The following is a 72,089-nucleotide window of genomic DNA, read 5'->3' on the forward strand; positions in this document are numbered from 1 at the left end:
AGTTATCGATTCCGATGCTTCACTTTAGGATTACTGTATCCCTCTGACATTCTTATTGACGATGAAACACAGAAATTGCTCCGGAATTAAATAGAAAAGGCACAATGCCGCCTTAAGTACAAGAAGACTGACTCTTCTGACTGTCTATGTTTTGAACCATCCCTGTGACACTAGTTATAGATTCCGATGCTTAACTCCAGGTTTACTGTATCCCTTTGTCCTTCTTATTGACGATGAAACACAGAAATTGCATCAGAATTAATTACAAAAGGCACAATGCCGACTTAAGGACATGAAGACTGACTTTTCTTACTGACTATGTTTTGAACCATTCCTGTGACACTAGCTATAGATTCCGATGCTTCACTCCACGTTTACTGTATCCCTTGGTCCTTCTTATTGACGATGAAACACAGAAATTGCATCGGAATTAAATAGAAAAGGCACAATGTCGACGTAAGTACAAGAAGACTGACTCTTCTTACTGTCTATGCTTTGAACCATTCCTGTGACACTAGTTATAGATTTCGAAGCTTCACTCCAGGTTTACTGTATCCCTTGGACCTTCTTATTGACGATGAAACACAGAAAATGCATCGGAATTAAATAGAAAATGCACAATGCTGACTTAAGTACAAGAAGACTGACTCTTTTTACTGACTATGTTTTGAACCATCCCTGTGACACTAGTTATAGATTCCGATGCTTCACTAAAGGTTTACTGTATCCCTTGGTCCTTCTTATTGACGATGAAACACAGAAATTGCATCGGAATTAAATACAAAAGCACAATGCCGACTTACGTACAAGAAGACTGACACTCCTTACTGACTATGCTTTGAACCATTCCTGTGACACTAGTTATAAACTCCGATGCTTTACTTCAGGTTTACTGTATCGCTTGGACCTTCTTATTGACGTTGAAACACAGAAATTGCATCGGAATTAAATACAAAATGCACAAAGCAAAATTAAGTACAAGAAGACTGACTCTTCTTGCTGTCTATGTTTTGAACCATTACTGTGACACTATTTACAGATTCCGATGCATCACTCCAGGTTTACTGTATCCCTTGGACGTTCTTAGTGACGATGAAACACAGAAAATGCATCGGAATTAAATACAAATGGCACAACGCCGACTGAAGTACAAGAAGACTAACTCTTCATACTGACTATGTTTTGAACCATTCCTGTGACACTAGTTATGAATTCCGATGCTTCACTTCAGGTTTACTGTATCCCTTGGACCTTCAAATTGACGATGAAACACAAATATTGCATCGGAATTAAATACAAAAGGCAAAATGCCGACTGAAGTACACGAAGACCGACTCTTCTTACTGTGTATGATTTGAACCATTCCTGTGACACTAGTTACAGATTCCGATGCTTCACTCCAGGTTTACTGTATCAATTGGACCTTCTTATTGACGATGAAACACAGAAATTGCATCGGAATTAAATACAAAAGGCACAACGCCGACTTAAGTACAAGAAGACTAACTCTTCCTACTGACTATGTTTTGAACCATTCCTGTGACACTAGTTATGGATTCCGATGCTTCACTTCAGGTTTACTGTATCCCTCTGACCTTCTTATTGATGATGAAACACAGAAATTGCATCGGAATTAAATACAAAAGGCACAATGCCGACTTAAGGACAAGAAGACTGACTTTTCTTACTGACTATGCTTTGAACCATTCCTGTGACACTAGTTATAAACTCCGATGCTTTACTTCAGGTTTACTGTATCGCTTGGACCTTCTTATTGACGTTGAAACACAGAAATTGCATCGGAATTAAATAAAAAATGCACAAAGCAGAATTAAGTACAAGAAGACCGACTCTTCTTACTGTCTATGATTTGAAACATTCCTGTGACACTAGTTATAGATTCCGATGCTTCACTCCAGTTTTACTGTATCCCTTGGACCTTCTTAGTGACGATGAAACACAGAAATTGCATCGGAATTAAATACAAAAGGCACAACGCCGACTTAAGTACAAGAAGACTAACTCTTCCTACCGACTATGTTTTGAACCATTCCTGTGACACTAGTTATGGATTCCGATGCTTCACTTCAGGTTTACTGTATCCCTCTGACCTTCTTATTGATGATGAAACACAGAAATTGCATCGGAATTAAATACAAAAGGCACAATGCCGACTTAAGGACAAGAAGACTGACTTTTCTTACTGACTATGCTTTGAACCATTCCTGTGACACTAGTTATAAACTCCGATGCTTTACTTCAGGTTTACTGTATCGCTTGGACCTTCTTATTGACGTTGAAACACAGAAATTGCATCGGAATTAAGTAAAAAATGCACAAAGCAGAATTAAGTACAAGAAGACTGACTCTTCTTACTGTCTATGATTTGAAACATTCCTGTGACACTAGTTATAGATTCCGATGCTTCACTCCAGTTTTACTGTATCCCTTGGACCTTCTTATTGACGATGAAACACAGAAATTGCATCGGAATTAAATACAAAAGGCACAATGCCGACTTAAGGACAAGAAGACTGACTCTTGTTACTGACTTTGTTTTGAACCATTTCTGTGACACTAGTTATAGATTCCGATGCTTCGCTTCAGGTTTATTGTATCCCTCTGACATTCTTATTGACGATGAAACACAGAAATTGCATCGGAATTGAATAGAAAAGGCACAATGCCGACTTAAGTACAACAAGACTGAGTCTTCTTACTGACTATGTTTTGAACCATTCCTGTGACACTAGTTATCGATTCCGATGCTTCACTTTAGGATTACTGTATCCCTCTGACATTCTTATTGACGATGAAACACAGAAATTGCTCCGGAATTAAATAGAAAAGGCACAATGCCGCCTTAAGTACAAGAAGACTGACTCTTCTGACTGTCTATGTTTTGAACCATCCCTGTGACACTAGTTATAGATTCCGATGCTTAACTCCAGGTTTACTGTATCCCTTTGTCCTTCTTATTGACGATGAAACACAGAAATTGCATCAGAATTAATTACAAAAGGCACAATGCCGACTTAAGGACATGAAGACTGACTTTTCTTACTGACTATGTTTTGAACCATTCCTGTGACACTAGCTATAGATTCCGATGCTTCACTCCACGTTTACTGTATCCCTTGGTCCTTCTTATTGACGATGAAACACAGAAATTGCATCGGAATTAAATAGAAAAGGCACAATGTCGACGTAAGTACAAGAAGACTGACTCTTCTTACTGTCTATGCTTTGAACCATTCCTGTGACACTAGTTATAGATTTCGAAGCTTCACTCCAGGTTTACTGTATCCCTTGGACCTTCTTATTGACGATGAAACACAGAAAATGCATCGGAATTAAATAGAAAATGCACAATGCCGACTTAAGTACAAGAAGAGTGACTCTTTTTACTGACTATGTTTTGAACCATCCCTGTGACACTAGTTATAGATTCCGATGCTTCACTAAAGGTTTACTGTATCCCTTGGTCCTTCTTATTGACGACGAAACACAGAAATTGCATCGGAATTAAATACAAAAGGCACAATGCCGACTTAAGTACAAGAAGACTGACACTCCTTACTGACTATGCTTTGAACCGTTCCTGTGACACTAGTTATACACTCCAATGCTTTACTTCAGGTTTACTGTATCGCTTGGACCTTCTTATTGACGTTATAACACAGAAATTGCATCGGAATTAAATACAAAATGCACAAAGCAGAATTAAGTACAAGAAGACTGACTCTTCTTACTGTCTATGATTTGAAACATACCTGTGACACTAGTTATAGATTCCGATGCTTCACTCCAGGCTTACTGTATCCCTTGGACCTTCTTATTGACGATGAAACACAGAAATTGCATCGGAATTAAATACAAAAGGCACAATGCCGACTTAAGGACAAGAAGACTGACTCTTGTTACTGACTTTGTTTTGAACCATTTCTGTGACACTAGTTATAGATTCCGATGCTTCGCTTCAGGTTTATTGTAACTCTCTGACATTCTTATTGACGATGAAACACAGAAATTGCATCGGAATTAAATAGAAAAGGCACAATGCCGACTTAAGTACAACAAGACTGATTCTTCTTACTGACTATGTTTTGAACCATTCCTGTGACACTAGTTATCGATTCCGATGCTTCACTTCAGGATTACTGTATCCCTCTGACATTCTCATTGACGATGAAACACAGAAATTGCTCCGGAATTAAATAGAAAAGGCACAATGCCGCCTTAAGTACAAGAAGACTGACTCTTCTGACTGTCTATGTTTTGAACCATCCCTGTGACACTAGTTATAGATTCCGATGCTTCACTCCAGGTATACTGTATCCCTTGGTCCTTCTTATTGACGATGAAACACAGAAATCGCATCGGAATTAAATACAAAAGGCACAATGCCGACTTAAGTACAAGAAGACTGACTCGCCTTACTGACTATGTTTTGAAGCATTCCTGTGACACTAGTTATAAATTCCGATGCTTCACTTCAGGTTTACTGTATCCCTTGGACCTTCTTATTGACGATGAAACACAGAAAATGCATCGGAATTAAATACAAAAGGCACAACGCCGACTTAAGTACAAGAAGACCGACTCTTCCCACTGACTATGTTTTGAACCATTCCTGTGACACCCGTAATAGATTCCGACGCTTCACTTGATGTTTACTGTATCCCTTGGAACTTCTTATTGACGATGAAACACAGAAATTGAATCGGAATTAAATACTAAAGGCACAATGCCGAATTAAGTACATGAAGACTGACTCTTCTTACTGTCTATGTTTTGAACCATTACTGTGACACTAGTTACAGATTCTGATGCTTCACTCCAGGTTTACTGTATCCCTTGGACCTTCTTATTGACGATGAAACACAGAAATTGCATCGGAATTATATACAAAAGGCACAATGCCGACTTAAGGACAAGAAGACTGACTCTTCTTACTGACTATGTTTGAACCATTCCTGTGACACTAGCTATAGATTCTGATGCTTCACTTCGGGTTTACTCTATCCCTCTGACCTTCTTATTGACGATGAAACACAGAAATTGCATCGGAATTAAATACAAAAGGCACAATGCCGACTTAAGTACAAGAAGACTGACTCTTCTTACTGTCTATGTTTTGAACCATACCATTGACACTATTTATAGATTCCGATGTTTCACTCCAGGTTTACTGTATCCCTTGGACCTTTATATTGACGATGAAACACAGAAATTGCATCGGAATTAAATAGAAAAGGCAAAATGCCGACTGAAGTACACGACGACCAACTCTTCTTACTGTCTATGATTTGAACCATTCCTGTGACACTAGTTACAGATTCCGATGCTGCACTCCATGTTTACTGTATCCCTTGGACCTTCTTATTGACGATGAAACACAGAAATTGCATCGGAATTAAATACAAAAGGCACAACGCCGACTTAAGTACAAGAAGACTAACTCTTCTTACTTACTATGATTTGAACCATTCCTGTGACACTAGTTATGGATTCCGATGCTTCACTTCAGGTTTGCTGTATCCCTCTGACCTTCTTATTGATGATGAAACACAGAAATTGCATCGGAATTAAATATAAAAGGCACAAATCCGAATTAAGTTCAAGAAGACTGACTCTTCTTACTGTCTATTTTTGAACCAGTCCTGTGACACTAGTGATAGACTCCGATGCTTCACTCCAGGTTTACTGTATCCCTTGGACCTTCTTATTGACGTTATAACACAGAAATTGCATCGGAATTAAATACAAAATGCACAAAGCAGAATTAAGTACAAGAAGACTGACTCTTCTTACTGTCTATGATTTGAAACATACCTGTGACACTAGTTATAGATTCCGATGCTTCACTCCAGGCTTACTGTATCCCTTGGACCTTCTTATTGACGATGAAACACAGAAATTGCATCGGAATTAAATACAAAAGGCACAATGCCGACTTAAGGACAAGAAGACTGACTCTTGTTACTGACTTTGTTTTGAACCATTTCTGTGACACTAGTTATAGATTCCGATGCTTCGCTTCAGGTTTATTGTATCTCTCTGACATTCTTATTGACGATAAAACACAGAAATTGCATCGGAATTAAATAGAAAAGGCACAATGCCGACTTAAGTACAACAAGACTGATTCTTCTTACTGACTATGTTTTGAACCATTCCTGTGACACTAGTTATCGATTCCGATGCTTCACTTCAGGATTACTGTATCCCTCTGACATTCTCATTGACGATGAAACACAGAAAATGCTCCGGAATTAAATAGAAAAGGCACAATGCCGCCTTAAGTACAAGAAGACTGACTCTTCTGACTGTCTATGTTTTGAACCATCCCTGTGACACTAGTTATAGATTCCGATGCTTCACCCCAGGTATACTGTATCCCTTGGTCCTTCTTATTGACGATGAAACACAGAAATCGCATCGGAATTAAATACAAAAGGCACAATGCCGACTTAAGTACAAGAAGACTGACTCGCCTTACTGACTATGTTTTGAACCATTCCTGTGACACTAGTTATAAATTCCGATGCTTCACTTCAGGTTTACTGTATCCCTTGGACCTTCTTATTGACGATGAAACACAGAAAATGCATCGGAATTAAATACAAAAGGCACAACGCCGACTTAAGTACAAGAAGACCGACTCTTCCCACTGACTATGTTTTGAACCATTCCTGTGACACCCGTAATAGATTCCGACGCTTCACTTGATGTTTACTGTATCCCTTGGAACTTCTTATTGACGATGAAACACAGAAATTGAATCGGAATTAAATACTAAAGGCACAATGCCGAATTAAGTACATGAAGACTGACTCTTCTTACTGTCTGTGCTTTGAACCATTACTGTGACACTAGTTACAGATTCTGATGCTTCACTCCAGGTTTACTGTATCCCTTGGACCTTCTTATTGACGATGAAACACAGAAATTGCATCGGAATTATATACAAAAGGCACAATGCCGACTTAAGGACAAGAAGACTGACTCTTCTTACTGACTATGTTTGAACCATTCCTGTGACACTAGCTATAGATTCTGATGCTTCACTTCGGGTTTACTCTATCCCTCTGACCTTCTTATTGACGATGAAACACAGAAATTGCATCGGAATTAAATACAAAAGGCACAATGCCGACTTAAGTACAAGAAGACTGACTCTTCTTACTGTCTATGTTTTGAACCATACCATTGACACTATTTATAGATTCCGATGTTTCACTCCAGGTTTACTGTATCCCTTGGACCTTTATATTGACGATGAAACACAGAAATTGCATCGGAATTAAATAGAAAAGGCAAAATGCCGACTGAAGTACACGACGACCAACTCTTCTTATTGTCTATGATTTGAACCATTCCTGTGACACTAGTTACAGATTCCGATGCTGCACTCCATGTTTACTGTATCCCTTGGACCTTCTTATTGACGATGAAACACAGAAATTGCATCGGAATTAAATACAAAAGGCACAACGCCGACTTAAGTACAAGAAGACTAACTCTTCTTACTTACTATGATTTGAACCATTCCTGTGACACTAGTTATGGATTCCGATGCTTCACTTCAGGTTTGCTGTATCCCTCTGACCTTCTTATTGATGATGAAACACAGAAATTGCATCGGAATTAAATATAAAAGGCACAAAGCCGAATTAAGTTCAAGAAGACTGACTCTTCTTACTGTCTATTTTTGAACCAGTCCTGTGACACTAGTGATAGACTCCGATGCTTCACTCCAGGTTTACTGTATCCCTTGGACCTTCTTATTGACGATGAAACACAGAAGTAACATCGGAATTAAATACAAAAGGCACAATGTCGACTTAAGTGAAAGAAGTCTGACTCTTCTTACTGTCTATGATTTGAACCATTCCTGTGACAATAGTAATAGATTCCGATGCTTCACTCCAGGTTTACTGTATCCCTTGTACCTTCTTATTGACGATGCAACACAGAAATTGCATCGGAATTAATTACAAAAGGCACAATGCCGACTTAAGGACAAGAAGACTGAATCTTCTTACTGACTATGTTTTGAACCATTCCTGTGACACTAGCTGTAGATTCCGATGCTTCACTACAGGTGTATTGTATCCCTCTGACCTTCTTATTGACGATGAAACGCAGAAATTACATCGGAATTAAGTAGAAAAGGCACAATGTCGACGTAAGTACAAGAAGACTGACTCTTCTTACTGTCTACGTTTTGAACCATTCCTGTGACACTAGTTATAGATTCCGATGCTTCACTCCAGGTTTACTATATCCCTTGGACATTCTTATTGACGATGAAACACAGAAATTGCATCGGAATTAAATAAAAAAGGCACAATGCCGTCTTAAGGCAAGAGGACTGACTCTTCTTACTGACTTAGTTTTGAACCATTCCTGTGACACTAGTTATAGATTCCGATGCGTCACTCCAGTTTTACTGTATCCCTTGGACCTTCTTATTAAACGATGAAACACAGAAATTGCATCGGAATTAATTACAAAAGGCACAATGCCGACTTAAGTACAAGAAGACTGACTCTCCTTACTGACTATATTTTGAACCATACCAGTGACACTAGTTATAAATTCCGATGCTTCACTTCAGGTTTACTGTATCGCTTGGACCTTCTTATTGACGTTGAAACACAGAAATTGCATCGGAATTAAATACAAAATGCACAAAGCAGAATTAAGTACAAGAAGACTGACTCTTCTTACTGTCTATGAATTGAAACATTCCTGTGACACTAGTTATAGATTCCGATGCTTCACTCCAGGTTTACTGTATCCCTTGGACCTTCTTATTGACGATGAAACACAGAAATTGCATCGGAATTAAATACAAAAATCACAATGCCGACTTAAGGACAAGAAGACTAACTCTTGTTACTGACTTTGTTTTGAACCGTTTCTGTGACACTAGTGATAGATTCCGATGCTTCGCTTCAGGTTTATTGTATTCCTCTGACATTCTTATTGACGATGAAACACAGAAATTGCATCGGGATTAAATAGAAAAGGCACAATGCCGACTTAAGTACAACAAGACTGACTCTTCTTACTGACTATGTTTGAACCATTCCTGTGACACTAGCTATGGATTCCGATGCTTCACTTCAGGTTTACTATATCCCTCTGACCTTCTTATTGATGATGAAACACAGAAATTGCATCGGAATTAAATACAAAAGGCACAATGGAGAAATAAGTTCAAGAAGACTGACTCTTCCTACTGTCTATTTTTGAACCAGTCCTGTGACACTATTGATAGACTCCGATGCTTCACTCCAGGTTTACTGTATCCCTTGGACCTTCTTATTGACAATGAAACACAGAAATTGCATCGGAATTAAATACAAAAGGCACAATGCCGACTTAAGTAAAAGAAGTCTGACTCTTCTTACAGTCTATGATTTGAACCATTCCTGTGACACTAGTTATAGATTCCGATGCTTCACTCCAGGTTTACTGTATCGGTTGGACCTTCATATTGACGATGAATCACTGAAATTGCATCAGAATTAGATAGAAAATGCACAATGATGACTTAAGTACAATAAGACTGACTATTCTTACTGACTATGTTTTGAACCATTCCTGTGACACTAGTTGTAGATTCCAAAGCTTCACTCAAGGTTTACTGTATCCCTTGGACCTTCGTATTGACGATGAAACACAGAAATTGCATCGGAATTAATTACAAAATGCACAACGCCGACTTAAGGACAAGAAGACTGACTCTTCTTACTGGCTATGATTTGAACCATTCCTGTGACACTAGCTATAGATTCCGATACTACACTTCAGGTTTATTGTATCCCTCTGACCTTCTTATTGTCCATGAAACACAGAAATTGCATCGGAATTAAATAGAAAAGGCACAATGTCGACGTAAGTACAAGAAGACTGACTCTTCTTACTGTCTATGTTTTGAACCATTCCTGTGACACTAGTTATAGATTCCGATGCTTCACTCCAGGTTTACTATATCCCTTAGACATTCTTATTGACGATGAAACACAGAAATTGCATCGGAATTAAATAAAAAGGCACAATGCCGAGTTAAGGACAAGAAGACTGACTCTTCTTACTGACTTTGTTTTGAACCATTCCTGTGACACTAGTTATAGATTCCGTTGCGTCACTCCAGGTTTACTGTATCCCTTGGACCTTCTCATTAAACGATGAAACACAGAAATTGCATCGGAATTAATTACAAAAGGCACAATGCCGACTTAAGTACAAGAAGACTGACTCTTCTAACTGACTATGTTTCGAACCATTCCTGTGACACTAGCTATAGATTCCGAAGCTTCACTTCAGGTTTACTGTATCCCTTGGACCTTCGTATTGACGATGAAACACAGAAATTGCATCGGAATTAAATACAAAAGGCACAATGCCGAATTAAGTACAACAAGAATGACTCTTCTTACTGACTATGTTTTGAACCATTCCTGTGACACTAGTTATCGATTCCAATGCTTCACTTCAGGATTACTGTATCCCTCTGACACTCTTATTGACGATGAAACACAGAAATTGCACCGGAATTAAATAGAAAAGGCACAATGCCGACTTAAGTACAAGAAGACAGACTCTTCTGACTGTCTATGTTTTGAACCATCCGTGTGACACTAGTTATAGATTCCTATGCTTCACTCCAGGTTTACTGTATCCCTTGGTCCTTCTTATTGACGATGAAACACAGAAATTGCATCGGAATTAAATACAAAAGCCACAATGCCGACTTAAGAACAAGAAGACTGACTCTCCTTACTGACTATGTTTTGAACCATTCCAGTGACACTAGTTATAAATTCCGATGCTTCACTTCAGGTTTACTGTATCCCTTGGACCGTCTTATTGACGATGAAACACAGAAAATGCATCGGAATGAAATACGAAAGGCACAATGCCGACTTAAGTACAAGAAGACCGACTCTTCCTACTGACTATGTTTTGAACCATTCCTGTGACACCCGTAATAGATTCCGACGCTTCACTTGATGTTTACTGTATCCCTTGGAACTTGTTATTGACGATGAAACACAGAAATTGCATCGGAATTAATTACAAAAGGCACAACGCCGACTTAAGGACAAGAAGACTGACTTTTCTAACTGGCTATGATTTGAACCATTCCTGTGACACTAGCTATAGATTCCGATGCTTCACTTCAGGTTTATTGTATCCCTCTGACCTTCTTATTGACCATGAAACACAGAAATTGCATCGGAATTAAATAGAAAAGGCACAATGTCGACGTAAGTACAAGAAGACTGACTCTTCTTACTGTCTATGTTTTGAACCATTCCTGTGACACTAGTTATAGATTCCGATGCTTCACTCCAGGTTTACTATATCCCTTGGACATTCTTACTGACGATGAAACACAGAAATTGCATCGGAATTAAATAAAAAGGCACAATGCCGACTTAAGGACAAGAAGACTGACTCTTCTTACTGACTTTGTTTTGAACCATTCCTGTGACACTAGGTATAGATTCCGTTGCGTCACTCCAGGTTTACTGTATCCCTTGGACCTTCTTATTTAACGATGAAACACAGAAATTGCATCGGAATTAATTACAAAAGGCACAATGCCGACTTAAGTACAAGAAGACTGACTCTTCTAACTGACTATGTTTCGAACCATTCCTGTGACACTAGCTATAGATTCCGAAGCTTCACTTCAGGTTTACTGTATCCCTTGGACCTTCTTATTGACGATGAAACACAGAAATGGCATCGGAATTAAATACAAAAGGCACAATGCCGAATTAAGTACAACAAGAATGACTCTTCTTACTGACTATGTTTTGAACCATTCCTGTGACACTAGTTATCGATTCCAATGCTTCACTTCAGGATTACTGTATCCCTCTGACACTCTTATTGACGATGAAACACAGAAATTGCACCGGAATTAAATAGAAAAGGCACAATGCCGACTTGAGTACAAGAAGACAGACTCTTATGACTGACTTTGTTTTGAACCAATCCTGTGACACTAGTTATAGATTCCGATGCTTCACTCCAGGTTTACTGAATCCCTTGGTCCTTCTTATTGACGATGAAACACAGAAATTGCATCGGAATTAAATACAAAAGGCACAATGCCGACTTAAGTACAAGAAGACTGACTCTCCTTACTGACTATATTTTGAACCATACCAGTGACACTAGTTATAAATTCCGATGCTTCACTTCAGGTTTACTGTATCCCTTGGACCTTCTTATTGACGATGAAACACAGAAAATGCATCGGAATGAAATACGAAAGGCACAATGCCGACTTAAGTACAAGAAGACCGACTCTTCCTACTGACTATGTTTTGAACCATTCCTGTGACACCCGTTATAGATTCCGACGCTTTACTTGATGTTTACTGTATCCCTTGGAACTTGTTATTGACGTTGAAACACAGAAATTGCATCGGAATTAAATACTAAAGGCACAATGCCGCATTAAGTACAAGAAGACTGACTCTTCTTACTGTCTATGTTTTGAACCATTACTGTGACACTAGTTACAGATTCCGATGCTTCACTCCAGGTTTACTGTATCCCTTGGACCTTCTTATTGACGATGAAACACAGAAATTGCATCGGAATTATATACAAAAGGCGCAATGCCGACTTAAGGTCAAGATGACTGACTCTTCTTACTGTCTATTTTTGAACCAGTCCTGTGACACTAGTTATGGATTCCGATGCTTCACTCCAGGTTTACTCTATCCCTTGGACCTTCTTATTAATCGATGAAACACAGAAATTGCATCGGAATTAATTACAAAAGGCACAATGTCGACTTAAGTACAAAAAGACTGACTCTTCTAACTGACTATGCTTTGAACCATTCCTGTGACACTAGCTATAGATTCCGAAGCTTCACTTCAGGTTTACTGTATCCCTTGGACCTTCTTATTGACGATGAAACACAGAAATTGCATCGGAATTAAATACAAAAGGCACAATGCCGACTTAAGGACTAGAAGACAGACTCTTCTTACTGACTTTGTTTTGAACCATTCCTGTGACACGAGTTATAGATTCCGATGCTTCACTTCAGGTTTATTGTATCACTCTGACCTTCCTATTGACGATGAAACACAGAATTTGCATCGGAATTAAATAGAAAAGGCACAATGTCGACGTAAGTACACGAAGACTGACTCTTCTTACTGTCTATGTTTTGAACCATTCCTGTGAAACTAGTTATAGATTCCGATGCTTCACTCCAGGTTTTCTATATCCCTTGGACCTTCTTATTGACGATGAAACACAGAAATTGCATCGGAATTAAATAATAAAGGTACAATGCAGACGTACGTACAAAAAGACTGACTCTTCTTACTGACTATGTTTTGAAAAATTCCATTGACACTAGTTATAGATTCCGATGCTTTACTCAAGGTTTACTGTATCCCTTGGACCTTCTTATTGACGATGAAACACAGATATTGCATCGGAATTAAATACAAAAGGCACAATGCCGACTTAAGTACAAGAAGACTGATTCTTCTTACTGTCTATGTTTTGAACCATCCCTGTGACACTAGTTACAGATTCCGATGCTTCACTCCAGGTTTACTGTATCCCTTGGTCCTTCTTATTGACGATGAAACACAGAAATTGCATCGGAATTAAAAACAAAAGGCACAATGCCGACTTAAGAACAAGAAGACTGACACTCCATACTGACTATGTTTTGAACCATTCCTGTGACACTAGTTATAAACTCCGATGCTTCACTTCAGGTTTACTGTATCGCTTGGACCTTCTTATTGACGATGAAACACAGAAATTGCATCGGAATTAAATAAAAAGGCACAATGCCGACTTAAGGACAAGAAGACTGACTCTTCTTACTGACTTTGTTTTGAACCATTCCTGTGACACTAGTTATAGATTCCGTTGCGTCACTCCAGGTTTACTGTATCCCTTGGACCTTCTTATTAAACGATGAAACACAGAAATTGCATCGGAATTAATTACAAAAGGCACAATGCCGACTTAAGTACAAGAAGACTGACTCTTCTAACTGACTATGTTTCGAACCATTCCTAAGACACTAGCTATAGATTCCGAAGCTTCACTTCAGGTTTACTGTATCCCTTGGACCTTCGTATTGACGATGAAACACAGAAATTGCATCGGAATTAAATACAAAAGGCACAATGCCGAATTAAGTACAACAAGAATGACTCATCTTACTGACTATGTTTTGAACCATTCCTGTGACACTAGTTATCGATTCCAATGCTTCACTTCAGGATTACTGTATCCCTCTGACACTCTTATTGACGATGAAACACAGAAATTGCACCGGAATTAAATAGAAAAGGCACAATGCCGACTTAAGTACAAGAAGACAGACTCTTCTGACTGACTATGTTTTGAACCATTCCAGTGACACTAGTTATAAATTCCGATGCTTCACATCAGGTTTACTGTATCCCTTGGACCTTCTTATTGACGATGAAACACAGAAATTGCATCGGAATTAAATACAAAAGGCACAATGCCGACTTAAGTACAAGAAGACCGACTCTTCCTATTGACTATGTTTTGAACCATTCCTGTGACACCCGTTATAGATTCTGACGCTTCACTTGATGTTTACTGTATCCCTTGGAACTTGTTATTGACGACGAAACACAGAAATTGCATCGGAATTAATTACAAAAGGCACAACGCCGACTTAAGGACAAGAAGACTGACTTTTCTAACTGGCTATGATTTGACCCATTCCTGTGACACTAGCTATAGATTCCGATGCTTCACTTCAGGTTTATTGTATCCCTCTGACCTTCTTATTGACCATGAAACACAGAAATTGCATCGGAATTAAATAGAAAAGGCACAATGTCGACGTAAGTTCAAGAAGACTGACTCCTCTTACTGTCTATGTTTTGAACCATTCCTGTGACACTAGTTATAGATTCCGATGCTTAACTCCGGGTTTACTATATCCCTTGGACATTCTTATTGACGATGAAACACAGAAACTGCATCGGAATTAAATAAAAAGGCACAATGCCGACTTAAGGACAAGAAGACTGACTCTTCTTACTGACTTTGTTTTGAACCATTCCTGTGACACCCGTTATAGATTCCGACGCTTTACTTGATGTTTACTGTATCCCTTGGAACTTGTTATTGACGTTGAAACACAGAAATTGCATCGGAATTAAATACTAAAGGCACAATGCCGAATTAAGTACAAGAAGACTGACTCTTCTTACTGTCTATGTTTTGAACCATTACTGTGACACTAGTTACAGATTCCGATGCTTCACTCCAGGTTTACTGTATCCCTTGGACCTTCTTATTGACGATGAAACACAGAAATTGCATCGGAATTATATACAAAAGGCGCAATGCCGACTTAAGGACAAGAAGACTGACTCTTCTTACTGACTATGTTTTGAACCATTTCTGTGACACTAGCTATAGATTCCGATGCTTCACTTCAGGTTTACTGTATCCCTCTGATCTTCTTATTGACGATGAAACACAGAAATTGCATCGGAATTAAATACAAAAGGCACAATGCCGACTTAAGTACAAGAAGACTGACTCTTCTTACTGTCTTTGTTTTGAACCATTCCATTGACATTATTTATAGATTCCGATGCTTCACTACAGGTTTACTGTATCCCTTGGACCTTCTTATTGACGATGAAACACAGAAATTACATCGCAATGAAATAGAAAAGGTACAGTGCCGACTTAAGTACAAGAAGACTGACTCTTCTTACTGACCATGTTTTGAACGATTTCTGTGACACTAGTTATAAATCCCGATGCTTCACTTCAGGTTTACTGTATCCCTTGGACCTTCTCATTGACGATGAAACACAAAAATTGCATCGGAATTAAATACAAAAGGCAAAATGCCGTCTGAAGTACACGAAGAACGACTCTTCTTACTGTCTATGATTTGAACCGTTCCTGTGACACTAGTTACAGATTCCGATGCTTCACTCCAGGTTTACTGTATCCCTTTGACCTTCTTATTCATGATGAAACACAGAAATTGCATCGGAATTAAATACAAAAGGCACAATGCCGAATTAAGTTCAAGAAGACTGACTCTTCTTACTGTCTATTTTTGAACCAGTCCTGTGACACTAGTTATGGATTCCGATGCTTCACTCCAGGTTTACTCTATCCCTTGGACCTTCTTATTAAACGATGAAACACAGAAATTGCATCGGAATTAATTACAAAAGGCACAATGCCGACTTAAGTACAAGAAGACTGACTCTTCTAACTGACTATGCTTTGAACCATTCCTGTGACACTAGCTATAGATTCCGAAGCTTCACTTCAGGTTTACTGTATCCCTTGGACCTTCTTATTGACGATGAAACACAGAAATTGCATCGGAATTAAATACAAAAGGCACAATGCCGACTTAAGGACTAGAAGACTGACTCTTCTTACTGACTTTGTTTTGAACCATTCCTGTGACACGAGTTATAGATTCCGATGCTTCACTTCAGGTTTATTGTATCACTCTGACCTTCCTATTGACGATGAAACACAGAATTTGCATCGGAATTAAATAGAAAAGGCACAATGTCGACGTAAGTACAAGAAGACTGACTCTTCTTACTGTCTATGTTTTGAACCATTCCTGTGAAACTAGTTATAGATTCCGATGCTTCACTCCAGGTTTTCTATATCCCTTGGACCTTCTTATTGACGATGAAACACAGAAATTGCATCGGAATTAAATAAAAAGGCACAATGCCGACTTAAGGACAAGAAGACTGACTCTTCTTACTGACTTTGTTTTGAACCATTCCTGTGACACTAGTTATAGATTCCGTTGCGTCACTCCAGGTTTACTGTATCCCTTGGACCTTCTTATTAAACGATGAAACACAGAAATTGCATCGGAATTAATTACAAAAGGCACAATGCCGACTTAAGTACAAGAAGACTGACTCTTCTAACTGACTATGTTTCGAACCATTCCTGTGTCACTAGCTGTAGATTCCGAAGCTTCACTTCAGGTTTACTGTATCCCTTGGACCTTCTTATTGACGATGAAACACAGAGATTGCATCGGAATTAAATACAAAAGGCACAATGCCGAATTAAGTACAACAAGAATGACTCTTCTTACTGACTATGTTTTGAACCATTCCTGTGACACTAGTTATCGATTCCAGTGCTTCACTTCAGGATTACTGTATCCCTCTGACACTCTTATTGACGATGAAACACAGAAATTGCACCGGAATTAAATAGAAAAGGCACAATGCCGACTTAAGTACAAGAAGACAGACTCTTCTGACTGTCTATGTTTTGAACCATCCCTGTGACACTAGTTATAGATTCCGATGCTTCACTCCAGGTTTACTGTATCCCTTGGTCCTTCTTATTGACGATGAAACACAGAAATTGCATCGGAATTAAATACAAAAGGCACAATGCCGACTTAAGTACAAGAAGACTGACTCTCCTTACTGACTATGTTTTGAACCATTCCAGTGACACTAGTTATAAATTCCGATGCTTCACTTCAGGTTTACTGTATCCCTTGGACCTTCTTATTGACGATGAAACACAGAAAATGCATCGGAATGAAATACGAAAGGCACAATGCCCACTTAAGTACAAGAAGACCGACTCTTCCTACTGACTATGTTTTGAACCATTCCTGTGACACCCGTTATAGATTCCGACGCTTTACTTGATGTTTACTGTATCCCTTGGAACATGTTATTGACGATGAAACACAGAAATTGCATCGCAATTAAATACTAATGGCACAATGCCGAATTAAGTACAAGAAGACTGACTCTTCTTACTGTCTATGTTTTGAACCATTACTGTGACACTAGTTACAGATTCCGATGCTTCACTCCAGGTTTACTGTATCCCTTGGACCTTCTTATTGACGATGAAACACAGAAATTGCATCGGAATTATATGCAAAAGGCGCAATGCCGACTTAAGGACAAGAAGCCTGACACTTCTTACTGACTATGTTTTGAACCATTCCTGTGACACTAGCTATAGATTCCGATGCTTCACTTCGGGTTTACTGTATCCCTCTGATCTTCTTCTTGACGATGAAACACAGAAATTGCATCGGAATTAAATACAAAAGGCAAAACGCCGTCTAAAGTACACGAAGAACGACTCTTCTTACTGTCTATGATTTGAACCGTTCCTGTGACACTAGTTACAGATTCCGATGCTTCACTCCAGGTTTACTGTATCCCTCTGACCTTCTTATTCATGATGAAACACAGAAATTGCATCGGAATTAAATACAAAAGGCACAATGCCGAATTAAGTTCAAGAAGACCGACTCTTCTTACTGTCTATTTTTGAACCAGTCCTGTGACACTAGTTATGGATTCCGATGCTTCACTCCAGGTTTACTGTATCCCTTGGACCTTCTTATTGACGATGAAACACAGAAATTGCATCGGAATTAAATACAAAAGGAACAATGCCGACTTAAGTAAAAGAAGTCTGACTCTTCTTACTGTCTATGATTTGAACGATTCCTGTGACACTAGTTATAGATTCCGATGCTTCACTCCAGGTTTACTGTATCGGTTGGACCTTCATATTAACGATGAAACACAGAAATTGCATCAGAATTAGATAGAAAATGCTCAATGATGGCTTAAGTACAATAAGACTGACTATTCTTACTGACTATGATTTGAACCATTCCTGTGACCCTAGTTATAGAATCCGATGCTTCACTCCAGGTTTACTGTATCCCTTGGACCTTCTTATTATACGATGAAACACAGAAATTGCATCGGAATTAATTACAAAAGGCACAATGCCGACTTAAGTACAAGAAGACTGACTCTTCTAACTGACTATGCTTTGAACCATTCCTGTGACACTAGCTATAGATTCCGAAGCTTCACTTCAGGTTTACTGTATCCCTTGGACCTTCTTATTGACGATGAAACACAGAAATTGCATCGGAATTAAATACAAAAGGCACAATGCCGACTTAAGGACAAGAAGACTGACTCTTCTTACTGACTTTGTTTTGAACCATTCCTGTGACACTAGTTATAGATTCCGATGCTTCCCTTCAGGTTTATTGTATCACTCTGACCTTCCTATTGACGATGAAACACAGAATTTGCATCGGAATTTAATAGAAAAGGCACAATGTCGACGTAAGTACAAGAGGACTGACTCTTCTTACTGTCTATGTTTTGAACCATTCCTGTGAAACTAGTTATGGATTCCGATGCTTCACTCCAGGTTTTCTATATCCCTTGGACCTTCTTATTGACGATGAAACACAGAATTTGCATCGGAATTAAATATTAAAGGCACAATGCCGACTTACGTACAAAAAGACTGACTCTTCTTACTGACTATGTTTTGAACCATTCCATTGACACTAGTTATAGATTCCGATGCTTTACTCAAGGTTTACTGTATCCCTTGGACCTTCTTATTGACGATGAAACACAGAAATTGCATCGGAATTAAATACAAAAGGCACAATGCCGACTTAAGTACAAGAAGACTGACTCTTCTTACTGTCTATGTTTTGAACCATCCCTGTGACACTAGTTACAGATTCCGATGCTTCACTCCAGGTTTACTGTATCCCTTGGTCATTCTTATTGACGATGAAACACAGAAATTGCATCGGAATTAAAAACAAAAGGCACAATGCCGACTTAAGAATAAGAAGACTGACACTCCTTACTGACTATGTTTTGAACCATTCCTGTGACACTAGTTATAAACTCCGATGCTTCACTTCAGGTTTACTGTATCGCTTGGACCTTCTTATTGACGATGAAACACAGAAATTGCATCGGAATTAAACACAAAATGCACAAAGCAGAATTAAGTACAAGAAGACTCACTCTTCTTACTGTCTATGTTCTGAACCTTTCCTGTGACACTAGTTATAGATTCCGATGCTTCACTCCAGGTTTACTGTATCCCTCTGACCTTCTTACTGACGATGAAACACAGAAATTGCATCGGAATTAAATAGAAAAGGCACAATGCCGGCTTAAGTACAAGAAGACTGACTCATCTTACTGTCTATGTTTTGAACCATCCCTGTGACACTAGTTAATGATTCCGATGCTTTACTTCAGGATTACTGTATCCCTCTGACCTTCTTATTGACGATGAAACACAGAAATTGCATCGGAATTAAATAGAAAAGGCACAATGCCGACTTAAGTACAAGAAGACTGACTCTTCTTACAGTCTAGTTTTGAACCATTCCATTGACACTAGTTATAGATTCCGATGCTTCACTCCAGGTTTACTGTATCCCTTGGACCTTCTTATTGATGATGAAACATAGAAATTGTACCGGAATTAAATACAAAAGGCATAATGGCCACTTAAGGACAAGAAGACTGACTCTTCTTACTGACTTTGTTTTGAACCATTCCTGTGACACTAGTTATAGATTCCGATGCTTCACTTCAGGATTACTGTATCCCTCTGACCTTCTTATTGACGATGAAACACAGAAATTGCATCGGAATTAAATAGAAAAGGCACAATGCCGACTTAAGTACAAGAAGACTGACTCTTCTTACAGTCTAGTTTTGAACCATTCCATTGACACTAGTTATAGATTCCGATGCTTCACTCCAGGTTTACTGTATCCCTTGGACCTTCTTATTGATGATGAAACACAGAAATTGCACCGAAATTAAATACAAAAGGCACAATGGCCACTTAAGGACAAGAAGACTGACTCTTCTTACTGACTTTGTTTTGAACCATTCCTGTGACACTAGTTATAGATTCCGATGCTTCACTTCAGGTTTATTGTATCCCTCTGACCTTCTTATTGACGATGAAACACAGAAATTGCATCGGAATTCAATAGAAAAGGCACAATGCCGACTTAAGTACAAGAAGACAGACTCTTCTTACTGACTATGTTTTGAACCATTCCTGTGACACTAGTTATAGATTCCGATGCTTCACTCCAGGTTTACTGTATCCCTTGGTCCTTCTTATTGACGATGAAACACAGAAATTGCATCGGAATTAAATACAAAAGGCACAATGCCGACTTAAGAACAAGATGACTGACACTCCTTACTGACTATGTTTTGAACCATTCCTGTGACACTAGTTATAAACTCCGATGCTTCACTACAGGTTTACTGTATCGCTTGGACCTTCTTATTGACGATGAAACACAGAAATTGCATCGGAATTAAATACAAAATGCACAAAGCAGAATTAAGTACAAGAAGACTGACTCTTCTTACTGTCTATGTTCTGAACCATTTCTGTGACACTGGTTATAGATTCCGATGCTTCACTCCAGGTTTAATGTATCCCTTGGACCTTCTTATTGATGATGAAATACAGATATTGCACCGGAATTAAATACAAAGGGCACAATAGCCACTTAAGGACAAGAAGACAGACTCTTCTTACTGATTTTGTTTTGAACCACTCCTGTGACACTAGTTATAGATTCCGATGCTTCACTTCAGGTTTATTGTATCCCTCTGACCTTCGTATTGACGATGAAACACAGAAATTGCATCGGAATTAAATAGAAAAGGCACAATGCCGACTTAAGTACAAGAAGACTGACTGTTCTTTCTGACTATGTTTTGAACCATTCCTGTGACACTAGTTATAGATTCCGAAGCTTCACTTCAGGATTACTGTATCCCTCTGACCTTCTTATTGACGATGAAATACAGATATTGCATCGGAATTAAATAGAAATGGCACAATGCCGATTTAAGTACAAGAAGACTGACTCTTCTTACAGTCTATGTTTTGAACCATCCCAGTGACACTAGTTATAGATTCCGATGCTTCACTCCAGGTTTACTGTATCTCTTGGTCCTTCTTATTGACGACGAAACACAGAAATTGCATCGGGATTAAATACAAAAGGCACAATGCCGTCTTAAGTACAAGAAGACCGACTCTCCTTACTGACTATGTTTTGAACCATTCCTGTGACACTAGTCATAAATTCCGATGCTTCACTTCAGGTTTACTGTATCCCTTAGACCTTCTTATTGACGATGAAACACAGAAAATGCATCAGAATTAAATACAAAAGGCACAATGCCGACTTAAGTACATGAAGACAGACTCTTCCTACTGACTATGATTTGAACCATTCCTGTGACACCCGTTATACATTCCGATGCTTCACTTGAGGTTTACTGTCTTCCTTGGACCTTCTTATTGACGATGCAACACATAAATTGCATCGGAATTAAATACAAAAGGCACAATGCCGAATTAAGTACAAGAAGACTGACCCTTCTTACTGTCTATGTTCTGAACCATTCCTGTGACACTAGTAATAGATTACGATGCTGCTCTCCAGGTTTACTCTATCGGTTGGACCTTCATATTGACGATGAAACACAGAAATTTCATCAGAATTAAATAGAAAATGCACAATGATGACTTAAGTACAGTAAGCCTGACTATTCTTACTGACTATGTTTTGAACTAGTGCTGTGACACTAGTTATAGATTCCGATGCTTCACTCCAGGTTTACCGTATCCCTTGGACCTTCTTATTGACGATGAAACGCAGAAATTGCATCGGAATTAATTACAAAAGGCACAATGCCGACTTAAGGACAAGAAGACTGACTCTTCTTACTGACTATGTTTGAACCATTCCTGTGACACTAGTTATAGATTCCGATGCTTCACTTCAGGTTTATTGTATCCCTTGGACCTTCATATTGACGATGAAACACAGAAATTGCATCGGAATTAAATAGATAAGGCACAATGTCGACGTAAGTACAAGAAGACTGACTCTTCTTACTGTCTATGTATTGAACCATTCCTGTGACACTAGTTATAGATTCCGATGCTTCACTCCAAGTTTACTATATCCCTTGGACCTTCTTATTGACGATGAAACACAGAAATTGCATCAGAATTAAATAGAAAAGGCACAATGCCGACTTAAGTACAAGAAGACTGACTCTTCTTACTGTCTATGTTTAGAACCATCCCCGTGACACTAGTTATAGATTCCGATGCTTCACTCCAGGTTTACTGTATCCCTTGGTCCATCTTATTGACGATGAAACACAGAAATTGCATCGGAATTAAATACAAAAGGCATAATGCCGACATAAGTACAAGAAGACTAACTCTCCTTACTGACTATGCTTCGAACCATTCCTGTGACACTAGGTATAAACTCCGATGCTTCGCTTCAGGTTTACTGTATCGCTTGGACCTTCTTTTTGACGATGAAACACAGAAATTGCATCGGAATTAAATACAAAATGCACAAAGCAGAATTAAGTGCAAGAAGACTCACTATTCTTACTGTCTATGTTTTGAACCATTCCTGTGACACTAGTTGTAGATTCCGATGCTTCACTCCAGGTTTACTGTATCCCTTGGACCTACTTATTGACGATGAAACACAGAAATTGCATCGGAATTAAATACAAAAGGCACAATGCCGACTTAAGGACAAGAAGACTGACTCTTCTTACTGACTTTGTTTTTAACTATTCCTGTGACACTAGTTATAGATTCCGATGCTTCACTTCAGGTTTATTGTATCCCTCTGACCTTCTTATTGACGATGAAACACAGAAATTGCATCGGAATTAAATAGAAATGACACAATGCCGACTTAAGTGCAAGAAGACTGACTCTTCTTATTGACTATGTTTTGAACCACTCCTGTGACACTAGTTATAGATTCCGATGCTTCACTTGAGGTTTACTGTATCCCTTGGACCTTCTTATTGACGATGAAACGCAGAAATTGCATCGGAATTAAATACAAAAGGCACAATGCGGAATTAAGTACAAGAGGACTGACTCTTCTTACTGTCTATGTTTTGAGCCATTCCTATGACACTAGTTATAGATTCCGATGCTTCACTCCAGGTTTACTGTATCCCTTGGACCTTCTTATTGACGATGAAACACAGAAATTGCATCGGAATTAAATAGAAAAGGCACAATGCCGACTTAAGGACAAGAAGACTGACTCTTCTTACTGACTATGTTTTGAACCATTCCTGTGACACTAGCTATAGATTCCGATGCTTCACTTCACGTTCTCTGTATCCCTCTGACCTTCTTATTGACGATGAAACAAAGAAATTGCACCGGAATTAAATACAAAAGGCAAAATGCCGACTGAAGTACACGAAGATTGACTCTTCCTACTATCTATGATTTGAACCATTCCTGTGACACTAGTTACAGATTCCGATGCTTCACTCCACGTTTACTGTATCCCTCGGACCTTCTTATTGACGATGAGACACAGAAATTGCATCGTAATTAAATACAAAAGGCACAACGCCGACTGAAGTACAAGAAGACTAACTCTTCTTACTGACTATGTTTTGAACCATTCCTGTGACACTAGTTATGGATTCCGATGCTTCACTTCAGGTTTACTGTATCCCTCTGACCTTCTTATTGACGATGAAACACAGAAATTGAATCGGAATTAAATACAAAAGGCACAATGCCGAATTAAGTTCAAGAAGACTGACTCTTCTTACTGTCTATTTTTTTACCAGTCCTGTGACACTAGTTATAGACTCCGATGCTTCACTCCAGGTTTACTGTATCCCTTGGACCTTCTTATTGACGAAGATACACAGAAATTGCATCGGAATTAAATACAAAAGGCACAATGCCGACCTAAGTAAAAGAAGTCTGACTCTTCTTACTGTCTATGATTTGAACCATTCCTGTGACACTAGTTATAGATTCCGATGCTTCACTCCAGGTTTACTGTATCGGTTGGACCTTCATATTGACGATGAAACAGAGAAATTGCATCAGAAATAAATAGAAAATGCACAATGCCGACTTACGGACAAGAAGACTGGATCTTCTTACTGACTTTGCTTTTGAACCATTCCTGTGACACTAGTTATAGATTCCGATGCTTCTCTTCAGGTTTATTGTATCCCTCTGACCTTCTTATTGACGATGAAACACAGAAATTGCATCGGAATTAAATAGAAAAGGCACAATGTCGACGTAAGTACAAGAAGACTGACTCTTCTTACTGTCTATGATTTGAACCATTCCTGTGACACTAGTTATAGATTCCGATGCTTCACTCAAGGTTTACTGTATCCCTTGGACCTTCTTATTGACGATGAAACACAGAAATTGCAGCGGAATTAATTACAAAAGGCACAATGCCGACTTAAGGACAAGAAGACTGACTCTTCTTACTGACTATATTTTGAACCATTCCTGTGACACTAGTTTTGGATTCCGATGCTTCACTTCAGGTTTACTGTATCCCTCTGACCATCGTATTGACGATGAAACACAGAAATTGCATCGGAATTAAATAAAAAGCCACAATGTCGACGTAAGTACAAGAAGACTGACTCTTCTTACTGTCTATGTTTTGAACCATTCCTGTGACACTAGTTATAGATTCCGATGCTTCACTCCAGGTTTACTATATCCCTTGGACCTTCTTATTGACGATGAAACACAGAAATTGCATCGGAATTAAAAAGAAAAGGCACAATGCCGACTTAAGTACAAGAAGACTGACTCTTCTTACTGTCTATGTTTTGAACCATTCCTGTGACACTAGTTATAAATTCCGATCCTTCACTTCAGGTTTACTGTATCCCTTGGACCTTCTTATTGACGATGAAACACAGATATTGCATCGGAATTAAATACAAAAGGCACAAAGAATTACGTACAAGAAGACTGACTCTTCTTACTGTCTATGATTTGAACCATTCCTGTGACACTAGTTATAGAATCCGATGCTTCACTCCATGTTTACTATATCCCTTGGACCTTCTTATTGACGATGAAACACAGAAATTGCATCGGAATTAAATAGAAAAGGCACAATGCCGACTTACGGACAAGAAGACTGGATCTTCTTACTGACTTTGTTTTGAACCATTCCTGTGACACTAGTTATAGATTCCGATGCTTCTCTTCAGGTTTATTGTATCCCTCTGACATTCTTAATGACGATGAAACACAGAAATTGTATCGGAATTGAATAGAAAAGGCACAATGTCGACGTAAGTACAAGAAGACTGACTCTTCTTACTGTCTATGATTTGAACCATTCCTGTGACACTAGTTATAGATTCCGATGCTTCACTCAAGGTTTATTGTATCCCTTGGACCTTCTTATTGACGATGAAACACAGAGATTGCAGCGGAATTAATTACCAAAGGCACAATGCCGACTTAAGGACAAGAAGACTGACTCTTCTTACTGACTATATTTTGAACCATTCCTGTGACACTAGTTTTGGATTCCGATGCTTCACTTCAGGTTTATTGTATCTCTCTGACCTTCGTATTGACGATGAAACACAGAAATTGCATCGGAATTAAATAGAAAAGCCACAATGTCGACGTAAGTAAAAGAAGACTGACTCTTCTTACAGTCTATGTTTTGAACCATTCCTGTGACACTAGTTATAGATTCCGAAGCTTCACTCCAGGTTTACTATATCCCTTGGACCTTCTTATTGACGATGAAACACAGAAATTGCATCGGAATTAAAGAGAAAAGGCGCAATGCCGACTTAAGTACAAGAAGACTGACTCTTCTTAGTGACTACGTTTTGAACCATTCCTGTGACACTAGTTATGGATTCCGATGCTTCACTTCAGGTTTACTGTATCCCTCTGACCTTCTTATTGACGATGAAACACAGAAATTGCATCGGAATTAAATACAAAAGGCACAATGCCGAATTAAGTACAAGAGGACTGACTCTTCTTACTGTCTATGTTTTGAGCCATTCCTATGACACTAGTTATAGATTCCGATGCTTCACTCCAGGTTTACTGTATCCCTTGGACCTTCTTATTGACGATGAAACACAGAAATTGCATCGGAATTAAATAGAAAAGGCACAATGCCGACTTAAGGACAAGAAGACTGACTCTTCTTACTGACTATGTTTTGAACCATTCCTGTGACACTAGCTATAGATTCCGATGCTTCACTTCAGGTTCACTGTATCCCTCTGACCTTCTTATTGACGATGAAACAAAGAAATTGCACCGGAATTAAATACAAAAGGCAAAATGCCGACTGAAGTACACGAAGACTGACTCTTCCTACTGTCTATGATTTGAACCATTCCTGTGACACTAGTTACAGATTCCGATGCTTCACTCCACGTTTACTGTATCCCTCGGACCTTCTTATTGACGATGAGACACAGAAATTGCATCGTAATTAAATACAAAAGGCACAACGCCGACTTAAGTACAAGAAGACTGACTCTCCTTACTGACTATGTTTTGAACCATTCCAGTGACACTAGTTATAAATTCCGATGCTTCACTTCAGGTTTACTGTATCCCTTGGACCTTCTTATTGACGATGAAACACAGAAAATGCATCGGAATGAAATACGAAAGGCACAATGCCCACTTAAGTACAAGAAGACCGACTCTTCCTACTGACTATGTTTTGAACCATTCCTGTGACACCCGTTATAGATTCCGACGCTTTACTTGATGTTTACTGTATCCCTTGGAACTTGTTATTGACGATGAAACACAGAAATTGCATCGCAATTAAATACTAATGGCACAATGCCGAATTAAGTACAAGAAGACTGACTCTTCTTACTGTCTATGTTTTGAACCATTACTGTGACACTAGTTACAGATTCCGATGCTTCACTCCAGGTTTACTGTATCCCTTGGACCTTCTTATTGACGATGAAACACAGAAATTGCATCGGAATTATATGCAAAAGGCGCAATGCCGACTTAAGGACAAGAAGCCTGACACTTCTTACTGACTATGTTTTGAACCATTCCTGTGACACTAGCTATAGATTCCGATGCTTCACTTCAGGTTTACTGTATCCCTCTGATCTTCTTATTGACGATGAAACACAGAAATTGCATCGGAATTAAATACAAAAGGCAAAACGCCGTCTAAAGTACACGAAGAACGACTCTTCTTACTGTCTATGATTTGAACCGTTCCTGTGACACTAGTTACAGATTCCGATGCTTCACTCCAGGTTTACTGTATCCCTCTGACCTTCTTATTCATGATGAAACACAGAAATTGCATCGGAATTAAATACAAAAGGCACAATGCCGAATTAAGTTCAAGAAGACCGACTCTTCTTACTGTCTATTTTTGAACCAGTCCTGTGACACTAGTTATGGATTCCGATGCTTCACTCCAGGTTTACTGTATCCCTTGGACCTTCTTATTGACGATGAAACACAGAAATTGCATCGGAATTAAATACAAAAGGAACAATGCCGACTTAAGTAAAAGAAGTCTGACTCTTCTTACTGTCTATGATTTGAACGATTCCTGTGACACTAGTTATAGATTCCGATGCTTCACTCCAGGTTTACTGTATCGGTTGGACCTTCATATTAACGATGAAACACAGAAATTGCATCAGAATTAGATAGAAAATGCTCAATGATGGCTTAAGTACAATAAGACTGACTATTCTTACTGACTATGATTTGAACCATTCCTGTGACCCTAGTTATAGAATCCGATGCTTCACTCCAGGTTTACTGTATCCCTTGGACCTTCTTATTATACGATGAAACACAGAAATTGCATCGGAATTAATTACAAAAGGCACAATGCCGACTTAAGTACAAGAAGACTGACTCTTCTAACTGACTATGCTTTGAACCATTCCTGTGACACTAGCTATAGATTCCGAAGCTTCACTTCAGGTTTACTGTATCCCTTGGACCTTCTTATTGACGATGAAACACAGAAATTGCATCGGAATTAAATACAAAAGGCACAATGCCGACTTAAGGACAAGAAGACTGACTCTTCTTACTGACTTTGTTTTGAACCATTCCTGTGACACTAGTTATAGATTCCGATGCTTCCCTTCAGGTTTATTGTATCACTCTGACCTTCCTATTGACGATGAAACACAGAATTTGCATCGGAATTTAATAGAAAAGGCACAATGTCGACGTAAGTACAAGAGGACTGACTCTTCTTACTGTCTATGTTTTGAACCATTCCTGTGAAACTAGTTATGGATTCCGATGCTTCACTCCAGGTTTTCTATATCCCTTGGACCTTCTTATTGACGATGAAACACAGAATTTGCATCGGAATTAAATAATAAAGGCACAATGCCGACTTACGTACAAAAAGACTGACTCTTCTTACTGACTATGTTTTGAACCATTCCATTGACACTAGTTATAGATTCCGATGCTTTACTCAAGGTTTACTGTATCCCTTGGACCTTCTTATTGACGATGAAACACAGAAATTGCATCGGAATTAAATACAAAAGGCACAATGCCGACTTAAGTACAAGAAGACTGACTCTTCTTACTGTCTATGTTTTGAACCATCCCTGTGACACTAGTTACAGATTCCGATGCTTCACTCCAGGTTTACTGTATCCCTTGGTCATTCTTATTGACGATGAAACACAGAAATTGCATCGGAATTAAAAACAAAAGGCACAATGCCGACTTAAGAATAAGAAGACTGACACTCCTTACTGACTATGTTTTGAACCATTCCTGTGACACTAGTTATAAACTCCGATGCTTCACTTCAGGTTTACTGTATCGCTTGGACCTTCTTATTGACGATGAAACACAGAAATTGCATCGGAATTAAACACAAAATGCACAAAGCAGAATTAAGTACAAGAAGACTCACTCTTCTTACTGTCTATGTTCTGAACCTTTCCTGTGACACTAGTTATAGATTCCGATGCTTCACTCCAGGTTTACTGTATCCCTCTGACCTTCTTACTGACGATGAAACACAGAAATTGCATCGGAATTAAATAGAAAAGGCACAATGCCGGCTTAAGTACAAGAAGACTGACTCTTCTTACTGTCTATGTTTTGAACCATCCCTGTGACACTAGTTAATGATTCCGATGCTTCACTTCAGGATTACTGTATCCCTCTGACCTTCTTATTGACGATGAAACACAGAAATTGCATCGGAATTAAATAGAAAAGGCACAATGCCGACTTAAGTACAAGAAGACTGACTCTTCTTACAGTCTAGTTTTGAACCATTCCATTGACACTAGTTATAGATTCCGATGCTTCACTCCAGGTTTACTGTATCCCTTGGACCTTCTTATTGATGATGAAACATAGAAATTGTACCGGAATTAAATACAAAAGGCATAATGGCCACTTAAGGACAAGAAGACTGACTCTTCTTACTGACTTTGTTTTGAACCATTCCTGTGACACTAGTTATAGATTCCGATGCTTCACTTCAGGATTACTGTATCCCTCTGACCTTCTTATTGACGATGAAACACAGAAATTGCATCGGAATTAAATAGAAAAGGCACAATGCCGACTTAAGTACAAGAATACTGACTCTTCTTACAGTCTAGTTTTGAACCATTCCATTGACACTAGTTATAGATTCCGATGCTTCACTCCAGGTTTACTGTATCCCTTGGACCTTCTTATTGATGATGAAACACAGAAATTGCACCGAAATTAAATACAAAAGGCACAATGGCCACTTAAGGACAAGAAGACTGACTCTTCTTACTGACTTTGTTTTGAACCATTCCTGTGACACTAGTTATAGATTCCGATGCTTCACTTCAGGTTTATTGTATCCCTCTGACCTTCTTATTGACGATGAAACACAGAAATTGCATCGGAATTCAATAGAAAAGGCACAATGCCGACTTAAGTACAAGAAGACAGACTCTTCTTACTGACTATGTTTTGAACCATTCCTGTGACACTAGTTATAGATTCCGATGCTTCACTCCAGGTTTACTGTATCCCTTGGTCCTTCTTATTGACGATGAAACACAGAAATTGCATCGGAATTAAATACAAAAGGCACAATGCCGACTTAAGAACAAGATGACTGACACTCCTTACTGACTATGTTTTGAACCATTCCTGTGACACTAGTTATAAACTCCGATGCTTCACTACAGGTTTACTGTATCGCTTGGACCTTCTTATTGACGATGAAACACAGAAATTGCATCGGAATTAAATACAAAATGCACAAAGCAGAATTAAGTACAAGAAGACTGACTCTTCTTACTGTCTATGTTCTGAACCATTCCTGTGACACTCGTTATAGATTCCGATGCTTCACTCCAGGTTTACTGTGTCCCTCTGACCTTCTTACTGACGATGATACACAGAAATTGCATCGGAATTAAATGAAAAGGCACAATGCCGACTTAAGTACAAGAAGACTGACTCTTCTTACTGACTATGTTTTGAACCATTCCTGTGACACTAGTTATAAATTCCGATGCTTCACTTCAGGTTTACAGTAGCCCTTGGACCATCTTATTGACGATGAAACACAGAAAATGCATCTGAATTGAATACAAAAGGCACAATGCCGACTTAAGTACATGAAGACCGACTCTTCCTACTGACTATGCTTTGAACCATTCCTGTGACATCCGTTATAGATTCCGAAGCTTCACTTGAGGTTTACTGTTTCCCTTGGACCTTCTTATTGACGATGAAACACAGAAATTGCATCGGAAATAAATACAAAATACACAATGCTGACTTAAGTACAAGAAGACTGACACTCCTTACTGACTATGTTTTGAACCATTCCTGTGACACTAGTTATAAACTACGATGCTTCACTTCAGGTTTACTGTATCGCTTGGACCTTCTTATTGACGATGAAACAAAGAAATTGCTTCGGAATTAATTACAAAAGGCACAGTGCAGAATTAAGTACAAGGAGACTGACTCTTCTTACTGTCTATGATTTGAACCATTCCTGTGACACTAGTTATAGATTCCGATGCTTCACTCCAGGTGTACTGTATCCCTTGGTCCTTCTTATTGACGATGAAACACAGAAATTGCATCGGAATTAAATACAAAACGCACAATGCCGACTTAAGAACAAGAAGATTGACACTCCTTACTGACTATGTTTTGAACCATTCCTGTGACACTAGTTATAAACTCCGATGCTTCACTACAGGTTTACTGTATCGCTTGGACCTTCTTATTGACGATGAAACACAGAAATTGCATCGGAATTAAATACAAAATGCACAAAGCAGAGTTAAGTACAAGAAGACTGACTCTTCTTACTGTCTATGTTCTGAACCATTTCTGTGACACTGGTTATAGATTCCGATGCTTCACTCCAGGTTTAATGTATCCCTTGGACCTTCTTATTGATGATGAAATACAGATATTGCACCGGAATTAAATACAAAGGGCACAATAGCCACTTAAGGACAAGAAGACAGACTCTTCTTACTGACTTTGTTTTGAACCACTCCTGTGACACTAGTTATAGATTCCGATGCTTCACTTCAGGTTTATTGTATCCCTCTGACCTTCGTATTGACGATGAAACACAGAAATTGCATCGGAATTAAATAGAAAAGGCACAATGCCGACTTAAGTACAAGAAGACTGACTGTTCTTACTGACTATGTTTTGAACCATTCCTGTGACACTAGTTATAGATTCCGAAGCTTCACTTCAGGTTTACTGTATCCCTCTGACCTTCTTATTGACGATGAAATACAGATATTGCATCGGAATTAAATAGAAATGGCACAATGCCGATTTAAGTACAAGAAGACTGACTCTTCTTACAGTCTATGTTTTGAACCATCCCAGTGACACTAGTTATAGATTCCGATGCTTCACTCCAGGTTTACTGTATCTCTTGGTCCTTCTTATTGACGACGAAACACAGAAATTGCATCGGGATTAAATACAAAAGGCACAATGCCGTCTTAAGTACAAGAAGACCGACTCTCCTTACTGACTATGTTTTGAACCATTCCTGTGACACTAGTCATAAATTCCGATGCTTCACTTCAGGTTTACTGTATCCCTTAGACCTTCTTATTGACGATGAAACACAGAAAATGCATCAGAATTAAATACAAAAGGCACAATGCCGACTTAAGTACATGAAGACAGACTCTTCCTACTGACTATGATTTGAACCATTCCTTTGACACCCGTTATACATTCCGATGCTTCACTTGAGGTTTACTGTCTTCCTTGGACCTTCTTATTGACGATGCAACACATAAATTGCATCGGAATTAAATACAAAAGGCACAATGCCGAATTAAGTACAAGAAGACTGACCCTTCTTACTGTCTATGTTCTGAACCATTCCTGTGACACTAGTAATAGATTACGATGCTGCTCTCCAGGTTTACTCTATCGGTTGGACCTTCATATTGACGATGAAACACAGAAATTTCATCAGAATTAAATAGAAAATGCACAATGATGACTTAAGTACAATAAGCCTGACTATTCTTACTGACTATGTTTTGAACTAGTGCTGTGACACTAGTTATAGATTCCGATGCTTCACTCCGGGTTTACCGTATCCCTTGGACCTTCTTATTGACGATGAAACGCAGAAATTGCATCGGAATTAATTACAAAAGGCACAATGCCGACTTAAGGACAAGAAGACTGACTCTTCTTACTGACTATGTTTGAACCATTCCTGTGACACTAGTTATAGATTCCGATGCTTCACTTCAGGTTTATTGTATCCCTTGGACCTTCATATTGACGATGAAACACAGAAATTGCATCGGAATTAAATAGATAAGGCACAATGTCGACGTAAGTACAAGAAGACTGACTCTTCTTACTGTCTATGTATTGAACCATTCCTGTGACACTAGTTATAGATTCCGATGCTTCACTCCAAGTTTACTATATCCCTTGGACCTTCTTATTGACGATGAAACACAGAAATTGCATCAGAATTAAATAGAAAAGGCACAATGCCGACTTCAGTACAAGAAGACTGACTCTTCTTACGGTCTATGTTTAGAACCATCCCCGTGACACTAGTTATAGATTCCGATGCTTCACTCCAGGTTTACTGTATCCCTTGGTCCATCTTATTGACGATGAAACACAGAAATTGCATCGGAATTAAATACAAAAGGCATAATGCCGACATAAGTACAAGAAGACTAACTCCCCTTACTGACTATGCTTCGAACCATTCCTGTGACACTAGGTATAAACTCCGATGCTTCGCTTCAGGTTTACTGTATCGCTTGGACCTTCTTTTTGACGATGAAACACAGAAATTGCATCGGAATTAAATACAAAATGCACAAAGCAGAATTAAGTGCAAGAAGACTCACTATTCTTACTGTCTATGTTTTGAACCATTCCTGTGACACTAGTTGTAGATTCCGATGCTTCACTCCAGGTTTACTGTATCCCTTGGACCTACTTATTGACGATGAAACACAGAAATTGCATCGGAATTAAATACAAAAGGCACAATGCCGACTTAAGGACAAGAAGACTGACTCTTCTTACTGACTTTGTTTTTAACTATTCCTGTGACACTAGTTATAGATTCCGTTGCTTCACTTCAGGTTTATTGTATCCCTCTGACCTTCTTATTGACGATGAAACACAGAAATTGCATCGGAATTAAATAGAAATGACACAATGCCGACTTAAGTGCAAGAAGACTGACTCTTCTTATTGACTATGTTTTGAACCACTCCTGTGACACTAGTTATAGATTCCGATGCTTCACTTCAGGATTACTGTATCCCTCTGACCTTCTTATTGACGATGAAACACAGAAATTGCATCGGAATTAAATAGAAAAGGCACAATGCCGACTTAAGTACAAGAAGACTGACTCTTCTTACTGTCTATGTTTTGAACCTCCCTGTGACACTAGTTATAGATTCCGATGCTTCACTCCAGGTTTACTGTATCCCTTGGTCCTTCTTATTGACGATGAAACACAGAAATTGCATCGGAATTAAATACAAAAGGCACAATGCTTACTTAAGTACAAGAAGACTGACTCTCCTTACTGACTATGTTTTGAACCATTCCTGTGACACTAGTTATAAATTCCGATGCTTCACTTCAGGTTTACTGTATCCCTTGGACCTTCTTATTGACGATGAAACACAAAATGCATCGGAATTAAATACAAAAGGCACAAAGCCGACTTAAGTACATGAAGACCGACTCTTCCTACTGACTATGTTTTGAACCATTCCTGTGACACCCGTTATAGATTCCGATGCTTCACTTGAGGTTTACTGTATCCCTTGGACCTTCTTATTGACGATGAAACGCAGAAATTGCATCGGAATTAAATACAAAAGGCACAATGCGGAATTAAGTACAAGAGGACTGACTCTTCTTACTGTCTATGTTTTGAGCCATTCCTATGACACTAGTTATAGATTCCGATGCTTCACTCCAGGTTTACTGTATCCCTTGGACCTTCTTATTGACGATGAAACACAGAAAATGCATCGGAATTAAATAGAAAAGGCACAATGCCGACTTAAGGTCAAGAAGACTGACTCTTCTTACTGACTATGTTTTGAACCATTCCTGTGACACTAGCTATAGATTCCGATGCTTCACTTCAGGTTCTCTGTATCCCTCTGACCTTCTTATTGACGATGAAACAAAGAAATTGCACCGGAATTAAATACAAAAGGCAAAATGCCGACTGAAGTACACGAAGATTGACTCTTCCTACTGTCTATGATTTGAACCATTCCTGTGACACTAGTTACAGATTCCGATGCTTCACTCCACGTTTACTGTATCCCTCGGACCTTCTTATTGACGATGAGACACAGAAATTGCATCGTAATTAAATACAAAAGGCACAACGCCGACTTAAGTACAAGAAGACTAACTCTTCTTACTGACTATGTTTTGAACCATTCCTGTGACACTAGTTATGGATTCCGATGCTTCACTTCAGGTTTACTGTATCCCTCTGACCTTCTTATTGACGATGAAACACAGAAATTGAATCGGAATTAAATACAAAAGGCACAATGCCGAATTAAGTTCAAGAAGACTGACTCTTCTTACTGTCTATTTTTTTACCAGTCCTGTGACACTAGTTATAGACTCCGATGCTTCACTCCAGGTTTACTGTATCCCTTGGACCTTCTTATTGACGAAGATACACAGAAATTGCATCGGAATTAAATACAAAAGGCACAATGCCGACCTAAGTAAAAGAAGTCTGACTCTTCTTACTGTCTATGATTTGAACCATTCCTGTGACACTAGTTATAGATTCCGATGCTCACTCCAGGTTTACTGTATCGGTTGGACCTTCATATTGACGATGAAACAGAGAAATTGCATCAGAAATAAATAGAAAATGCACAATGCCGACTTACGGACAAGAAGACTGGATCTTCTTACTGACTTTGCTTGTGAACCATTCCTGTGACACTAGTTATAGATTCCGATGCTTCTCTTCAGGTTTATTGTATCCCTCTGACCTTCTTATTGACGATGAAACACAGAAATTGCATCGGAATTAAATAGAAAAGGCACAATGTCGACGTAAGTACAAGAAGACTGACTCTTCTTACTGTCTATGATTTGAACCATTCCTGTGACACTAGTTATAGATTCCGATGCTTCACTCAAGGTTTACTGTATCCCTTGGACCTTCTTATTGACGATGAAACACAGAAATTGCAGCGGAATTAATTACAAAAGGCACAATGCCGACTTAAGGACAAGAAGACTGACTCTTCTTACTGACTATATTTTGAACCATTCCTGTCACACTAGTTTTGGATTCCGATGCTTCACTTCAGGTTTACTGTATCCCTCTGACCATCGTATTGACGATGAAACACAGAAATTGCATCGGAATTAAATAAAAAGCCACAATGTCGACGTAAGTACAAGAAGACTGACTCTTCTTACTGTCTATGTTTTGAACCATTCCTGTGACACTAGTTATAGATTCCGATGCTTCACTCCAGGTTTACTATATCCCTTGGACCTTCTTATTGACGATGAAACACAGAAATTGCATCGGAATTAAAAAGAAAAGGCACAATGCTGACTTAAGTACAAGAAGACTGACTCTTCTTACTGTCTATGTTTTGAACCATTCCTGTGACACTAGTTATAAATTCCGATCCTTCACTTCAGGTTTACTGTATCCCTTGGACCTTCTTATTGACGATGAAACACAGATATTGCATCGGAATTAAATACAAAAGGCACAAAGAATTACGTACAAGAAGACTGACTCTTCTTACTGTCTATGTTTTGAGCCATTCCTATGACACTAGTTATAGATTCCGATGCTTCACTCAAGGTTTACTGTATCCCTTGGACCTTCTTATTGACGATGAAACACAGAGATTGCAGCGGAATTAATTACCAAAGGCACAATGCCGACTTAAGGACAAGAAGACTGACTCTTCTTACTGACTATATTTTGAACCATTCCTGTGACACTAGTTTTGGATTCCGATGCTTCACTTCAGGTTTTATGTATCCCTCTGACCTTCGTATTGACGATGAAACACAGAAATTGCATCGGAATTAAATAGAAAAGCCACAATGTCGACGTAAGTAAAAGAAGACTGACTCTTCTTACAGTCTATGTTTTGAACCATTCCTGTGACACTAGTTATAGATTCCGAAGCTTCACTCCAGGTTTACTATATCCCTTGGACCTTCTTATTGACGATGAAACACAGAAATTGCATCGGAATTAAAAAGAAAAAGCGCAATGCCGACTTAAGTACAAGAAGACTGACTCTTCTTAGTGACTACGTTTTGAACCATTCCTGTGACACTAGTTATGGATTCCGATGCTTCACTTCAGGTTTACTGTATCCCTCTGACCTTCTTATTGACGATGAAACACAGAAATTGCATCGGAATTAAATACAAAAGGCACAATGCCGAATTAAGTACAAGAGGACTGACTCTTCTTACTGTCTATGTTTTGAGCCATTCCTATGACACTAGTTATAGATTCCGATGCTTCACTCCAGGTTTACTGTATCCCTTGGACCTTCTTATTGACGATGAAACACAGAAATTGCATCGGAATTAAATAGAAAAGGCACAATGCCGACTTAAGGACAAGAAGACTGACTCTTCTTACTGACTATGTTTTGAACCATTCCTGTGACACTAGCTATAGATTCCGATGCTTCACTTCAGGTTCACTGTATCCCTCTGACCTTCTTATTACCGATGAAACAAAGAAATTGCACCGGAATTAAATACAAAAGGCAAAATGCCGACTGAAGTACACGAAGACTGACTCTTTCTACTGTCTATGATTTGAACCATTCCTGTGACACTAGTTACAGATTCCGATGCTTCACTCCACGTTTACTGTATCCCTCGGACCTTCTTATTGACGATGAGACACAGAAATTGCATCGTAATTAAATACAAAAGGCACAACGCCGACTTAAGTACAAGAAGACTAACTCTTCTTACTGACTATGTTTTGAACCATTCCTGTGCAATAGTTATGGATTCCGATGCTTCACTTCAGGTTTACTGTATCCCTCTGACCTTCTTATTGACGATGAAACACAGAAATTGAATCGGAATTAAATACAAAAGGCACAATGCCGAATTAAGTTCAAGAAGACTGACTCTTCTTACTGTCTATTTTTTTACCAGTCCTGTGACACTAGTTATAGACTCCGATGCTTCACTCCAGGTTTACTGTATCCCTTGGACCTTCTTATTGACGAAGATACACAGAAATTGCATCGGAATTAAATACAAAAGGCACATTGCCGACCTAAGTAAAAGAAGTCTGACTCATCTTACTGTCTATGATTTGAACCATTCCTGTGACACTAGTTATAGATTCCGATGCTTCACTCCAGGTTTACTGTATCGGTTGGACCTTCATATTGACGATGAAACAGAGAAATTGCATCAGAAATAAATAGAAAATGCACAATGCCGACTTACGGACAAGAAGACTGGATCTTCTTACTGACTTTGCTTTTGAACCATTCCTGTGACACTAGTTATAGATTCCGATGCTTCTCTTCAGGTTTATTGTATCCCTCTGACCTTCTTATTGACGATGAAACACAGAAATTGCATCGGAATTAAATAGAAAAGGCACAATGTCGACGTAAGTACAAGAAGACTGACTCTTCTTACTGTCTATGATTTGAACCATTCCTGTGACACTAGTTATAGATTCCGATGCTTCACTCAAGGTTTACTGTATCCCTTGGACCTTCTTATTGACGATGAAACACAGAAATTGCAGCGGAATTAATTACAAAAGGCACAATGCCGACTTAAGGACAAGAAGACTGACTCTTCTTACTGACTATATTTTGAACCATTCCTGTGACACTAGTTTTGGATTCCGATGCTTCACTTCAGGTTTACTGTATCCCTCTGACCATCGTATTGACGATGAAACCCAGAAATTGCATCGGAATTAAATAGAAAAGCCACAATGTCGACGTAAGTACAAGAAGACTGACTCTTCTTACTGTCTATGTTTTGAACCATTCCTGTGACACTAGTTATGGATTCCGATGCTTCACTCCAAGTTTACTATATCCCTTGGACCTACTTATTGACGATGAAACACAGAAATTGCATCGGAATTAAAAAGAAAAGGCGCAATGCCGACTTAAGTACAAGAAGACAGACTCTTCTTAGTGACTATGTTTTGAACCATTCCTGTGACACTAGTTATAGATTCCGATGCTTTACTTCAGGATTACTGTATCCCACTGACCTTCTTATTGACGATGAAACCTAGAAATTGCATCGGAGTTAAATACAAAAGGCACAATGCCGACTTAAGTACAAGAAGACTAACTCTTCTTACTGTCTATGTTTTGAACCATTCCTGTGACACTAGTTATAAATTCCGATCCTTCACTTCAGGTTTACTGTATCCCTTGGACCTTCTTATTGACGATGAAACACAGAAATTGCATTGGAATTAAATACAAAAGGCACAAAGAATTACGTACAAGAAGACTGACTCTTCTTACTGTCTATGCTTTGAACCATTCCTGTGACACTAGTTATAGAATCCGATGCTTCACTCCATGTTTACCATATCCCTTGGACCTTCTTATTGACGATGAAACACAGAAATTGCATCGGAATTAAATAGAAAAGGCACAATGCCGACTTACGGACAAGAAGACTGGATCTTCTTACTGACTTTGTTTTGAGCCATTCCTGTGACACTAGTTATAGATTCCGATGCTTCTCTTCAGCTTTATTGTATCCCTCTGATCTTCTTAATGACGATGAAACACAGAAATTGCATCGGAATTAAATAGAAAAGGCACAATGTCGACGTAAGTACAAGAAGACTGACTCTTCTTACTGTCTATGATTTGAACCATTCCTGTGACACTAGTTATAGATTCCGATGCTTCACTCAAGGTTTACTGTATCCCTTGGACCTTCTTATTGACGATGAAACACAGAAATTGCAGCGGAATTAATTACCAAAGGCACAATGCCGACTTAAGGACAAGAAGACTGACTCTTCTTACTGACTATATTTTGAACCATTCCTGTGACACTAGTTTTGGATTCCGATGCTTCACTTCAGGTTTATTGTATCTCTCTGACCTTCGTATTGACGATGAAACACAGAAATTGCATCGGAATTAAATAGAAAAGCCACAATGTCGACGTAAGTAAAAGAAGACTGACTCTTCTTACAGTCTATGTTTTGAACCATTCCTGTGACACTAGTTATAGATTCCGATGCTTCACTCCAAGTTTACTATATCCCTTGGACCTACTTATTGACGATGAAACACAGAAATTGCATCGGAATTAAAAAGAAAAGGCGCAATGCCGACTTAAGTACAAGAAGACTGACTCTTCTTAGTGACTATGTTTTGAACCTTTCCTGTGACACTAGTTATAGATTCCGATGCTTCACTCCAGGTTCACTGTATCGGTTGGACCTTCATATTGACGATGAAGCAGACAAATTGCATCAGAATTAAATAGAAAATGCACAATGCCGACTTACGGACAAGAAGACTGGATCTTCTTACTGACTTTGTTTTGAACCATTCCTGTGACACTAGTTATAAATTCCGATGCTTCACTTCAGGTTTACTGTATCCCTTCGACCTTCTTATTGACGATGAAACACAGAAATTGCATCGGAATTAAATACAAAAGGCACAAAGCAGAATTAAGTACAAGAAGACTGACTCTTCTTAGTGACTATGCTTTGAACCATTCCTGTGACACTAGTTATAGATTCCGATGCTTTCCTTCAGGATTACTGTATCCCACTGACCTTCTTATTGACGATGAAACCTAGAAATTGCATCGGAGTTAAATACAAAAGGCACAATGCCGACTTAAGTACAAGAAGACTGACTCTTCTTACTGTCTATGTTTTGAACCATTCCTGTGACACTAGTTATAAATTCCGATGCTTCACTTCAGGTTTACTGTATCCCTTCGACCTTCTTATTGACGATGAAACACAGAAATTGCATCGGAATTAAATACAAAAGGCACAAAGCAGAATTAAGTACAAGAAGACTGACTCTTCTTACTGTCTATGTTTTGAACCATTCCTGTGACACTAGTTATAGAATCCGATGCTTCACTCCAGGTTTACTATATCCCTTGGACCTTCTTATTGACGATGAAACACAGAAATTGCATCGGAATTAAATAGAGAAGGCACATTGCCGACTTACGGACAAGAAGACTGGATCTTCTTACTGACTTTGTTTTGAACCATTCCTGTGACACTAGTTATAGATTCCGATGCTTCTCTTCAGGTTTATTGTATCCCTCTGACCTTCTTATTGACGATGAAACACAGAAATTGCATCGGAATTAAATAGAAAAGGCACAATGTCGACGTAAGTACAAGAAGACTGACTCTTCTTACTGTCTATGTTTGAACCATTCCTGTGACACTAGTTATAGATTCCGATGCTTCACTCCAGGTTTACTATATCCCTTGGACCTTCTTATTGACGATGAAACACAGAAATTGCATCGGAATTAAAAAGAAAAGGCGCAATGCCGACTTATGTACAAGAAGACTGACTCTTCTTAGTGACTATGTTTTGAACCATTCCTGTGACACTAGTTATAGATTCCGATGCTTTACTTCAGGATTACTGTATCCCACTGACCTTATTGACGATGAAACCTAGAAATTGCATCGGAGTTAACTACAAAAGGCACAATGCCGACTTAAGTACAAGAAGACTGACTCTTCTTACTGTCTATGTTTTGAACCATTCCTGTGACACTAGTTATAAATTCCAATGCTTCACTTCAGGTTTACTGTATCCCTTGGACCTTCTTATTGACGATGCAACACAGAAATTGCATCGGAATTAAATACAAAAGGCACAAAGCAGAATTAAGTACAAGAAGACTGACTCTTCTTACTGTCTATGTTTTGAACCATTCCTGTGACACTAGTTATAGAATCCGATGCTTCACTCCAGGTTTACTATATCCCTTGGACCTTCTTATTGACGATGAAACACAGGAAATGCATCGGAATTAAATACAAAAGGCACAATGCCGACTTAAGTACAAGAAGACTGACCCTCCTTACTGACTATGTTTCGAACCATTCCTGTGACACTAGTTATAGATACCGATGCTTCAATTTAGGTTTACTGTATCCCTTGGTCCTTCTTAATGACGATGAAACAAAGAAATTGCATCGGAGTTAAATACAAAAGGCACAATGCCGACTTAATTACAAGAAGACTGACTCTCCTTACTGAGTATGTTTTGAACCCTTCCTGTGACACTAGTTATTAATTCCGATGCTTCACTTCAGGTTTACTGTATCCCTTGGACCTTCGTATTGACGATGAAACACATTAATTACATCGGAATTAAATAGAAAAGGCACAATGCCCAATTAAGTTCAAAAAGACTGACTCTTCTTACTGTCTATTTTTGAACCAGTCCTGTGACACTAGTTAAACACACCGATGCTTCACTCCAGGTTTACTGTATCCCTTGGACCTTTTTATTGACGATGAAACACAGAAATTGCACCGGAATTAAATACAAAAGGCACAATGCCGACTTAAGTAAATGAAGTCTGACTCCTCTTACTATCTATGATTTGAACCATTCCTGTGACACTAGTTATAGATTCCGATGCTTCACTCCTGGATTACTGTACACCTTGGACCTTCATATTGACGATGAAACACAGAAATTGCCTCAGAATTAAATAGAAAATGCACAATGATGACTTAAGTACAATAAGACTGACTATTCTTACTGACTATGTTTTGAACCGTTCCTGGGACACTAGTTATAGATTCCGATGCTTTACATCAGGATTACTGTATCCCTCTGACCTTCTTATTGACGATGAAACACAGAAATTGCATCGGAGTTAAATACAAAAGGCACAATGCCGACTTAAGTACAAGAAGACTGACTCTTCTTACTGTCTATGTTTGAACCATTCCTGTGACACTAGTTATAAATTCCGATGCTTCACTTCAGGTTACTGTATCCCTTGGACCTTCTTATTGACGATGAAACACAGAAATTGCATCGGAATTAAATACAAAAGGCACAAAACAGAATTAAGTACAAGAAGACTGACTCTTCTTACTGTCTATGTTTTGAACCATTCCTGTGACACTAGTTTTAGAATCTGATGCTTCACTCCAGGTTTACTATATCCCTTGGACCTTCTTATTGACGATGAAACACAGAAATTGCATCGGAATTAAATGGAAAAGGCACAATGCCGACTTAAGTACAAGAAGACTGGCTCATCTTACTGACTATGTTTTGAACCATTCCATTGACACTATTTATAGATTCCGATGCTTCACTCCATGTTTACTGTATCCCTCTGACCTTCATATTGACGATGAAACACAGAAATTGCATCGGAATTAAATACAAAAGGCACAATGCCGAATTAAGTTCAAGAAGACTGACTCTTCTTACTGTCTGTTTTTGAACCAGTCCTGTGACACTAGTTATAGACTCCGATGCTTCACTCTTGGTTTACTGTATCCCTTGGTCCTTCTTATTGACGATGAAACACAGAAATTGCATCGGAATTTAATACAAAAGGCACAATGCCGACTTAAGTACAAGAAGACTAACTCTTCTTACTGACTATGTTTTGAACCATTCCTGTGACACTAGTTATAGATTCCGATGATTCAACTCAGGTTTACTGTATCCCTTGGACCTTCTTATTTACGATGAAACACAGAAAATGCATCGGAATTAAATACAAATGGCACAATGCCGACTTATGTACATGAAGACCGACTCTTCCTACTGACTATGTTTGAACCAATCCTGTGACACCCGTTATAGATTCCGATGCTTCACTTGAGGTTTACTGTATCCCTTGGACCTTCTTAGTGACGATGAAACACAGAAATTGCAACGGAATTAAATACAAAAGGCACAATGCCGAATTAAGTACAAGAAGACTGACTTTTCTTACTGTCTATGTTTTGAACCATTCCTGTGATACTAGTTATAGATTCCGATGCTTCACTCCTGGTTTACTGTATCCCTTGGACCCTCTTATTGACGATGAAACACAGAAAATGCATCGGAATTAAATACAAAAGGCACAATGCCGACTTAACTACATGAAGACCGAATCTTCTTCCTGACTATGTTTTGAACCATTCCTGTGACACTAGTTATAGATTCCGAAGCTTCACTCCAGGTTTACTGTATCCCTTGGACCTTCTTATAGACGATGAAACACAAAAATTGCATCGGAATTAAATACAAAAGGCAAAATGCCGACTGAAGTACACGAAGACTGACTCTTCTTACTGACTATGATTTGAACCATTCCTGTGACACTAGTTACGGATTGCGATGCTTCACTACAGGTTTACTGTATCCCTTGGACCTTCTTATTGACGATGAAACACAGAAATTGCATCGGAATTAAATACAAAAATCACAATGCCGACTTAAGTAGAAGAAGACTAACTCTTCTTACTGACTATGTTTTGAACCATTCCTGTGACACTAGTTATAGACCCCGATGCTTCACTTCAGGTTTAATGTATCCCTTGGACCTTCTCATTGACGATGAAACACAAAAATTGCATCGGAATTAAATACAAAAGGCAAAATGCCGACTGAAGTACACGAAGTATGACTCTTCTTACTGTCTATGATTTGAACCATTCCTGTGACACTAGTTACAGATTCAGATGCTTCACTCCAGGTTTACATTATCCCATGGACCTTCTTATTGACGATGAGACACAGAAATTGCATCGGAATTAAATACAAAAGGCACAACGCCGACTTAGGTACAAGAAGACTAACTCTTGTTACTGACTATGTTTTGAACCATTCCTGTAACACTAGTTATGGATTCCGATGCTTCACTTCAGGTTTACTGTATCCCTCTGACCTTCTTATTGACGATGAAAGACAGAAATTGATCGGAATGAAATAGAAAAGGTACAATGCCGACTTAAGTACATGAAGACTGACTCTTCTTACTGACTATGTTTGAACCATTCCTGTGACACTAGTTATAGATTCCGATGCGTCACTCCAGGTTTACTGTATCACTTGGACCTTCGTATTGACGATGAAACACAGAAATTGCATCGGTATTAAATACAAAAGGCACAATGCCGACTTAAGTAGACGAAGACTAACTCTTCTTACTGACTTTGTTTTGAACCATTCCTGTGACACTAGTTATGGATTTCGATGCTTCACTTCAGGTTTACTGTGTCCCTCTGACCTTCTTATTGACGATGAAACACAGAAATTGCATCGGAATTAAATACAAACGGCACAATGCCGACTTATGTACATGAAGACCGACTCTTCCTACTGACTATGTTTTGAACCAATCCTGTGACACCCGTTATAGATTCCGATGCTTCACTTGTGGTTTACTGTGTCCCTTGGACCTTCTTATTGACGATGAAACACAGAAATTGCATCGGAATTAAATACAAAAGGCACAATGCCGAATTAAGTACAAGAAGACTGACTCTTCTTACTGTCTATGTTTTGAACCATTCCTGTGACACTAGTTATAGATTCCGATGCTTAACTCCAGGTTTACTGTATCCCTTGGACCTTCTTATTGACGATGAAACACAAAAATTGCATCAGAATTAAAAACAAAAGGCAAAATGACGACTGAAGTACACGAAGACTGACTCTTCTTACTGACTATGATTTGAACCATTCCTGTGACACTAGTTACGGATTCCGATGCTTCACTCCAGGTTTACTGAATCCCTTGGACCTTCTTATTGACGATAAAACACAGAAATTGCATCGGAATTAAATACAAAAGGCACAATGCCGACTTAAGTACAAGAAGATTAACTCTTCTTACTGACTATGCTTTGAACCATTCCTGTGACACTAGTTATGGATTCCGATGCTTCACTTCAGGTTTACTGTATCCCTCTGACCTTCTTATTGGCGATGAAACACAGAAATTGCATCGGAATTAAATACAAAAGGCACAATGCCGAATTAAGTTCAAGAAGACTGACTCTTCTTACTGTCTATTTTTGAACCAGTCCTGTGACACTAGTTATAGACTCCGATGCTTCACTCTAGGTTTACTGTATCCCTTGGTCCTTCTTATTGACGATGAAACACAGAAATTGCATCGGAATTATATAGAAAAGGCACAATGCCGACTTAAGTACAAGAAGACTGACTCTTCTTACTGACTATGATTTGAACCATTCCTGTGACACCAGTTATAAATTCCGATGCTTCACTTCAGGTTTACTGTATCCCTTGGAACATCATGGTGACGATGAAACACAGAAAATGCATCGGAATTAAATACAAAAGGCACAGTGCAGAAATAAGTACAAGGAGACTGACTCTTCTTACTGTCTATGTTTTGAACCATTCCTGTGACACTAGTTATAGATTCCGATGCTTCACTCCAGGTTTACTGTATCCCTTGGACCTTCTTATTGATGATGAAACACAGAAATTGCATCGGCATTAAAAACAAAAGGCACAATGCCGACTTAAGGACAAGAAGACTGACTCGTCTTACTGACTATGATTTGAACCATTCCTGTGACACTAGCTATAGATTCCTATGCTTCACTTCAGGTTTACTGTACCCCTCTGACCTTCTTATTGACGATGAAACACAGAAATTGCATCGGAATTAAATACAAAAACACAATGCCGACTTAAGTACAAGAAGACTGACCCTTCTTACTGTCTATGATTTGAACCATTCCATTGACACTAGTTATAGTTTCCGACGCTTCACTCCAGGTTTACTGTATCCCTTGGACCTTGTTATTGATGATGACACAGAAATTGCATCGGAATTAAATACAAAAGGCAAAATGCCGACTTAAGTACACGAAGACTGACTCTTCTTACTGTCTATGTTTTGAACCATTCTTGTGACACTAGTTATAGATTCCGATGCTACACTCCAGGTTTACTGTATCCCTTGGACATTCTTATTGACGATGAAACACAGAAATTGCATCGGAAATAAATACAGAAGGCACAATGCCGACTTAAGGACAAGAAGACTGACTCTCATACTGACTTTGTTTTGAACCATTCCTGAGACACTAGTTACAGTTTCCAATGCTTCAGGTTTATTGTATCCCTTTGACCTTCTTATTGACGATGAAACACAGAAATTGCACCGGAATTAAATACAAAAGGCACAATGCCGACTTAAGTTAAAAAAGTCTGACTCTTCTTACTGTCTATGATTTGAACCATTCCTGTGACACTAGTTATAGAATCCGATGCTTCACTCCAGGTTTAATGTATGCCTTGGACCTTCATATTGACGATGAAACACAGAAATTGCATCAGAATTATATAGAAAATGCACAATGATGACTTAAGTACAATAAGACTGAATATTCTAACTGACTCTGTTTTGAACCATTCCTGTGACACTAGTTACGGATTCCGATGCTTCACTCCAGGTTTACTGTATCCCTTGGACCTTCTTATTGCCGATAAAACACAGAAATTGCATCGGAATTAAATACAAAAGGCACAATGCCGACTTAAGTACAAGAAGACTAACTCTTCTTGCTGACTATGCTTTGAACCATTCCTGTGACACTAGTTATGGATTCCGATGCTTCACTTCAGGTTCACTGTATCCCTCTGACCTCCTTATTGGCGATGAAACACAGAAATTGCATCGGAATTAAATACAAAAGGCACAATGCCGAATTAAGTTCAAGAAGACTGACTCTTCTTACTGTCTATTTTTGAACCAGTCCTGTGACACTAGTTATAGACTCCGATGCTTCAATCTAGGTTTACTGTATCCCTTGGTCCTTCTTATTGACGATGAAACACAGAAATTGCATCGGAATGATATAGAAAAGGCACAATGCCGACTTAAGTACAAGAAGACTGACTCTTCTTACTGACTATGTTTTGAACCATTTCTGTGACACCAGTTATAAATTTCGATGCTTCACTTCAGGTTTACTGTATCCCTTGGAACATCATGGTGACGATGAAACACAGAAAATGCATCGGAATTAAATACAAAAGGCACAGTGCAGAAATAAGTACAAGGAGACTGACTCTTCTTACTGTCTATGTTTTGAACCATTCCTGTGACACTAGTTATAGATTCCGATGCTTCACTCCAGGTTTACTGTATCCCTTGGACCTTCTTATTGATGATGAAACACAGAAATTGCATCGGCATTAAATACAAAATTCACAATGCCGACTTAAGGACAAGAAGACTGACTCTTCTTACTGTCTATGATTTGAACCATTCCATTGACACTAGTTATAGTTTCCGACGCTTCACTCCAGGTTTACTGTATCCCTTGGACCTTCGTATTGACGATGAAACACAGAAATTGCATCGGTATTAAATACAAAAGGCACAATGCCGACTTAAGTAGACGAAGACTAACTCTTCTTACTGACTTTGTTTGGAACCATTCCTGTGACACTAGTTATGGATTTCGATGCTTCACTTCAGGTTTACTGTGTCCCTCTGACCTTCTTATTGACGATGAAACACAGAAACTGCATCGGAATTAAATACAAACGGCACAATGCCGACTTATGTACATGAAGACCGACTCTTCCTACTGACTATGTTTTGAACCAATCCTGTGACACCCGTTATAGATTCCGATGCTTCACTTGAGGTTTACTGTGTCCCTTGGACATTCTTATTGACGATGAAACACAGAAATTGCATCGGAATTAAATACAAAATGCACAATGCCGAATTAAGTACAAGAAGACTGACTCTTCTTACTGTCTATGTTTTGAACCATTCCTGTGACACTAGTTATAGATTCCGATGCTTCACTCCTGGTTTACTGTATCCATTGGACCCTCTTATTGACGATGAAACACACAAAATGCATCGGAATTAAATACAAAAGGCACAATGCCGACTTATGTACATGAAGACCGAATCTTCCTACTGACTATGTTTTGAAACATTCCTGTGACACTAGTTATAGATTCCGATGCTTAACTCCAGGTTTACTGTATCCCTTGGACCTTCTTATTGTTGATGAAACACAAAAATTGCATCGGAATTAAATACAAAAGGCAAAATGACGACTGAAGTACACGAAGACTGACTCTTCTTACTGACTATGATTTGAGCCATTCCTGTGACACTAGTTACGGATTCCGATGCTTCACTCCAGGTTTACTGAATCCCTTGGACATTCTTATTGACGATAAAACACAGAAATTGCATCGGAATTAAATACAAAGGCACAATGCCGAATTAAGTTCAAGAAGAATGACTCTTCTTACTGTCTATTTTTGAACCAGTCCTGTGACACTAGTTATAGACTCCGATGCTTCACTCTAGGTTTTCTGTATCCCTTGGTCCTTCTTATTGACGATGAAACACAGAAATTGCATCGGAATTATATAGAAAAGGCACAATGCCGACTTAAGTACAAGAAGACTGACTCTTCTTACTGACTATGTTTTGAACCATTCCTGTGACACCAGTTATAAATTCCGATGCTTCACTTCAGGTTTACTGTATCCCTTGGAACATCATGGTGACGATGAAACACAGAAAATGCATCGGAATTAAATACAAAAGGCACAGTGCAGAAATAAGTACAAGGAGACTGACTCTTCTTACTGTCTATGCTTTGAACCATTCCTGTGACACTAGTTATAGATTCCGATGCTTCACTCCAGGTTTACTGTATCCAATGGACATTCTTACTGACGATGAAATACAGAAATTGCATCGGAATTAAATACAAGAGGCACAGTGCAGAATTAAGTACAAGGAGACCGACTCTTCTTACTGTCTATGCTTTGAACCATTCCTGTGACACTAGTTATAGATTCCGATGCTTTACTCCAGTTTTACTGTATCCCTCTGACCTTCTCATTGACGATGAAACACAGAAACTGCATCGGAATTAAATACAAAAGGCACAATGCCAACTTAAGTACAAGAAGACTGACTCATCTTACTGTCTATGTTTTGAAATATTCCATTGACACTAGTTATAGATTCCGATGCTTCACTTCAGGTTTACTGTATACCTTGGACCTTCTTATTGACGATGAAACACAGAAATTGCATCGGAATTAAATACAAAATGCACAAAGCAGAATTAAGTACAAGAAGACTGACTCTTCTTACTGTCTATGTTTTGAACCATTCCTGTGACACTAGTTGTAGATTCCGATGCTTCACTCCATGATTACTGTATCCCTTGGACCTTCTTATTGACGATGAAACACAGAAATTGCATCGGAATTAAATAGAAAAGGCACAATGCTGACTTAAGTACAAGAAGACTGACTCTTCTTACTGACTATGTTTTGAACCATTCCTGTGACACTAGTTATAGATCCGATGCTTCACTTCAGGTTTACTGCATACCTTGGACCTCTTATTGACGATGAAACACAGAAATTGCATCGGAATTAAATACAAACGGCACACTGCCGACTTAAGTACAAGAAGACTGACTCTTCCTACTGTCTATGTTTTGAATCATTTCTGTGACACTAGTTATAGATTCCGGTGCTTCACTTCAGGTATACTGTATCCCTCGGACCTTCTTATTGACGATGAAACACAGAAAATGCATCGGAATTAAATACAAAAGGCACAATGCTGACCTATGTACATGAAGACCGACTCTTCTTACTGTCTATGTTTTGAACCATTCCTGTGACACTAGTTATAGATTCCGATGCTTCACTCCTGGTTTACTGTATCCATTGGACCCTCTTATGACGATGAAACACAACAAAATGCATCGGAACTAAATACAAAAGGCACAATGCCGACTTAAGTACATGAAGACCGAATCTTCCTACTGAATATGTTTTGAACCATTCCTGTGTCACTAATTATAGATTCCGATGCTTCACTCCAGGTTTACTGTATCCCTTGGACCTTCTTATTGACGATGAAACACAAAAATTGCATCGGAATTAAATACAAAAGGCAAAATGACGACTGAAGTACACGAAGACTGACTCTTCTTACTGACTATGATTTGAACCATTCCTGTGACACTAGTTACGGATTCCGATGCTTCACTCCAGGTTTACTGTATCCCTTGGACCTTCTTGTTGACGATAAAACACAGAAATTGCATCGGAATTAAATACAAAAAGCACAATGCCGACTTAAGTACAAGAAGACTAACTCTTCTTACTGACTATGCTTTGAACCATTCCTGTGACACTAGTTATGGATTCCGATGCTTCATCTCAGGTTTACTGTATCCCTCTGACCTTCTTATTGGCGATGAAACACAGAAATTGCATCGGAATTAAATACAAAAGGCACAGTGCAGAACTAAGTACAAGGAGACTGACTCTTCTTACTGTCTATGTTTTGAACCATTCCTGTGACACTAGTTATATATTCCGATGCTTCACTCCAGGTTTACTGTATCCCTTGGACTTTCTTATTGATGATGAAACACAGAAATTGCATCGGCATTAAAAACAAAAGGCACAATGCCGACTTAAGGACAAGAAGACTGACTCGTCTTACTGACTATGTTTTGAACCATTCTGTGACACTAGCTATAGATTCCGATGCTTCACTTCAGGTTTACTGTACCCCTCTGACCTTCTTATTGACGATGAAACACAGAAATTGCATCGGAATTAAAAACAAAAGGCACAATGCGACTAAAGTACAAGAAGACTGACTCTTCTTACTGACTATGATTTGAACCATTCCATTGACACTAGTTATAGTTTCCGACGCTTCACTCAAGGTTTACTGTATCCCTTGGACCTTGTTATTGACGATGAAACACAGAAATTGCATCGGAATCTAATACAAAAGGCAAAATGCCGACTTAAGTACACGAAGACTGACTCTTATTACTGTCTATGTTTTGAACCATTCTTGTGACACTAGTTATAGATTCGATGCTACACTCCAGGTTTACTGTATCCCTTGGACCTTCTTATTGACGATGAAACACAAAAATTGCATCGGAATTAAATACAGAAGGCACAATGCCGACTTAAGGACAAGAAGACTGACTCTTCATACTGACTTTGTTTTGAACCATTCCTGAGACACTAGTTACAGTTTCCGATGCTTCAGGTTTATTGTATCCCTCTGACCTTCTTATTGACGATGAAACACAGAAATTGCACCGGAATTAAATACAAAAGGCACAATGCCGACTTAAGTTAAAGGAGTATGACTCTTCTTACTGTCTATGATTTGAACCATTCCTGTGACACTAGTTATAGATTCCGATGCTTCACTCCAGGTTTACTGTATCCCTTGGACCTTCATATTGCCGATGAAACATAGAAATTGCATCAGAATTAAATAGAAAATGCACAATGATGACTTAAGTACAATAAGACTGAATATTCTAACTGACTATGTTTTGAACCATTCCTGTGACACTAGTTATACATTCCGATGCTTCACTTCAGGTTTACTGTATCCTTGGAACTTCTTATTGATGATGAAACACAGAAATTGCATCGGAATTAAATACAAAAGGCACAAAGCAGAATTAAGTACAAGAAGACTGACTCTTCTTACTGTCTATGTTTGAACCATTCCTGTGACACTAGCTATAGATTCCGATGCTTCACTTCAGGTTTCATGTTTACTGTACCCCTCTGACCTTCTTATTGACGATGAAACACAGAAATTACATCGGAATTAAATAGAAAAGGTACAATGCCGACTTAAGTACAAGAAGACTGACTCCTCTTACTGTCTATGATTTGAACCAATCCTGTGACACTAGTTATAGATTCCGATGCTTCACTCCAGGTTTACTATATCCCTTGGACCTTCTTATTGACGATGAAACACAGAAATTGCAACGGAATTAAATAGAAAAGGCACAATGCTGACTTAAGTACAAGAACACTGGCTCTTCTTACTGACTATGTTTTGAATCATTCCATTGACACTAGTTATAGATTCCGATGCATCACTCCATGTTTACTGTATCCCTTGGACCTTCTTATTGACGATGAAACACAGAAATTGCATCGGAATGTAATAGAAAAGCACAATGCCGACTTAAGTACAAGAAGACTGACTCTTCTTACTGACTATGTTTTGAACCATTCCTGTGACACTAGTTATAGATCCGATGCTTCACTTCAGGTTTACTGTATACCTTGGACCTTCTTATTGACGATGAAAGACAGAAATTGCATCGGAATTAAATACAAACGGCACAATGCCGACTGAAGTACAAGAAGACTGACTCTTCCTACTGTCTATGTTTGAAATATTCCTGTGACACTAGTTATAGATTCCGATGCTTCACTCCAGGTTTACTGTATCCCTTGGACCTTCTTATTGACGATGAAACACAGAAATAGCACGGAATGAATACAAAAGGCACAATGCCGACATAAGTACAAGAAGACCAACTCTTCTTACTGACTATGTTTTGACCCATTCCTGTGACACTAGTTATGGATTCCGATGCTTCACTTCAGGTTTACTGTATCCCTCTGACCTTCTTACTGACGATGAAACACAGAAATTGCATCGGAATTAAATACAAAAGGCACAATGCCGAATTAAGTTCAAGGAGACTGACCCTTCTTACTGTCTATTTTTGAACCAGTCCTGTGACACTAGTTACAGACTCCGATGCTTCACTCCAGGTTTACTGTATCGCTTGGTCCTTCTTATTGACGATGAAACACAGAAATTGCATCGGAATTAAATAGAAAAGGCACAATGCCGACTTAAGTACAAGAAGACTGACTCTTCTTACTTACTATGTTTTGAACCATTCCTGTGACACTAGTTATAAATTCCGATGTTACACTTCAGGTTTACTGTATCCCATGGCCATTTTACTGACGATGAAATACAGAAATTGCATCGGAATTAAATACAAAAGGCACAGCGCAGAATTAAGTACAAGGAGACCGACTCTTCTTACTGTCTATGCTTTGAACCATTCCTGTGACACTAGTTATAGATTCCGATGCTTCACTCCAGGTTTACTGTATCCCTCTGACCTTCTTATTGACGATGAAACACAGAAACTGCATCGGAATTAAATACAAAAGGCGCAATGCCAACTTAAGTACAAGAAGACTGACTCATCTTACTGTCTATGTTTTGAAATATTCCATTGACACTAGTTATAGATTCCGATGCTTCACTTCAGGTTTACTGTACCCCTCTGACCTTCTTATTGACGATGAAACACAGAAATTGCATCGGAATTAAATACAAAAGGCAAAATGCCGACTTAAGTACACGAAGACTGACACTTCTTACTGTCTATGTTTTGAACCATCCCTGTGTCACTAGTTATAGATTCCGATGCTACACTCCAGGTTTACTGTATCCCTTGGACCTTCTTATTGACGATGAAACACACAAATTGCATCGGATTTAAATAGAAAAGGCACTATGCCGACGTAAGTACAAGAAGACTGACTCTTCTTACTGTCTATGTTTTGAACCATTCCTGGAACACTAGTCATAGTTTCCGATGCTTCACTCCAAGTTTACTGTATCCCTTGGCCCTTCTTATTGACGATGAAACACAAAAATTGCATCGGAATTAAATACAAAAGGCAAAATGACGACTGAAGTACACGAAGACTGACTCTTCTTACTGACTATGATTTGAACCATTCCTGTGACACTAGTTACGGATTCCGATGCTTCACTCCAGGTTTACTGTATCCCTTGGACCTTCTTATTGACGATAAAACACAGAAATTGCATCGGAATTAAATACAAAAGGCACAATGCCGACTTAAGTACAAGAAGACTAACTCTTCTTACTGACTATGCTTTGAACCATTCCTGTGACACTAGTTATGGATTCCGATACTTCATTTCAGGTTTACTGTATCCCTCTGACCTTCTTATTGGCGACGAAACACAGAAATTGCATCGGAATTAAATACAAAAGGCACAATGCCGAATTAAGTTCAAGAAGACTGACTCTTCTTACTGTCTATTTTTGAACCAGTCCTGTGACACTAGTTATAGACTCCGATGCTTCACTCTAGGTTTACTGTATCCCTTGGTCCTTCTTGTTGACGATGAAACACAGAAATTGCGTCGGAATTAAATAGAAAAGACACAATGCCGACTTAAGTACAAGAAGACTGACTCTTCTTACTGACTATGTTTTGAACGATTCCTGTGACACCAGTTATAAATTCCGATGCTTCACTTCAGGTTTACTGTATCCCTTGGAACATCATGGTGACGATGAAACACAGAAAATGCATCGGAATTAAATACAAAAGGGACAGTGCAGAACTAAGTACAAGGAGACTGACTCTTCTTACTGTCTATGTTTTGAACCATTCCTGTGACACTAGTTATAGATTCCGATGCTTCACTCCAGGTTTACTGTATCCCTTGGACCTTCTTATTGATGATGAAACACAGAAATTGCATCGGCATTAAATACAAAAGGCACAATGCCGACTTAAGGACAAGAAGACTGACTCGTCTTACTGACTATGTGTTGAACCATTCCTGTGACACTAGCTATAGATTCCGATGCTTCACTTCAGGTTTACTGTACCCCTCTGACCTTCTTATTGACGATGGAACACAGAAATTGCATCAGAATTAAATACAAAAGGCACAATGCCGACTTAAGTACAAGAAGACTGACTCTTCTTACTGTCTATGATTTGAACCATTCCATTGACACTAGTTAAAGTTTCCGACGCTTCACTCCAGGTTTACTGTATCCCTTGGTCCTTCTTATTGACGACGAAACACAGAAATTGCATCGCAATCAAATACAAAAGGCAAAATGCCGACTTAAGTACACGAAGACTGACTCTTCTTACTGTCTATGTTTTGAACCATTCTTGTGACACTAGTTATAGATTCCGATGCTACACTCCAGGTTTACTGTATCCCTTGGACCTTCTTATTGACGATGAAACACAGAAATTGCATCGGAATTAAATACAGAAGGCACAATGCCGACTTAAGGACAAGAAGACAGACTCTTAATACTGACTTTGTTTTGAACCATTCCTGAGACACTAAATACAGATTCCGATGCTTCAGGTTTATTGTATCCCTCTGACCTTCTTATTGACGATGAAACACAGAAATTGCACCGGAATTAAATACAAATGGCACAATGCCGACTTAAGTTAAAGAAGTCTGACTCTTCTTACTGTCTATGATTTGAACCATTCCTGAGACACTAGTTATAGATTCCGATGCTTCACTCCAGGTTTACTGTATCCCTTGGACCTTCATATTGACGATGAAACATAGAAATTGCATGAGAATTAAATAGAAAATGCACAATGATGACTTAAGTACAATAAGACTGAATATTCTAACTGACTATGTTTTGAACCATTCCTGTGACAGTAGTTATAGATTCCGATGCTTCACTTCAGGTTTACTGTATCCCTTGGAACTTCTTATTGATGATGAAACACAGAAATTGCATCGGAATTAAATACAAAAGGCACAAAGCAGAATTAAGTACAAGAAGACTGACTCTTCTTACTGTCTATGTTTTGAACCATTCCTGTGACACTAGCTATAGATTCCGATGCTTCACTTCAGGTTTCATGTTTACTGTACCCCTCTGACCTTCTTATTGACGATGAAACACAGAAATTGCATCGGAATTAAATAGAAAACGTACAATGCCGACTTAAGTACAAGAAGACTGCCTCTTCTTACTGTCTATGTTTTGAACAATTCCTGTGACACTAGTTATAGATTCCGATCCTTCACTCCAGGTTTACTGTATCCCTTGGACCTTCTTATTGACGATGAAACACAGAAATTGCATCGGATTTACATACAAAAGGCACAATGCCGACTTAAGGACAAGAAGACTGACACATCTTACTGACTATGTTTTGAACCATTCCTGTGACACTAGCTATAGATTCCGAAGTTTCACTTCTGGTTTACTGTATCCCTTGGACCTTCTTATAGACGATGAATTACAGAAATTGCATCGCATTTAAATAGAAAGGGCACAATGTCGACGTAAGTACAAGAAGGCTGACTCTTCTTACTGTCTATATTTTGAACCATTCCTGTGACACTAGTTATAGATTACGATGCTTCACTCCAGGTTTACTATATCCCTTGGACCTTCTTATTGACGATGAAACACAGAAATTGCAACGGAATTAAATAGAAAAGGCACAATGCTGACTTAAGTACAAGAAGACTGACTCTTCTTACTGACTATGTTTTGAACCATTCCATTGACACTAGTTATAGATTCCGATGCTTCACTCCATGTTTACTGTATCCCTTGGACCTTCCTATTGACGATGAAACACAGAAATTGCATCGGAATGAAATAGAAAAGGCACAATGCCGACTTAAGTACAAGAAGACTGACTCTTCTTACTGACTATGTTTTGAACCATTCCTGTGACACTAATTATAGATCCGATGCTTCACTTCAGGTTTACTGTATACCTTGGACCTTCTTATTGACGATGAAAGACAGAAATTGCATCGGAATTAAATACAAACGGCACAATGCCGACTTAAGTACAAGAAGACTGACTCTTCCTACTGTCTATGTTTTGAAATATTCCTGTGACACTAGTTATAGATTCCGATGCTTCACTCCAGGTTTACTGTATCCCTTGGACCTTCTTATTGACGATGAAACACAGAAATTGCATCGGAATGAAATACAAAAGGCACAATGCCGACTTAAGTACAAGAAGACCAATTCTTCTTGCTGACTATGTTTTGACCCATTCCTGTGACACTAGTTATGGATTGCGATGCTTCACTTCAGGTTTACTGTATCCCTCTGACCTTCTTACTGACGATGAAACACAGAAATTGCATCGGAATTAAATACAAAAGGCACAATGCCGAATTAAGTTCAAGAAGACTGACTCTTCTTACTGTCTATTTTTGAACCAGTCCTGTGACACTAGTTATAGACTCCGATGCTTCACTCCAGGTTTACTGTATCCCTTGGTCCTTCTTATTGACGATGAAACACAGAAATTGCATCGGAATTAAATAGAAAAGGCACAATGCCGACTTAAGTACGAGAAGACTGACGCTTCTTACTGACTATGTTTTGAACCACTCCTGTGACACTAGTTATAAATTCCGATGTTACACTTCAGGTTTACTGTATCCCATGGACATTCTTACTGACGATGAAATACAGAAATTGCATCGGAATTAAATACAAAAGGCACAGTGCAGAATTAAGTACAAGGAGACCGACTCTTCTTACTGTCTATGCTTTGAACCATTCCTGTGACACTAGTTATAGATTCCGATGCTTCACTCCAGGTTTACTGTATCCCTCTGACCTTCTTATTGACGATGAAACACAGAAACTGCATCGGAATTAAATACAAAAGGCACAATGCCGACTTAAGTACAAGAAGACTGACTCATCTTACTGTCTATGTTTTGAAATATTCAATTGACACTAGTTATAGATTCCGATGCTTCACTTCAGGTTTACTGTACCCCTCTGACCTTCTTATTGACGATGAAACACAGAAATTGCATCGGAATTAAATACAAAAGGCAAAATGCCAACTTAAGTACACGAAGACTGACACTTCTTACTGTCTATGTTTTGAACCATTCCCGTGTCACTAGTTATAGATTCCGATGCTACACTCCAGGTTTACTGTATCCGTTGGCCCTTCTTATTGACGATGAATCACAAAAATTGCATCGGAATTAAATACAAAAGGCAAAATGCCGACTGAAGTACGCGAAGACCGACTCTTCTTACTGTCTATGATTTGAACCATTCCTGTGACACTAGTTACAGATTCAGATGCATCACTCCAGGTTTACTGTATCCCTTGGATCTTTTTATTGACGATGAGACACAGAAATTGCATCGGAATTAAATACAAAATGCACAACGCCGACTTAAGTACAAGAAGACTAACTCTTCTTACTGACTATGTTTTGAACCATTCCTGTGCCACTAGTTATGGATTCCGATGCTTCACTTCATGTTCACTGTATCCCTCTGACCTTCTTATTGACGATGAAACACAGAAATTGCATCGGAATTAATCCCAAAAGGCACAATGCCGAATTCAGTTCAAGAAGACTGACTCTTCTTACTGTCTAATTTTGAACCACTCCTGTGACACTAGTTATAGACTCCGATGCTTCACTCCAGGTTTACTGTATCCCTTGGACCTTCTTGTTGACGAAGAAACACAGAAATTGCATCGGAATTAAATACAAAAGGCACAATGCCGACTTAAGTACAAGAAGACTGACTCTTCTTACTGTCTATGTTTTGAACCATTCCTGTGACACTAGTTATAGAATCCGATGCTACACTCCAGTTTTACTATTTCCCTTGGACCTTCTAATTGACGATGAAACACAGAAATTGCATCGGAATTAAAAAGAAAAGGCACAATGCCGACTTAAGTACAAGAAGACTGATTCCTCTTCTTGACTATGTCTTGAACCATTCCATTGCCACTAGTTATAGATTCCGATGCTTCACTCCAGGTTTACTGTATCCCTTGGACCTTCTTATTGACGATGAAACACAGAAATTGCATCGGAATTAAATAGAAAAGGCACAATGCCGACTTAAGTACAAAAACCTGACTCTTCTTACTGACTATGTTTTCAACCATTCCTGTGACACTAGTTATAGATCCGATACTTCACTTCAGGCTTACTGTATACCTTGGACCTTCTTACTGACGATGAAACACAGAAATTGCATCGTAATTAAATACAAAAGGCACAAAGCAGAATTAAGGTCAAGAAGACTGACTCTTCTTACTGTCTATGTTTTGAACCACTCCTGTGACACTAGTTATAGATTCCGATGCTTCACTCCAGGTTTACTGTATCCCTTGGACCGTCTTATTGACGATGAAACTCAGAAATTGCATCGGAATTAAATAGAAAATGCACAATGCCGACTTAAGTACAAGAAGACTGACTCTTCTTACTGACTATGCTTTGAACCATTCCATTGACACTAGTTATAGATTCCGATGCTTCACTCCATGTTTACTGTATCCCTTCGACCTTCTTATGGACGATGAAACACAGAAATTGCATCGGAATTAAATACAAAAGGCACAATGCAGACTTAAGGACAAGATGACTGACTCTTCTTACTGACTATGTTTTGAAGCATTCGTGTGACACCAGTTATAGATTCCGAAGCTTCACTTCAGGTTTATTGTATCCCTCTGACCTTCTTATTGACGATGAAACACAGAAATTGCATCGGAATTAAAAAGAAAAAGCACAATGCCGACTTAAGTACAAGAAGACTGACTCCTCTTACTGACTATGTCTTGAACCATTCCATTGCCACTAGTTATAGATTCCGATGCTTCACTCCAGGTTTACTGTATCCCTTGGACCTTCTTTTTGACGATGAAACACAGAAATTGCATCGGAATTAAATAGAAAAGGCACAATGCCGACTTAAGTACAAGAAGACTGACTCATCTTACAGTCTATGTTTTGAAATATTCCATTGACAATAGTTATAGATTCTGATGCTTCACTCGAGGTTTACTGTATCCCTTAGACCTTGTTATTGACGATGAAACACAGAAATATCATCGGAAATAATTACAAAAGGCACAATGCCGACATAAGGACAAGAAGACTGACTCTTCTTACTGACTATGTTTTGAAGCATTCCTGTGACACTAGCTATAGATTCCGAAGCTTCACTTCAGGTTTACTGTATCCCTTGGACCTTCTTATTGACGATGAAACACAGAAATTGCATCGGAATTAAATACAAAATGTACAATGCCGACTTAAGGACAAGAAGACTGACTCTTTTTACTGACTTTCTTTGTACCATTCCTGTGACACCAGTTATAGATTCCGATGCTTCACTTCAGGTTTATTGTATCCCTCTGACCTTATTGGCGATGAAACACAGAAATTGCCTCGGAATTAAATACAAAAGGCACAATGCCGACTTAAGTACAAGTAGATTGACTCTTGTTACTGACTATGTTTTGAACAATTCCTGTGACACTAGTTATAGATTCCGATGCTTCACTCCAGGTTTACTATATCCCTTGGACCTTCTTATTGACGATGAAACACAGAAATTGCATCGGAATTAAATAGAAAAGGCACAATGCCGACTTAAGTACAAGAAGACTGACTCTTCTTACTGACTATCTTTTGAACCATTCCATTGACACTAGTTATAGATTCCGATGCTTCACTCCATGTTTACTGTATCCCTTGGACCTTCTTATTGACGATGAAACACAGAATTTGCATCGGAATTAAATACAAAAGGCACAATGCCGACTTAAGTACAAGTAGAATGACTCTTCTTACTGACTTTGCTTTGAACCATTCCTGTGACACTAGTTATAGATTCCGATGCTTCACTTCAGGTTTTTTGTATCCCTCTGACCTTCTTATTGGCGATGAAACACAGAAATTGCATCGGAATTAATTACAAAAGGCACAATGCCGACATAAGGACAAGAAGACTGACTCTTCTTACTGACTATGTTTGAAGCATTCCTGTGCCACTAGCTATAGATTCCGAATCTCCACTTCAGGTTTACTGTATCCCTTGGACCATCATATTGACGAAGAAACACAGAAATTGCATTGGAATTAAATTCAAAAGGCACAATGCCGACTTAAGGACAAGAAGACTGACTCTTCTTACTGACTTTGTTTTGAACCATTCCTGTGACACTAGTTATAGATTCCGATGCTTCACTTCAGGTTTATTGTATCCCTCTGACCTTCTTATTGACGATGAAACACAGAAATTGCATCGGAATTAAATAGAAAAGGCACAATGTCGACGTAAGTACAAGAAGACTGACTCTTCTTACTGTCTATGATTTGAAAAATTCCTGTGACACTAGTTATAGATTCCGATGCTTCACTCCATGTTTACTGTATCCCTTGGACCTTCTTATTGACGATGAAACACAGAAATTGCATCGGAATTAAATACAAAAGGCACAATGCCGGCTTAAGTACAAGAGGACTGACTCTTCTTACTGACTATATTTTGAACCATTCCTGTGACACTAGTTATAGATTCCGATGCTTCAGTCGAGGTTTACTGTATCGGTTGGACCTTTGTATTGACGGTGAAACGCAAAAATAGCATCAGAATTAAATAGAAAATGCACAATGATGACTTAAGTACAATAAGACTGACTCTTCTTACTGACTATGTTTTGAACCATTCCTGTGACACTAGTTATAGATCCGATGCTTCACTTCATTTTTACTGTATACCTTGGACCTTGTTATTGACGATGAAACACAGAAATTGCATCGGAATTAAATACAAAAGGCACAAAGCAGAATTAAGGTCAAGAAGACTGACTCTTCTTACTGTCTATGCTTTGAACCATTCCTGTGACACTAGTTATAGATTCCGATGCTTCACTCCAGGTTTACTGTATCCCTTGGACCTTCTTATTGACGATGAAACACAGAAATTGCATCGGAATTAGTTACAAAAGGCACAATGCCGACATAAGGACAAGAAGACTGACTCTTCTTACTGACTATGTTTGAAGCATTCCTGTGCCACTAGCTATAGATTCCGAATCTTCACTTCAGGTTTACTGTATCCCTTGGGCCATCATATTGACGAAGAAACACAGAAATTGCATTGGAATTAAATTCAAAAGGCACAATGCTGACTTAAGTCAAGAAGACTGACTCTTCTTACTGACTTTGTTTTGAACCATTCCTGTGACACTAGTTATAGATTCCGATGCTTCACTTCAGGTTTATTGTATCCCTCTGACCTTCTTATTGACGATGAAACACAGAAATTGCATCGGAATTAAATAGAAAAGGCACAATGTCGACGTAAGTACAAGAAGACTGACTCTTCTTACTGTCTATGTTTTGAACCATTCCTGTGACACTAGTTATAGATTCCGATCCTTCACTCCAGGTTTACTGCATCCCTTGGACCTTCTTATTGACGATGAACTACAGAAATTGCATCAGAATTAAATACAAAATTCACAATGCCGACTTAAGTACAAGAAGACTAACTCTTCTTACTGACTATGTTTTGAACCATTCCTGTGACACTAGTTATGGATTCCGATGCTTCACTTCAGGTTTACTGTATCCCTCTGACCTTCTTATTGACGATGAAACACAGAAATCGCATCAGAATTAAATAGAAAAGGCACAATGCCGACTTAAGTACAAGAAGACTGACTCTTCTTACTGTCTATGCTTTGAACCATCCCTGTGACACTAGTTATAGATTCCGATGCTACACTCCAGTTTTACTATATCCCTTGGACCTTCTAATTGAAGATGAAACACAGAAATTGCATCGGAATTAAAAAGAAAAATCACAATGCCGACTTAAGTACAAGAAGACTGACTCCTCTTACTGACTATGCCTTGAACCATTCCATTGCCACTAGTTATAGATTCCGATGCTTCACTCCAGGTTTACTGTATCCCTTGGACCTTCTTATTGACGATGAAACACAGAAATTGCATCGGAATTAAATAGAAAAGGCACAATGCCGACTTAAGTACAAAAACCTGACTCTTCTTACTGACTATGTTTTGAACCATTCCTGTGACACTAGTTATAGATCCGATGCTTCACTTTAGGCTTACTGTATACCTTTGACCTTCTTACTGATGATGAAACACAGAAATTGCATCGGAATTAAATACAAAAGGCACAAAGCAGAATTAAGGTCAAGAAGACTGACTTTTCTTACTGTCTATGTTTTGAACCACTCCTGTGACACTAGTTATAGATTCCGATGCTTCACTCCAGGTTTACTGTATCCCTTGGACCTTCTTATTGACGATGAAACACAGAAATTGCATCGGAATTAATTACAAAAGCCACAATGTCGACATAAGGACAAGAAGACTGACTCTTCTTACTGACTATGTTTTGAAGCATTCCTGTGACACCAGTTATAGATTCCGAGGCTTCACTTCAGGTTTATTGTATCCCTCTGACCTTCTTATTGACGATGAAACACAGAAAATGAATCGGAATTAAATAGAAAAGGCACAATGTCGACGTAAGTACAAGAAGACTGACTCTTCTTACTGTCTATGTTTTGAACCATTCCTGAGACACTAGTTATAGATTCCGATGCTTCACTCCAGTTTAACTATATCCCGTGGACCTTCTTTTTGACGATGAAACACAGAAATTGCATCGGAATTTAATAGAAAAGGCACAATGCCGACTTAAGTACAAGAAGACTGACTCTTCTTACTGACTATGTTTTGAACCATTCCTGCGACACTAGTTATAGATTCCGATGATTCAGTCGAGGTTTACTGTATCGGTTGGACCTTCATATTGACGATGAAACGCAGAAATTGCATCAAAATTAAATAGAAAATGCACAATGATGACTTAAGTACAAAAAGAATGACTCTTCTTACTGTCTATGTTTTGAGCCATTTCTGTGACACTAGTTATAGATTCCGATGCTTCACTCCTGGTTTACTGCATCCCTTGGACCATCTTATTGACGATGAAACACAGAAATTGCAACGGAATTAAATACAAAAGGCACAATGCCGACTTAAGGACAACAAGATTGACTCTTCTTACTGACTATGCTTTGAACCATTCCTGTGACACTAGTTATAGTTTCCGATGCTTCACTCCAGGTTTACTGTATCCCTTGGACCTTCTTATTGACGATGAAACACAGATATTGCATCGGAATTAATTACAAAAGGCACAATGCCGACATAAGGACAAGAAGACTGACTCTTCTTACAGACTATGCTTTGATGCATTCCTGTGACACTAGCTATAGATTCCGAAGCTTCACTTCAGGTTTACTGTATCCCTTGGACCTTCTTATTGACGATGAAACACAGAAATTGCATCGGAATTAAATACAAAAGGCACAATGCCGACTTAAGGACAAGAAGACTGACTCTTCTTACTGACTTTGTTTTGAACCATTCCTGTGACACTAGTTATAGATTCCGATGCTTCACTTCAGGTTTATTGTATCCCTCTGACCTTCTTATTGACGATGAAACACAGAAATTGCATCGGAATTAAATAGAAAAGGCACAATGCCGACTTAAGTACAAGAAGACTGACTCTCCTTACTGACTATTTTTTAAACCATTCCATTGACACTAGTTACAGATTCCGATGCTTCACTCCAGGTTTACTGTATCCCTTGGACCTTCTTATTGACGATGAAACACAGGAATTGCATCGGAATTAAATACAAAAACGCACAATGCCGACTTAAGGACAAGAAGTTGACTCTTCTTACTGACTTTTCTTTGAACCATTCCTGTGACACTAGTTATAGATTCCGATGCTTCACTTAAGGTTTATTGTATCCCTCTGACCTTCTTATTGACGATGAAACACAGAAATTGCATCGGAATAAAATAGAAAAGGCACAATGCCGACATAAGTACAAGAAGACTGACTCTTCTTACTGACTATGTTTTGAACCATTCCTGTGACACTAGTTATAGATTCCGATGCTTCACTCCAGGTTTACTGCATCCCTTGGACCTTCTTATTGACGATGAACTACAGAAATTGCATCGGAATTAAATACAAAAGGCACAATGCCGACTTAAGTACAAGAAGACTAACTCTTCTTACTGACTATATTTTGAACCATTCCTGTGACACTAGTTATGGATTCCGATGCTTCACTTCAGGTTTACTGTATCCCTCTGACCTTCTTATTGACGATGAAACACAGAAATCGCATCAGAATTAAATAGAAAAGGCACAATGCCGGCTTAAGTACAAGATGACTGACTCTTCTTACTGTCTATGATTTGAACCATCCCTGTGACACTAGTTATAGATTCCGATGCTTCACTCCAAGTTTACTGTATCCCTTGGTCCTTCTTATTGACGATGAAACACAGAAATTGCATCGGAATTAATTACAAAAGGCACAATGCCGACATAAGGACAAGAAGACTGACTCTTCTTACTGACTATGTTTTGAAGCATTCCTGTGACACTAGCTAAAGATTCCGAAGCTTCACTTCAGGTTCACTGTATCCCTTGGACCTTCTTATTGACGATGAATCACAGAAATTGCATCGGAATTAAATACAAAAGGTACAATGCCGACGTAAGGACAAGAAGACTGACTCTTTTTACTGACTTTGTTTTGTACCATTCCTGTGACACTAGTTATAGATTCCGATTCTTCACTTCAGGTTTATTGTATCCCTCTGACCTTCTTATTGGCGATGAAACACAGAAATTGCCTCGGAATTAAATACAAAAGGCACAATGCCGACTTAAGTACAAGAAGACAGACTCTTCTTACTGACTATGTTTTGAACAATTCCTGTGACACTAGTTATGGATTCCGATGCTTCACTCCAGGTTTACTATATCCCTTGGACCTTCTTATTGACGATGAAACACAGAAATTGCATCGGAATTAAATAGAAAAGGCACAATGCCGACTTAAGTACAAGAAGACTGACACTTCTTACTGACTATGTTTTGAACCATTCCATTGACACTAGTTATAGTTTCCGATGCTTCACTCCATGTTTACTGTATCCCTTGGACCTTCATTTTGACGATGAAACACAGAAATTGCATCGGAATTAATTACAAAAGGCACAATGCCGACATAAGGACAAGAAGACTGACTCTTCTTACTGACTATGTTTTGAAGCATTCCTGTGCCACTAGCTATAGATTTCGAAGCTTTACTTCAGGTTTACTGTATCCCTTGGACCATCATATTGACGAAGAAACACAGAAATTGCATTGGAATTAAATTCAAAAGGCACAATGCCGACTTAAGGACAAGAAGACTGACTCTTCTTACTGACTTTGTTTTGAACCATTCCTGTGACACTAGTTATAGATTCCGATGCTTCACTTCAGGTTTATTGTATCCCTCTGACTTTCTAATTGACGATGAAACACAGAAATTGCATCGGAATTAAATAGAAAAGGCACAATGTCGACGTAAGTACAAGAAGACTGACTCTTCTTACTGTCTATGTTTTGAACCATTCCTGTGACACTAGTTATAGATTCCGATGCTTCACTCCAGGTTTACTGCATCCCTTGGACCTTCTTATTGACGATGAACTACAGAAATTGCATCGGAATTAAATTCAAAAGGCACAATGCCGACTTAAGTACAAGAAGACTAACTCTTCTTACTGACTATGTTTTGAACCATTCCTGTGACACTAGTTATGGATTCCGATGCTTCACTTCAGGTTTACTGTATCCCTCTGACCTTCTTATTGACGATGAAACACAGAAATCGCATCAGAATTAAATAGAAAAGGCACAATGCCGACTTAAGTACAAGAAGACTGACTCTTCTTACTGTCTATGTTTTGGACCATCCCTGTGACACTAGTTATAGATTCCGATGCTGCACTCCAGTTTTACTGTATCCCTTGGACCTTCTAATTGAAGATGAAGCACAGAAATTGCATCGGAATTAAAAAGAAAAGTCACAATGCCGACTTAAGTACAAGAAGACTGACTCCTCTTACTGACTATGTCTTGAACCATTCCATTGCCACTAGTAATAGATTCCGATGCTTCACTGCACGTTTACTGTATCCCTTGGACCTTCTTATTGACGATGAAACACAGAAATTGCATCGGAATAAAATAGAAAAGGCACAATGCCGACTTAAGTACAAAAACCTGACTCTTCTTACTGACTATGTTTTGAACCATTCCTGTGACACTAGTTATAGATCCGATGCTTCACTTCAGGCTTACTGTATACCTTGGACCTTCTTACTGACGATGAAACACAGAAATTACATCGGAATTAATTACAAAAGGCACAAAGCAGAATTAAGTTCAAGAAGACTGACTCTTCTAACTGTCTATGTTTTGAACCACTCCTGTGACACTAGTTATAGATTCCGATGCTTCACTCCAGGTTTACTGTATCCCTTGGACCTTCTTATTGACGATGAAACACAGAAATTGCATCGGAATTAATTACAAAAGCCACAATGCCGACATAAGGACAAGAAGACTGACTCTTCTTACTGACTATGTTTTGAAGCATTCCTGTGACACCAGTTATAGATTCCGAAGCTTCACTTCAGGTTTATAGTATCCCTCTGACCTTCTTATTGACGATGAAACACAGAAAATGCATCGGAATTAAATAGAAAAGGCACAATGTCGACGTAAGTACAAGAAGACTGACTCTTCTTACTGTCTATGTTTTGAACCATTCCTGTGACACTAGTTATAGATTCCGATGCTTCAGTCCAGTTTTACTATGTCCCTCTGACCTTCTTTTTGACGATGAAACACAGAAATTGCATCGGAATTAAATAGAAAAGGCACAATGCCGACTTAAGTACAAGAAGACTGACTCTTCTTACTGACTATGTTTTGAACCATTCCTGTGACACTAGTTATAGATCCGATACTTCACTTCAATTTTACTGTATACCTTGGACCTTCTTATTGACGATGAAACACAGAAATTGCATCGGAAATAAATACAAAAGGCACAAAGCAGAATTAAGGTCAAGAAGACTCACTCTTCTTACTGTCTATGCTTTGAACCATTCCTGTGACACTAGTTATACATTCCGATGCTTTACTCCAGGTTTACTGTATCCATTGGACCTTCTTACTGACGATGAAATACAGAAATTGCATCGGAATTAATTACAAAAGGCACAATGCCGACATAAGGACAAGAAGACTGACTCTTCTTACTGACTAAGTTTTGAAGCATTCCTGTGACACTAGCTATAGATTCCGAAGCTTCACTTCAGGTTTACTGTATCCCTTGGACCATCATATTGACGAAGAAACAAAGAAATTGCATTGGTATTAAATTCAAAAGGCACAATGCCGACTTAAGGACAAGAAGACTGACTCTTCTTACTGACTTTGTTTTGAACCATTCCTGTGACACTAGTTATAGATTCCGATGCTTCACTTCAGGTTTATTGTATCCCTCTGACCTTCTTATTGACGATGAAACACAGAAATTGCATCGGAAGTAAATAGAAAAGGCACAATGTCGACGTAAGTACAAGAAGACTGACTCTTCTTACTGTCTATGTTTTGAACCATTCCTGTGACACTAGTTATAGATTCCGATGCTTCACTCCAGGTTTACTACATCCCTTGGACCTTCTTATTGACGATGAAACACAGAAACTGCATCGGAATTAAATAGAAAAGGCACAATGCCGACTTAAGTACAAGAAGACTGACTCTCCTTACTGACTATGTTTTAAACCATTCCATTGACACTAGTTACAGATTCCGATGCTTCACTCCAGGTTTACTGTATCCCTTGGACCTTCTTATTGACGATGAAACACAGGAATTGCATCGGAATTAAATACAAAACGCACAATGCCGACTTAAGGACAAGAAGCTGACTCTTCTTACTGACTTTTCTTTGAACCATTCCTGTGACACTAGTTATAGATTCCGATGCTTCACTTCAGGTTTATAGTATCCCTCTGTTCTTCTTATTGACGATGAAACACAGAAATTGCATCGGAATTAAATAGAAAAGGCACAATGCCGACTTAAGTACAAGAAGACTGACTCTTCTTACTGACTATGTTTTGAACCATTCCTGTGACACTAGTTATAGATTCCGATGCTTCACTCCAGGTTTACTGCATCCCTTGGACCTTCTTATTGACGATGAACTACAGAAATTGCATCGGAATTAAATACAAAAGGCACAATGCCGACTTAAGTACAAGAAGACTAACTCTTCTTACTGACTATGTTTTGAACCATTCCTGTGACACTAGTTATGGATTCCGATGCTTCACTTCAGGTTTACTGTATCCCTCTGACCTTCTTATTGACGATGAAACACAGAAATTGCATCGGAATTAAATAGAAAAGGCACAATGCCGACTTAAGTACAAGAAGACTGACTCTTCTTACTGACTATGTTTTGAACCATTCCTGTGACACTAGTTATAGATCCGATACTTCACTTCAATTTTACTGTATACCTTGGACCTTCTTATTGACGATGAAACACAGAAATTGCATCGGAAATAAATACAAAAGGCACAAAGCAGAATTAAGGTCAAGAAGACTCACTCTTCTTACTGTCTATGCTTTGAACCATTCCTGTGACACTAGTTATACATTCCGATGCTTTACTCCAGGTTTACTGTATCCATTGGACCTTCTTACTGACGATGAAATACAGAAATTGCATCGGAATTAATTACAAAAGGCACAATGCCGACATAAGGACAAGAAGACTGACTCTTCTTACTGACTAAGTTTTGAAGCATTCCTGTGACACTAGCTATAGATTCCGAAGCTTCACTTCAGGTTTACTGTATCCCTTGGACCATCATATTGACGAAGAAACAAAGAAATTGCATTGGTATTAAATTCAAAAGGCACAATGCCGACTTAAGGACAAGAAGACTGACTCTTCTTACTGACTTTGTTTTGAACCATTCCTGTGACACTAGTTATAGATTCCGATGCTTCACTTCAGGTTTATTGTATCCCTCTGACCTTCTTATTGACGATGAAACACAGAAATTGCATCGGAAGTAAATAGAAAAGGCACAATGTCGACGTAAGTACAAGAAGACTGACTCTTCTTACTGTCTATGTTTTGAACCATTCCTGTGACACTAGTTATAGATTCCGATGCTTCACTCCAGGTTTACTACATCCCTTGGACCTTCTTATTGACGATGAAACACAGAAACTGCATCGGAATTAAATAGAAAAGGCACAATGCCGACTTAAGTACAAGAAGACTGACTCTCCTTACTGACTATGTTTTAAACCATTCCATTGACACTAGTTACAGATTCCGATGCTTCACTCCAGGTTTACTGTATCCCTTGGACCTTCTTATTGACGATGAAACACAGGAATTGCATCGGAATTAAATACAAAACGCACAATGCCGACTTAAGGACAAGAAGCTGACTCTTCTTACTGACTTTTCTTTGAACCATTCCTGTGACACTAGTTATAGATTCCGATGCTTCACTTCAGGTTTATAGTATCCCTCTGTTCTTCTTATTGACGATGAAACACAGAAATTGCATCGGAATTAAATAGAAAAGGCACAATGCCGACTTAAGTACAAGAAGACTGACTCTTCTTACTGACTATGTTTTGAACCATTCCTGTGACACTAGTTATAGATTCCGATGCTTCACTCCAGGTTTACTGCATCCCTTGGACCTTCTTATTGACGATGAACTACAGAAATTGCATCGGAATTAAATACAAAAGGCACAATGCCGACTTAAGTACAAGAAGACTAACTCTTCTTACTGACTATGTTTTGAACCATTCCTGTGACACTAGTTATGGATTCCGATGCTTCACTTCAGGTTTACTGTATCCCTCTGACCTTCTTATTGACGATGAAACACAGAAATCGCATCAGAATTTAATAGAAAAGGCACAATGCCGACTTAAGTACAAGAAGACTGACTCTTCTTACTGTCTATGTTTTGAAACATCCCTGTGAAACTAGTTATAGATTCCGATGCTTCACTCCAAGTTTACTGTATCCCTTGGTCCTTCTTATTGACGATGAAACACAGAAATTGCATCGGAATTAAATTCAAAAGGCACAATGCCGACTTAAGTACAAGAAGACTGACTCTTCTTACTGACTATGCTTTGAACCATTCCTGTGACACTAGTTATAAATTCCGATGCTTCACTTCCGGTTTACTGTATCCCTTGGACCTTCTTATTGACGATGAAACACAGAAATTGCATCGGAATTAAATACAAAAGGCACAATGC

This window comes from Schistocerca piceifrons, unplaced genomic scaffold (genome assembly GCF_021461385.2).
Source record: "Schistocerca piceifrons isolate TAMUIC-IGC-003096 unplaced genomic scaffold, iqSchPice1.1 HiC_scaffold_1747, whole genome shotgun sequence".
In the NCBI taxonomy this organism is placed as follows: Eukaryota; Metazoa; Arthropoda; class Insecta; order Orthoptera; family Acrididae; genus Schistocerca; species Schistocerca piceifrons.